The sequence below is a fragment of the Dermochelys coriacea genome, chromosome 9 (assembly GCF_009764565.3).
Source record: "Dermochelys coriacea isolate rDerCor1 chromosome 9, rDerCor1.pri.v4, whole genome shotgun sequence".
NCBI classification, from domain to species: domain Eukaryota; kingdom Metazoa; phylum Chordata; order Testudines; family Dermochelyidae; genus Dermochelys; species Dermochelys coriacea.
The window spans coordinates 58,897,378-58,968,583 of record NC_050076.1 but is presented as its reverse complement, the minus strand read 5'-3'; the positions used below and the strand labels follow the sequence as shown (position 1 = coordinate 58,968,583).

At 51.3% G+C, this 71,206-nt stretch overlaps 1 protein-coding gene across 2 annotated transcripts; it reads left to right on the top strand.

Moving 5' to 3' along the window:
• The first annotated feature begins 18,428 nt into the window (after positions 1-18,428).
• SPRY3 (sprouty RTK signaling antagonist 3) lies at positions 18,429-42,346 on the top strand. 2 transcript variants are annotated; one of them, XM_038417257.2, is made up of 3 exons: positions 18,429-18,530; positions 29,706-30,358; positions 37,486-42,346. In XM_038417257.2, the coding sequence occupies exon 3, from the start codon at positions 37,563-37,565 to the stop codon at positions 38,433-38,435; it is 873 nt and encodes a 290-aa protein (XP_038273185.1). In that variant the 5' UTR covers positions 18,429-18,530; positions 29,706-30,358; positions 37,486-37,562; the 3' UTR covers positions 38,436-42,346. The 2 variants fall into 2 exon arrangements, with proteins under 2 accessions (XP_038273185.1, XP_043348922.1); XM_043492987.1 differs by lacking the exons at positions 18,429-18,530; positions 29,706-30,358 and adding an exon at positions 30,585-30,779.
• The last annotated feature ends 28,860 nt before the right edge of the window (positions 42,347-71,206 follow it).

Sequence of the window (71,206 nt, the reverse complement as noted above, 5' to 3'; positions counted from 1 at the left end):
CAGACCACAGGGTTCCCATAAACTCTCCATGGAGGATCCCAGGAATTCCATGGACTCTTCATGGGGGAATCTCAGGAGTTCTGTTAAGGGAGGACCCGTAGAATTCTGTACGCTTGGTAGAGGGGACTCAGAAAGTTTGTAAACTTTCTATAGTGTTGGGAAATTCCTTCAACTCTTCAGATGGACTTTGGTGAATCCATAAACTCTTCATCCAGGAAACCTGTAAATCCCTTAAATTCATTCCCTGAAGAAGTTCCACGAACTCTTCTCTAGAATCCTGTGCTGGCTTCAGGGGTAGGGGTGGGGGCAGGGTGGCTGGGAGGAATGCATGAGAACATAGGTCTGTATCATCGTGTCTAGTCCCCCAGACAACCCTCTCATATAATCCCCTTCCTCATGGAATACTTAGGTGTGTCTCCTCCAACATGCCACAAAATCTTCAGAACCTCCAGACCTATGTTCTCTGAGGGGCACCAAGAACCGCTGGTGTAACAGGATGGAAGGGAAAGGAATATTGCCCACACAGACAGTAGGTTAGGTTGAGATTTACATTAGACTAGGCAGTCAGCAGAATTATTCTCAGATTCCCCTTACTACCAAGAGGAAGCCAAGAGCCCCCGCAGAGGCTGGGATGCAGGAGCACACCTGGATCCAAACTACAGTCAACAACTGCCTGCGATTTATTCATGGAATGTTGAGCGTGTGCACAGGACTGTACAACCAGAGAGCAAAATGTGGATGTTGCCCCAAGAAGCCCTCAGTCCAAGCCAGGCAAAGGATGCTGCAGTTCAGCCTTTACATTTTAACTATCCCCCTGCTCGAGAGACACCTGCCCCAATCCCGCTGATGTGCAAAGCGCCCCCAGTTTAAAGAAGCAGAACACCAACATGGCTGGGATAGCAGCTCTTTAGGGCAGGGACCATCTTCTCATTGTATGTTTGTACAGAGCTTAGCACCACAGGGCCCCAGTCCTGACCAGAGCCTCTAGCTGTTACTGCAATGCATGCAGATAACAACAAGAGACCTTCCTGGTTCTTGATCATTGTTCTTGATCATGCAACACTGGGAAATTGGCATAAGGGGATGCACAGAGCAATATGACATGCAATAGCTTTAGAATGCTTCCCCAGTCTTTTCAAGGAGCCCTGGGGATGGCAACTGATCAGGCAGAGCCAGAGGCTACTGATCAGGGCTATCAAGCAGGGAGAGTTAGGAAGAGGAAGACTGGAAATGCCCTCAGCAACATCCTACCTCCCAGGCGGGCCCCAGTAGGGTATCTCCCTCAATGGAGGCAGCACCATGCCACCTCCGATGCATGGATTGTGTTCACTGATATTTGCTCTGGCTGCAGTTCCAGAGATGTGATGACTCCCCTGCTCCTCACGCTTCTCTTTACAGGAGGGACGGGGAAGGCAACTGTTTACTCAGCTGCAATGGCCCCAGCCAGCCGCTCTGCTATGTGTCATAGCTGCAGGCGGACATTCTTCCTGTACCTCCACAGAAGATGTTTGCAGAGAGAAGGGTGTTGGGTTATTTTCCCACAGGGAGAGGATGAGTCAGGTGGAAAGCTCTTTGGAGTCCATCCAAGATATACCAAGGTTCCCCCCATCCCCCAAGTGACTGTGTGGGCTTTGGGCATGCACCAGAGTTGTTATTTTTGTTCCTTTCAGTGGCTCTGGCCCAACCAAGATTTGGCACGTGGCAGGACTCCTGTGCCGAGGTAGTGGTGCCTGCCATGTGATGGCTGGCCTGTCAGGTCTCCCATGACTGCTGTGTATGGACACCTCACCCCATCGTGCTGTCAAACTGCAAGGCTCTTGTTGCCTTTCTGAGGGGGGCTCTGGGCCCAGTGTCCTGACCAAGCCCCCAGCCCACCTCTGTTATCTTGGCTTCCCAGAATGTCCAGCTACTGCAGCCTGTTTCAAAACTGGTCTCGCTGTGACTACTTACTGGAAATGGGCATAAGCCACAATTGTTCAGGTCCAGGTTTGGAATACCCCAAAGTTCAGTGGGTGTCCGGAGCTGCAGTGTTGTTTGGTTATTATTTCTGCTAGTTACCCCAGTGAGGGAACAAAGCCCATGTCTGCTAGCTTGGGCCCACAATACAGTTTGATTTTTCAAAGCTCACTGGCTGTCAGAATCCATGCCAAAAATGAGACTTAAGAATCAGGCTTGGGGAGAGAAGGGGAGAATGGGGAAGGCTACAGGACACTTCCCCTACCACCACCTGTACACTCCTTTCTATTGCACCACTTCCCAGTTCTTAGGGCCATTTGTTCTGGAAGTCTCCATTAGCTGTGTCATAAATATAAAGGGAAGGGTAAACACCTTTAAAATCCCTCCTGGCCAGAGGAAAAACCCTTTCACCTGTAAAGGGTTAAGAAGCTAGGATAACCTTGCTGGCACCTGACCAAAATGACCAATGAGGAGACAAGATACTTTCAAAGCTGGAGGGGGGGGAGAAACAAAGGGTCTGGGTCTGTCTGTGTGATGCTTTTGCCAGGGACAGAACAGGAATGGAGTCTTAGAACTTAGTAAGTAATCTAGCTAGATATGCATTAGATTATGATTTCTTTAAATGGCTGAGAAAATAAGCTGTGCTGAATGGAATGGATATTCCTGTCTTTGTGTCTTTTTGTAACTTAAGGTTTTGCCTAGAGGGATTCTCTATGTTTTGAATCTAATTACCCTGTAGGGTATTTACCATCCTGATTTTACAGAAGTGATTCTTTTTACTTTTTCTTCTATTAAAATTCTTCTTGTAAGAAACTGAATGTTTTTTCATTGTTCTTAAGATCCAAGGGTTTGGGTCTGTGGTCACCTATGCAAATTGGTGAGGATTTTTATCAAACCTTCCCCAGGAAGGGGGGTGCAAGGTTTTGGTGAGGATTTTTGGGGGGAAAAGACATTTCCAAATGACTCTCTCCCAATAATAAACCCGGTTAGACGTTTGGTGGTTGCAGCAAAAGTCCAAGGGCAAAAGGTAAAATAGTTTGTACCTTGGGGAAGTTTTAACTTAGCTGGTAAAAGTAAGCTTAGGAGGTTTTCATGCAGGTCCCCACATCTGTACCCTAGAGTTCAGAGTGGGGAAGGAACCTTGACAAGCTGGGTGGTTTCCTCTGCTCTAGGGAACGAGCAAACATTCTTTTATAGAGGAGGGAAGAAACAAACCTGAGCCCTATTTAATAATAACTGATACATCCTAGTCCCAGCTCCTGTACTTACGGGGAAAGGAAAGCTCAAGGGCCTAGGGCATCTCTGGTAGCTCTAACCACTAGGATCCTGCTGCTGTCAAAAGTGGAAGTTTTCAGTAATGCAATGTGCACTAACATGCAGTAGAGCTGGACACTTGGGCTTGGCTAGGGTAAGAGAAAGTAGAATTATATTAGGACAATAGCTGAGTTCTCCTCCTAGCTCTGCTGGGTGACCTGAGGCAAGTCACCTGACCCTGCCTGGGTCCTCCCCATGTCATCCCTATAGTCTGCCAGGCAGCTCTCCTACTGTCTCGCTCCTGGATTCCCCACCAGTTGTGCCAATCCTCCTCAGACCCCACCTCTATCACCCCCGCCTTTGCAATCTGACACAGAGTTTGCTAAGCACGTTTCCCTTGTGGCCAAGGAAGGGATGCAGCCTGAGTGCCAGCTGGGTCTGGACTGGCCTGCACTGGGCATTTACCAATTGCCCAGGGGATGCCAGGATTCTGCCCTCTGGGCCCTTGCCTCACATCCGTTCATCTGTTTACTGGTCTAGCTCCTAAGCCATTTCCCCTTCCCCTCCTTTGACGACAACCTTCCCATTGTCATTGCAGTTCAGAGGACCCGCCACAGATCAGCCACCAAGGACTCTGCCAGCTGCTGTCGCAGGGACCTGGGCTCAGCACCAGCACCTGGCTTGTCAGTTACTCACCTTAGCTCTCCCTGCAGTGGACTCAGCCCAGCTCCTTCCCCTGGGTGAGTCACCATGCTGATGGGTGTAGAGAACATCTGGTTTACAGAGGAGGGGTTCTCTCACAGGGAGCCAGCTGCTGGTTCTAACCCAATTCTTTCCTTTCCTGATGCTTATTGTCAGAAGGACCTTGCAGACTGATATTTCCCCCTGCTCATTGCCTCCTCTCCCGCGAGTCATTCTAATCCCCCCCGGCAAGAATCCAGGCCACCTTCATACTCCAGCCATGTGTCCCAGGCAGCTGGATTACCAGCACACACCACATGCTGGGTATTTCTCCCACAGCATCAAGATTTGGCAGGGAATGGAATATCTGGTACAGCCCCATGGAAGAGTGGGCTCACGGTGGGTGCCCCCTTGTGGCTGGGCATGGAAGAGCAGATCTTTTCTCATATAGTGCTCCCTGCCAACCACTCTCTGGCACGGGCTCAGCCTTCCAGCCAGGCCACGTTAAAGTCTCTCTGCTTCAGTGGTATCATGTCCCAAATGGCCAGCATTCCACACAGGACTGGTTGTGAGTCTTTCACCCCTCCAGGGGCCTCTGCCGTCCCATGCCTCTGTCAGTGCCATTGCCCCAGGGTATATCCCTTTTAACCTAACCACAACAAAAACTTCTGCCCCCTCCTTTGGGCTTATGTTTTAGTCCATCCTGGGTCCTCCCCCGCTCTCTGTTCCTCTGCAGAAAGTTGCCTCGCAAGGGTTACCTCCCTGGAGTCTTGCCTGTATTCTGGGTGCTCCGCTCCCATCCACCCCAAGGCGATCTGACTCTGGGGTGGCTTCTCTCAGGCCTACTGCAAGAGTCTCCTTCACCCCAGTGCCCGCTCTGATCAGGGCCTGTCCCAGGCTGCAAGCTCCATCCTGAGGCTCCTTTTTAGTGGAACGCCTCACTGGCTCTCTTCCCTGGAGGTCCAGGATATGGCCTTGTCAGGGCTCACCTTCAAAGCATGCTCTACCTCAGTGACATCTCCATCGCTCTCCAGGTTCCGTTCCCTTCCCTGCTACTCACAGAGGGACTGCAGAGTTCTTCCCTCTCTACCCCCCCGCAAAGCTTCCTCTCTTTATAGAACCCCCCCAGCTGGACTTCATCTTTAATTAGGCCTGGCTCAGCCTCCAAGTGCAACCAGATGGGTTAATTGGCCTCTCAGGACCACATTAATCCTTTCACCTTCTTCAGGGGGTAAACATCCCATAGCGGCCCATTCTTCTCAGTAGTCACAGAATAGGGGAAGATCTCGCCTCCTAATTGTGGAGTCCTCACTGCAGGCTGGGATCCCTCCTCCTCCTCCTCCTCACCAAGGGGCCACTTGTCCTTGCTTTTGAGATAAGATCACAGCAATCTTCTAGGGATGCTCCTGAGTGACATCTTGGCCCCTCTGCAGTCAGGGGGAATTTTGCCATTGATTTCAACAGAGCAGGATTTCACCTCTCTGCATGCACCAGAATGTCAGCCCATCAGAGTTGGCTGTATTTTAAAGAAGCCTTATTGAGGGAGCAGGAACAAACCCGATGTGCAGAAAGAATAGCAAATATGGCAGGCGATCAGCTTGGCTTAAGAATGAAATCTTTGGCGAACTTAAATTCAAAAAGAAAGCGTACAAGAAGTGGAAACTTAGACAGATGACTAGAGAGGAGTATAAAAATATTGCTAGAGCATGCAGGGGTGTAATCAGGAAGGCCAAGGCACAACTGGAGCTGCAGCTAGCAAGGGATGTGAAGGATAACAAGAAGGGTTTCTACAGGTATGTTAGCAACAAGAAGAAGGTCAGGGAAAGTGTGGGACCCTTATTGAATGGGGGAGGCAACATAGTGACAGATGATGTGGAAAAAGCTGAAGTACTCAATGCTTTTTTTTGCTTTGGTCTTCACAGACAAGGTCAGCTCCCAGACTGCTGCACTGGGCAACACAGCATGGGGAGGAGGTGAGCAGCCCTCAGTGGTGAAAGAACAAGTTAAGGACTATTTAGAAAAGCTGGACTTGCACAAGTCCATGGGTCCAGATCTAATGCATCCAAGGGTGCTGAGGGAGTTGGCGGATGTGATTGCAGAGTCATTGGCCATTATCTTTGAAAATTCATGGCAATTGGGGGAGGTCCAGGATGACTGGAAAAAGGCAAATATAGTACCCATATTTAAAAAAGGGATGAAAGAGAACTCGGGGAACTACAGACCAGTCAGCCTCACTTCAGTCCCCGGCAAAATCATGGAGCAGGTCCTCAAGGAATCCATTTTGAAGCACTTGGAGGAGAGGGAAGGTGATCAGGAAGAGTCAACATGGATTCACCAAGGCAAAGTCATGCCTGACCAACCTGATTGCCTTCTATGATGAGATAACTGGCACTGTGGATATGGGGAAAGCAGTGGATGTGATACATCTTGACTTTAGCAAAGCTTTTGATATGGTCTCCCACAGTATTCTTGACAGCAAGTTAAAAAAGTATGGATTCAATGAATGGACTATAAGGTGGATAGAAAGCTGGCTAGATTGTCGGCCTCAATGGTAGTGATCAACAGCTCGATGTCTTATTGGCAGCCGATATCAAGCAGAGTGCCCCAGGGGTCGGTCCTGGGGCCGGTTTTGTTCAACACTTTTATTAATGATCTGGATGATGGGATTAATTGCACCTTCAGCAAGTTTGCAGATGACACTAAGCTGAGGGGAGAGGTAGATACACTGGAGGGTAGGGATAGGGTCCAGAGTGACCTAGACAAATTGGAGGATTGGGTCAAAAGAAATCTGATGAGGTTCAACAAGGACAAGTACAGAGTCCTGCTCTTAGGAAGGAAGAATGCCATGCACCACTACAGGCTGAGGACCGACTGGCTAAGCAGCAGTTCTGCAGAAAAGGATCTAGGGATTATAGTGGACAAGAAGCTGGTTATGAGTCAGGAGTGTGCCCTTCTTGCCAAGAAGGCCAATGGCATATTGGGCTGTATTAGTAGGAACATTGCCAGCAGATCGAGGGAAGTGATTATTCCCCTCTATTCGGCACTGGTGAGACCACACCTGGAGTATTGCATCCAATTTTGGGCCCCCTCCACTACAGAAGGGATGGAGAGAGTCCAGCAGAGGGCAACAAAAATGATTAGGGGACTGGAGCCCATGACTTACGAGGAGAGCTGAGGGAACTGGGCTTATTTAGTCTGCAAAAGAGAAGAGTGAGGGGAGATTTGATAGCAGCCTTCAACTACTTGAAGCGGGGTTCCAAAGAGGATGGAGCTAGGCTGTTCTTAGTGGTGGCAGATGACAGAACAAGAAGCAGTGGTTTCAAGTTGCAGTGGGGTAGGTCTAGGTTGGATATCAGGAAACACTATTTCACTATGAGTAGGGGGAAGCACTGGAATGGGTTTCCTAGGGAAGTGGTGGAATCTCCTTCCTTAGAGGTTTTTAAGGCCCGGCTTGACAAAGCCCTAGCTGGGATGACTTAGTGGGTGTTTGTCCTGCTTTGAGCACGGGATTGGACTAGATGACCTCCTGAGGTCTCTTCCAATCCTAATATTCTATGATTCTATGATCAGGAGGCGTGCCCCCAGGCCCAGGTTAACCAGTGTGCACTCAGTGCACGTGCAGGGGGAACCCCTGGCCACTTGGGGTGGGGGCAGTGGATGCACAAAAAACTGCCAACTCAGGGCCAGGAAGGAGTCCAGGCAGGGGAAGGGCCCTGCCTGCACACTGTGGGGAGAGCCAATGGGCCGGAGTGGGGAGCCGGCTCACCCCCCTGGGGCAGGAGCCACTGCAGGATGAATGGGATGGGCTCACTCTACAACACCCTCCCCACTCAGGGACAGGTCATCACCCCCACTAGGGCTCCCACCCTTCAGGGGCAGGACCTGACTCCCCTTCCTAGGACCCTCTCCTACCCCAAACCAGGGCCTCCCACTCCTTGGGGGCAGGGAAGGTGGGGGGCATTTGCATTGTGCACAGGGCCCCAAAATGTAATAATCCAGTGCTGGGTGCATCAGTGGCCTGGGGAGCACAGCGGCTGCATGTCACCTGATGCAGCCCCTCAAATAGGCAGTTGCGATGTGATTCATCCTGACGGGAGCTTGGAGGGAGGGGAAATTAAATTATTAGACAATTATTGTGAAAACTGACAGTTATAAAACACTGCCCAGCACCTCACAGGAATGTCTTTGAGGCCTATAATTCCTGACAGGCTCTGGCCTCTCCTGCTGTAGAGGGTTCTGTTGCTAGTGAACATACTGGGTCAGATCCTGGGTTCAGTTACACCCATGCAACACAGCTCAAGCTGTATCCCCCCTATTAACACAGGGTGGGTCTCCATAAGCAGCTACTGAATCTGCTTGTGCTTGCAGCTACTGAACTCCATTCTGCGATCACCAACCAGGTTCAATTGCTGCTGCTGACTTATCAATGCTGGGTGCTCCGCAGCTGTCAGAACAGTCCCCTTTGTTTGTAGCACACATCTTTTGTTGCTTTCTATGAAGGTACCCAGGAAGCAGTAAATGAAAACACATTGGTGAATATTCTGACAAGTCCAGTAACCAAGAAGAGCTCACTGCCTCCTCCCAGGCTTCTGCTGCAAAGCTAATGTGATCCCAAGACCTAAAAGCAGGCAGGCCTGCTGGCTTATATGTTGGATAGTATAGGAGTATGCCGCATGGCTGTTATCAGAGATCAGGATCAGACCTATGTGGAGTGTGGGGGGCAGCTCATCCCACATCTCCTTATTGCAGAATTTTTACCCCTTCCTCTACAGCATTTGGTACTGGCCACTTTCAGGGACAGGATACTGGGCTAGACGTTCTGACCCAGCCTGGCAATGCAGATGTTCTTTATACCATGCCTTGCAGGTTCTAGTGCCACAGTCTGAATGGGTGCTACGGTGGATATCTGAGCTTTTGCTCGTGGGAACTGCACCTGGCTGCATTTTCATCACCCTGGCTGAGCAAAAAGTTGATAAATGGGTCACTTGAGAAGGGATAGAGGGAGGATGTGCTCTGGGTTACTCACTGAGATAAAGGACTGTGGCTGGGGGCAAAGGGGGGAAACTGAGGCAGCTTTTGGGTCTAGACAGGGCTTGAGGCAACTGAGGATTATTTACAGCCAGGGTTGGTTTGATTGCAATGGGGCCACCAGGCATGCTGCGCCTCTGTGAGCACCAGGCCACTCCCTAACTATGGATGCAGGTGTCTGATGTCTGCCCCCCCAGTTTGATATCGCTGGCTTGCGTGAGTTGCTCAGGGCCAGAGAGGGAGTTAAAACCAGTGCTAGGATGAGAGCCCAACAGACCCTTCTGGGACAGCCTATAGAATTTCAAAGAAAACAAGAACCATGTGATGGGTCATTGTGTGTTTTTTTTAAAAAAACACCCTCTAGAATTATTTTTCTGCTGTAGAAAAATTAAGGATCCTTCAAAAAGCCAGAAGAAGGAGCAGGCTCCAATGGCTTTTCCGGACATTTCTGCAGAACCCCTTTATGCTGCTATCAGCCCCACTTGATTCCCCAGGACCATTGCAGGTGCATGCATGGACTGATTTGATTAGACTGGTCCTGCGGGGGTGGGGAGGGGACAGATGCTACCTGAGTCAATAGGCCCGCCTGTTCCATGAATGGCGGGAAGAGGCGGAAACCACATTTGATTTGATAGGACAGCAGGGTGAAATAAGCAGATAGGAGTCCCATTGGCATTTCTGGGCCAAATTCTAAAGTGACAGGAGCCATGGTGTAACTAACACGTGCCCAAATTGGGCCGAGCACAGTGTAAAGCAGTGAGCACCAAGGTGTAGGTTCTGTCTAGCAGGTGGGCAAATGAGTATGGCTGGCACATACTGGGAGGTAGGGGAAAGCGGTGGCTGGAAGCAACTACCAAGAGGTGTAAGATAAAGCAGACCCCCCCCTCCCCATTTTAATTTACAAACACTGCACCACCTTCAGCATGTCTCACAGCAGAGAGAGGCAGTACAGGAACCAAGAGCTGGAAGTTAAAACCCAACAAACTCAAAGTAGACATAAGATATAATTTTTTTAACACTCATGGCGATTAAGCATTGGAATGAAGCACCGAGGAGAAGGGAGTCTCCATCTCATGATGTCTTTAAATCCAGACCAGAGGCCTTTCTGGAAAATCTGCTTTAGCCAAACACAAGCTACTGGGCTCAATACAAGAGTGAGCAGGTGAAATTCTCTGGCCTGTGTAATGCAGGTCAGACTAATTGATTTAATAGTCCCTTTGAACCATAAACTCCAGGAATGAATCATTGGGCCACTGCCTGGCACCTTGGGTGCTCCTTTACACTGATGAAAAGCCAGTGTGGAGCATGCCCCACTCCCATTGATAGCATTTACACCTTCTTAGCACAGACTTTGCACTGGTGGGGGACTGGGGGTGACAGAACAGGCAAGTGATGGCAATTCAGGCCAGTTGTGTTTGACACAGTGAGGCTGTGTTGAGATCAGCTCCCTCCTCTCCTGCACACAGGCAAATGTACACACACAGAACTGTATGCAGTGATGAGACATCACAGAGAACAAGCAGCGAGGCAGGTACAGGCTGTAGATAACTATCACTGATGGGCTACACTTCGTGTTTCCTGCAGGCACAATTCTCAGCCGTCTGCTTGCCTGGTGTAACTTTAGCTCTCTCCCTGCCCCCTCCAAGCTGGGTGCTGATTCAAATGCTGCTAATTGAAACAGCATAGCAGCGAGATTGGCAGGGCAACAGCAAATGGTCTTATGGGAACTAAATGTGCTGTTAAAACCCAATTGAATTAAGATATTTCCTCTCCGTGCATGCCTCTCCCAGAGAGCTCAGCTCTTGCTAACAGCCATGGCTGTGATTGCCACCCAGCCCTTCCATAACCACTCTACTTTCATCTTGCTGTTCTGGCTCTAGGTGGCTGGGGTTGGGTGGGGAGTGGGAGAGTACTATGCCTGACATCCTGCAGATGGCACTGTGCTGTGGGACAACTATACTGCACTCACTTGCACTCCAAGACTCAGCACTTTGCATGATGGGGCATATTCCCAGCTGCTGTGGATGGATGTAGCATCCTTGAATGGATCTAGCTCTGTCCAGCTTTGGGGTGAAATTGCCCCCCGCTTGCCATGAGTTTTCAAAGATAATGGCCAATGGCTCTGCAATCACATCCGCCAACTCTTTTAGCACCCTCGGATGCAGTGCATCTGGCCCCATGGACTTGTGCTCATCCAGCTTTCCTAAATGGTCCTGAACCACTTTTTTCTCCACAGAGGGCTGGTTGCCTCCTCCCCTCCTGTGCTGCCCAGTGCAGTAGTCTGGGAGCTGACCTTGTTCGTGAAGACAGAGGCAAAAAAAGCATTGAGTACATTAGCTTTTTCCACATCCCCTGTCACTAGGTTGCTTTCCTCATTCAGTAAGGGGCCCCACTTTCCTTGATCATCTTCTTGTTGCTAACATACCTGTAAAAACCCTTTTGTTACTCTTAACATCCCTTGCTAGCTGCAACTCCAAGTGTGATTTGGCCTTCCTGATTTCACTCCTGCATGCCTGAACATTATTTTTATACTCCTCCCTGGTCATTGGTCCAATCTTCCACTTCTTGTAAGCTTCTTGTGGGCTAGACCGGGGCTTATTGAGGACTCAGAATGGGCTCACAGGTTCCATTGGCAGCTCCTGCATAAGTCAAGAATTCTGACTGCTTAAATCTGTTCATCCTTCCTGGTACATCAATCACATGGCCCTTTGCCAGATGGGCCCTCCGCCACAACTGTGGTCTTCCTGGCATCCCATTGAGTGGTAACTTGATGGGCTAACAGCACTGATAGTGCTATTGCCACTCCTAGCCCTTGGGGAGCGGGGAGTGGTAATGCAATGTTGGAGCAAACTTAGCCTAGAGTTCTAGGAAAGACTCCTTTCTTCTCCTGAAGTTCTTCAGCCCCCTTTTTCTTGCCCCAGCTCTCAAGAACAAGTTGGTCCCATCAAGTGGGTGGTCATATTCATGCTCCCCCTCCCTCGTTGGAGATCCTCTGCAAGTGCAGCAGGTGGCTATCTGCTTGGGCAGTACGTGCCTGACTGATGCACGGTGAATGCTATGCACTGCTTGGCCGAGCTTCTGTGGGCTATAATATTTGAGTCTAGCATGCAGGTGTGAGTGGTGTTGGTACCTGTGACATACAGGAGGTTAAGACTGGATGTTCTGCTGGTCCCTTCTGGCTTGGAACTTGACAACTCTGGTTCTGTGCAGGTGCTTGGGGCATCTCCACCTTCTCAAGGCAGCTGCCCCATGACTGCCTTCCAAAACCTGTAGCAGCCAAACCTTTCCTGGTTAGCATGGGGTAGGGTAGCCAGCCCTTCAGGATTGCCCTGGAGTCTCCAGGAATTAAAAAATAATCTTTCATTTAAGATTATGTCATGTGATGAAATCTCCAGGAATACATCTGACCAAAACTGGCAACCTTAGCATGGGGTGAGAGCTGAGCCCTCCCTGGCTTCCACTCTGAGCTAAGGCCTACAAAATGGCAGTGGCACTAGAGGGCTTATGGGATTTCCCCTGGGGAATGATGGGAATTTGACTTCTTCTCCCACAATTCCTGAAAGTCTTTCAAAATTTCCCAGAGGCCACTGCTTCAGAAAGCTATACCACAGGGATTCTCAAACTGGGAGTTGGGATCCCTGAGGGGTCATGAGGTTATTACATGGGGAGGGGGGTTGCAACCTGTCAGCCTCCACCCAGACCCTGCTTTGCCTCCAGCAGTTATAATGTGGTTAAATATATAAAACATTTATAAGAGGGGATGCACTCAGAGGCTTGCTATGTGAAAGGGGTCACCAGTACAAAAGTTTTAGAACCATTGCTATACCAGATACCCAGAAGTTGCAATACACTGGTAGTGTGAATGCAGGGCAAAAGTACAACCACACTGGCCCTGCATGGCTAGTGTGGACTCACTGCACTGAACCGCTGGTAACTGCATCTCCAGCACAGACAAGTCTCTAAGGTACCAAGTTCCCAGAAGGAATCCTAGTGGGTGGGAGGATGCAGTGGGGGTGGGGCATTTTGTCCAGGCTCCATGTTTCAGTTGAGAGAAGAGGAGGATGGGAGGATTAGCAAAGTTCCTGCCTGGCATAAAATTGCTTAGACAGAAGGTCCGAGACTATGGATAAACCAATGGTATTTATTTTTTCAAAATAAAAAACGGAAGGAAGTTAATAAATAATGTAAGATGGAGAATGCATTAATGACAGAGAGAGCAAGAAGGAGGAAAAGAAAGGAAGGGCCAGAACAGAGAAAGAGAAAGAGAGAGAGCACAAGAGGGGAGAGATTCTTGCCTTTATTGATTGTATATGATTACATTAGGCCTATCAAATATTAATACTACATCCCACAATAGGTCCTGGTGTGTGCTTTTCCAAGTGAGCCTTGCGTAGGCGATGGGAGCAGACTCCAAGTGGGCGAAGGCTACGACATCTTAAGCTTCCGGTCCCAGTGTCTCCAGCTGGCAGGAAGCATAGGAAGCACTACGACCCTCAGGCAATAGGGCTGAGCAGTCTGCACAGGCAGGAGTATCTGGGATGCAGATCCAGAATGGGGCTGGGTGGCAAAACAACCCTTATGTCTCCCAGCACTGCTGCAATATTAGACCAATCTGCCCATGGAGAAGTCCCAGACACAACATTTGGAACCAGAACTTGTTCCAGACTTTGGATTGAACCGTTTTAGGTAGACTGTAATGGATTAATGTACTCCACATAACATACAATTATTGTACACACAACACATAGCAGGGAAAGTGACACTAGAAACATTGCCATCCAGCTCCAAGCACACAAACTTCTGCCGCTTAGACTAAAGGAATATAATACCAGGAATAGACCCTTCATTTTGCCTGGGTGCCAGGTCTCTAAAAGGCAGTATCACTCACTCAAAGCTAGTAAATTATAATAGAAGTCAGCCACAGTTTGGATTTGGACAGAGACCTCCACACGAACTCTGCTCCGAAAGACCTGAGGATGGTCAGACCAGGGCTTGTAGTCCAGGCTCACGTCTGCCCACAACATCCATTGCCACAAGAGCAGGGAGAGAGGATGGCCTGACACCTTGCGCTGCCCTAAGATAGCTGCATGTTGTAGGATATGTTTAGCGCTAGGCAAGCAGTGGTGGTTGGGGAAGCACTCACCATGATGGGGCATGCTGAGATGGGCCAGGAAAACCAACATCAGAATCTGGCCTTAAGTATCACATTATAGCACATTAAACATCATGGGCCAGATCCTCAGATAATGCAGCTCTGTTGACTTCAGTGAAGCGCCATCACTGAGGATCTGTCCCTATTTCCCATTTTAGCCCACTGAACTTAAGCTTCCTCCTTCTCATCCACCACTGCTATTTCACTGGTCTTTGAACAGCCCTTCTCCCAAGGAATAGGGATCAGTTGTGTCAATCAGTTATGGTGTTACCATATGCTCTGCAAACTGGGCTTATCCTTGTACATCAATTAAATTTTAGATAAACGACACAAATCAACGTGCCTGGGCATTACAATAGGGAGAGCACTGATCCCTGAGGTCCGGGAACAAATACTGTGTTGGGAGAGAGTTGCACTAGTGGACTGAGCACAGACTCCGTCCAAATTCTAGCTCACTGTGGGAAAAGTCCCTCCTCTGCTCCGAGTCTCAGTTTCCCCATCTGTAGACAGGGGCTAAGGACACTGGCAGGCCTGTCAAGAGAAATGTGAGGTCCCAATACCTCATGTTGGCCTCCCCTTTCACTTTATTTACACAGATATTTGGGGGGGCTGTCCTTGGGTCCCCAGTACAAGTGTTCCCCCTCTTGTCAGCCTGGATACTGGCCAGTCTCACAGAGCAGTGGTGCTCATAGTGGTAAAGCTCTCTGGGGATGGAAGGAGTTGTGCAGTTTCTATATTCACAATTTAATCACAGGCCTGATTGCAAGTTGAGGGGATGCCACCTCTTAAGTGACTGACTAGATACCTATGTGCCCCTCATCCCTGAGTATCCGAGCACCTCACACTTGCAAATTAATTTGAACTCAACAGCCCTGGGAAGCAGGGAAGCATCATCCTCCCATTCCAGATGGGGAACCAAGGCCCAGGGTAGATTGCGTGGCCTGCCCAAGGCCAGCGAGGCTATGGCTGAGCCAGGAATTAAATCTAAATCCCTTATGGCCCAAGCCAGTACCCAGCCTGCTAGCCCCAGAGCAGCACCTCCAACACCAATTGTCTCAGGGGAGCTTTCCCCCAACCAGCAAGTTATGTGGCAGCACTCAAGGCTCTCTGTTTCTCCTGTCTCACTCAGAAAGGCTCAACCAGAGGGCTCTCTGGGTAATCTTGGTGGGTAGTAGCTGAGCTTATTCAGCAAGGGCAGCCACCTCCAGGGTGGGCACCTGAATTGTGAGTGGTCCATATGGCCATATTTGAGTTCTGGGACTCCCACTCTTTCATGGTCCTGACGCAGAAGCCTGTGAGAATCAGTGGCTGCTGCGGTCAAGCGAATCCGGTCCAGGCTCCTCCTCATCTCCTAGCAGGCATGGGGACATAGAGACTGTGTCCATGCAGGAGTGCGCTGTGGTGCTGCCAGGGATCATACATGAGCCAGATCCACCCATCTGTCTGCCCAAGTCACAAGCTTCTCCTCTGACTTACCCGGCTTTTCCTGCCCTTCCCAGCATTCCCCTCTGCTCTGGACTGGCCTCACTCAGAGGCAGGCAGAATGTTGTCCTTATTACTTCAAAGCTCATTGCAGTCAACAAGGGTCTTTCCAGTGCCGCTTTGGACAAAGCCCCTGAGGCATCCCCCTTGGCTGCCCCACACCCTTGGATCATAGAATATCAGGGTTGGAAGAGACCTCAGGAGGTCATCTAGTCCACCCCCCTGCTCAAAGCAGGACTAATCCCCAACTAAGTCATCCCAGCCAGGGCTTTGTCAAGCCTGACCTTAAAAACTTCTAAGGAAGGAGATTCCACCACCTCTCTAGGTAACGTATTCTAGTGTTTCACCACCATCCTAGTGAAAAAGTTTTCCCTAATATCCAACTTACACCTCCCCCACTGCAACTTGAGACCATTACTCCTTGTTCTGTCATCTGCTACCACTGAGAACAGTCTAGATCCATCCTCTTTGGAACCCCCTTTCAGGTAGTTGAAAGCAGCTATCAAATCCCCCCTCACTCTTCTCTTCTGCAGACTAAACAATCCCAGTTCCCAAGTCTCTCCTCATAAGTCATGTGTTCCAGTCCCCTAATCATTTTTGTTGGCCTCCGCTGGACATTTTCCAGTTTTTCCACATCCTTCTTGTAGTGTGGGGCCCAAAACTGGACACAGTACTCCAGATGAGGCCTCACCAATGTCGAATAGAGGGGAACAATCACGTCCCTCGATCTGCTGGCAATGCCCCTACTTACACATTCCAAAATGCCATTGGCCTTCTTGGCAACAAGGGCACACTGTTGACTCATATCCAGCTTCTCGTCCACTGTAACCCCTAGGTCCTTTTCTGCAGAACTGCTGCCTAGTCACTCGGTCCCTAGTCTGTAGCGGTGCATAGGATTCTTCCATCCTAAGTGCAGGACTCTGCACTTGTCCTTGTTGAACCTCATCAGATTTCTTTTGGCCCTATCTTCTAATTTGTCTAGGGCCCTCTGTATCCTATCCCTACCCTCCAGCGTATTTACCTCTACCTCTCCTTCCACTTTAGTGTCATCTTGTTGAAATACATCTGGTTTGTTCCTTTAAGTGTTTCTCTTTCACCTCCTCAATGCCTCTGGAGTATGGAGACCTGGGGCTGATTCTTGCCTCATAGGATATCTCAATAGGAGTCACTTGTACCCTACAAGAGAGATTCAGGAGCCTTGTTTCTATTCCCAGCTCTGCCACTGGGCAAGTCCCGTCCCCTCTCTGTGCTTCAGTTTCCCCCACCTGTGAAATGGGGATGCTGCTGCTGACCTAGCTTTGCAAAGCATGTGGCTGCGAAGGGCTCAGTGTGGTTATTTTCTCTCTGTGTCTTTCTCTTGCTTAAACCGGAATTTTTGAATCAGCTTCTGCATGCCACAGACTGGAAAGCTTTCCTGCCCTGCTAGCAGCCAGTACTAAATTATTCATGACTGACAATGAGGAGCTTCAGCCCAGTCTATCTTCCCCCAGTAGAATGGCCATGATAAGCAAAGCAACCAGATTAATAACATTTAAATAAAGAAAATCGCTCCCTCTGCCCCCTTGCTGTGGAGTAACTGAGACGGCCACAGGAGATTCACCTTCTGCCTGGCAGGGCTACTGCTGAGTTTAACACACTAAACCTGTGCTAAAGTCAAGCTAAAGGAGGGAGAAAGGCAGTAGATGAGAAAGAGAGGGAGAACATGTGTTCTAGCTCAACTGCTCTGTCCCACCCCAGAGGAGGCTACATTTCAGTGGTGTGCGGGTTAGCTTTCAGAATGGAGGGTGCTGTAGGTAAGTCAAGGACACTGTGAAGTAGGTATTTGAGGCACATCAGAGGCACCGTTTCTTCTCCTCTGTCCCATCACACCACCACAGCCTTCCATCTCCTCATCCTCACACCACCTTCTGAAGGGACTATGCCTCCCATATGTTCATGAGTGGGTTCTCCCATCTCTGCTCTTTGGTGGTGGGGGGTGGGGTGTTATGTGGCCTTCATGTCTGGCAGTGGCAGCAGAGGCCTCTTCTGGCGGAAGCCGTGTGTAATGTCTCCATGGGGCTTTGAACCTGGCTAGCACTAGCAAAAGGCTGAATATTAAAAAGAAATAAAATCACCCCTCATTTGTGCTATTCTGTTCAGGCTGTTCCACACACCCATCGCCATGGTATCTCAGTGCCTGGGGGAAGTCACAGTCCAGATCCATATCTGCACACCAGCTTTAACACAGCTCATGTGTTAATTATGCAACAAAATTAAGCAACCCTCAACAGAACCACATCCCTTCTGCACATTCACAACAGCATTCCAGCCAGTCCTCTAACCCCACCTCCTTGGAGCCCCCAGATGTGAGACCCCACTGCATCCCCTCTGCCGGATCACTGCACACAGCACCCAGGAACTGCCAGCACCGAGACCTCACTGCATCCCCTCTGCTGTGTCACCACGCAGGGCACCCAGGAACCATCGGACCCAGACCCTACTGCATCCCCTCTGCCATATCACAATACAGAACTACAAATATATCATCCCTACAGTCTCATAGCACTGGAAGCCCCAGCTCTGGGACATGATTGCATTGTCTATGCTTTTAGAATGACACCACATGGGGGAATCTCCAGCAGTGCATTGTGTGTGCTCTGTGTTACCTAGAACCTTGCTGGACCCAAGACCCATGCTATTGCACTATTGCTAATCCATACCCTAATGCACCTTCCACCCTTCTGCCTCCCAGCCCCGCAAACATCAGTGCAGCTAGAGCCAGCAATGCATTCTCCTGTTACATTAATAAAAATTTTACAGCACAGTGGCAGGAAATGCATTTTCAGTTCATCTGCTGCAGCTATTAGCTTACCAGGAAATGGCTGTCTGGCAGGCAGCCACAGCCTCTTACTTAAAGGGCAGCACACACCCAGAGGAAGAGAGGGAGAACGAGAGCAAGAGAACTGCACTGTCCTAATGGACACATCACTGAGACGCTGTAAGTACCTGCAGCTGCCACTCAGAATGGGGGTGGGGACTGGGGGGAGAGAGAGAGAGCGAGCATCCAGACACTTGAATGCAGATGTAAACTCACATGTAGCAGAGACACCAGGAAACTGAGTCACTCTCTGGCTGGAAATGCTCCCACGCTGGTAGTGGATAGTGGGTGCGTGGAAGGGGAAAGGATGGGTTTGGCTTGTTCCATTTACTTATTTTTGGATGAATCTGGGCTTTGCGAAAGCAGCTCCCTGAAAGCACTGGCTAGAGCCAGGGAAAGGAGTCGAATGGGAGGAGATCAGTAAACTTCCTCCATGCAGCTCTATGGATGCTCCTTAGTTCTCACCTGAAGCCCACGTGACTAATCCAGCTTTGAGTGCCAGTACAGCTCTGCCAATGCACCTCAATCTTCCACCACAGCCCCTGCTATTCCAGTCCTGGCCCCGTATACAACTCTACCAATGGGCCTCCATCTTGACCTAAACCCACTAGCTCAGATCCAGAGATATGCCCTACATGCTGGTGCCCAGTTACCATGGTTCATAGATACTAAGGTCAGAAGGGACCATTCTGATCATCTAGTCCGACCTCCTGCATAACACAGGCCACAGAATCTCACCCACCCAATCCTACAAAAAAACCTCACCTATGTCTGAGCTATTGAAGTCCTCAAATTGTGGTTTAAAGACTTCAAGGAGCAGAGAATCCTCCCTCAAGTGACCCGTGCCCCATGCTACAGAGGAAGGCGAAAAATCTCCAGGGCCTCTTCCAATCTGCCCTGGAGGAAAATTCTTTCCTGACCCCAAATATGGCAATCAGCTAAACCCTGAGCATATGGGCAAGATTCACCAGCCAAATACTACAGAAAATTCTTTCCTGGGTAACTCAGATCCCATCCATCTAATATCCCATCTCAGGGGATTAGGCCTATTTACCCTGAATATTTAAAGATCAATTAATTACCAAAATCACATTATCCCATCATACCATCTCCTCCATAAACTTATCGAGTAGAATCTTAAAGCCAGATAGATCTTTTGCCCCCACTGTTTCCCTTGGAAGGCTATTCCAAAACTTCACTCCTCTGATGGTTAGAAACTGAGTCACTCTCTGGCTGGAAATGGTGATGGGCAGAGTACAAGAACCTGAATAGAACAGAAGTGATGCTATTGAGAGAATCACAGCAGGCTCTGTTATTAATTCATGGTCTTAATAAAGTACGTTGGGGCCAAAATCTTCTTAACATCAACTTGGCCAGACGTAGAGCTTGCCATAAGTGTGCAGCACTGGCTGGGCTATTCCAGGCCAGTGGCTGGTTAATAGGGACTGCACTGCTGGAGATTCTCACCTAGCTGCCAGTTACCTTTACAACACTGGCTAAGGCTGGGAAGTCTCGTTAGCCTCATTTCGCAGACAGGAAGACCAAGGCCCAGAGACACAAAATGTCCTGTCCGAGCTCACCTGTGACAGAGCTGAGGCCTGAACCCTCGATGGTCCCCATCTAGCACCTTAGCACCAAGTGCATTCTTCCTCCCCTGCTAAGGGGCAGTTAGTAATGACCCCACAGCACTTCTATAAGAGAAGGGTGACAAAGGTTAGTACCCAGCCCACAGCTGTCTCATTTTGCAGGACTAGCAAGAGTTAGGCCTTTTTCTGGGTCAGTAAAATCAGAAGATGCACAACGACCAGATAGGTTGGTGTGACGGGGTGCACTAACTGCTAGTGGCGCTGCCTCCTGGTGGCTCTGGGGATTAACACTGGCCAGGCATTGCCCACTCCTCTGGCAGTGTCTCTCCCAGCATCCTCTGGCCATCTGCCACTCAAGGGCACCTCTTTGTAACTCAGCCCTGTGGCCAGGTCACCACATGTTTCTCCTTCTGGAGGGTGAAAGTAATATATAACATTTGTCTGAGTCTAGCTCATCTTTGGTAGTTGTCATCAGTTGATCTCAGAGCGCTTTACAAAGTCAGTCAGTAGCATCATCCCCATTTCACAGATGGAAAAACTGAGACACAGGAAGGTGAAGTGACTTGCCCAGAGTCATCCCGTAGCAGAGCTAGGAATAGAACCTAGGTTACTTAATACCAGCCCAGGGCACTGTCCCCTACACCGCAGCCTCCTTACTAACAGCCAGCCACCTCTTTGCTTACTGCACCGTACCTCTCCAGTCTGGATGGGGGCAGACACAGTGGTAAAAGCAATGGAATGAATTAAATTTCTGTCCTTTAGAAAAATGAAGGCTGCAGGTAGGGACAGGCTCACAGTCTATAAATACCTTCAAGGTAACAATATTAATGAAGGAAGGGAATTGCACACAGCCCCTGGAGATGGCAATGCTTGTAGGCAAAGGCTTGTAGGCAGGGAAGGACAAGTTTGTAGGCTAGCTGTAGTCACAGGAGAAAGTCCTTAGAGGTGACTGCAGCTGTGTGCAGAATGCCCCACACTGAGGTGGGCAAAGGTGTTATTCCAAACTTTGTGCTGGCTTCCCCTGTAGTCAGGCCAGTCAACTCTGGCTCAGCTCGACTGGGATGCTCCCAAAATGCGTCACTCTCCAATGCCAAGGGCTGAACACAGGATGTTTGCTGCCATCCCATTGGTCACTAGGCTGGTGTGTTCCACCCCTTCCCATACCTTGCGTCTGTCTGATTTTTGGCACAGGGACCACCCGCTACCCTGTATTGGTACAGGGGCAGATCCTCAAAGGGATATAGGTACCTAACACCAACTGAAGTCCTGAAGATCTGGGCCACATGGCTGAGCACATGGGGCCCTCGTCTCAGTTGGCCCTCAGGCACTGCCGTAATAGACATCATTCATAATATTCACAGATTTTTATTCAAGGAATTTTCTAAGTGATTATCTGATATCAGCATGCAGTGCTGGGCTTCTCCAGTTTCTCCTGGGAAAACTCCTTGTTTTCCCTGGGGCACAGCATTCATATCCTCCCATTCCTCCAGGGGTGTTGGGTCTCCCCCACCCTCGGCCCCAGCCGGCAGCTTCCTCATTTGCTACTGGGGGTGAGGTGCAGGGCCTCCCTTTTAGCAAGGTGTGCCATTGCACTCCCACCATTTTCTGCTGGGTGTCATCTTTCTTGTGGGGCCATAGTGAGCTCCTGGGAGGTGGGGCCATGTCTCTCTGCTGGGGGTGCAGCATTAGGGCTTTCCCAGTTCCCCAATGGGGATCCCCTTTCCTGTGCACAGTGGTGAGCCCCCGAGTCTGGCTGAGAGCAGAACAGCTGAGGACAATAGGAAACAGCTGTGTTTGGAATGCAAATACAATTCTAAATCAGGTGTCTCAGCCCAGCCTCCTGAGCCCATCTTCCTGGTTCCTTTCACCCTTGTCTTTTGGGCAGGAGGCTAGACTGGCAGTGGCCTTCAGTGCTTGCTTGGCTGCCACAAGAAGGTGCTGAATCCCCGTGCTGGAAGGTTTGGGTACCCACTCCTGTACTTGGCAGGCAACTAGGTAACCTCAGTCGTGCCACATTTCAACCTATCATCAGGTATGCAGGGCTCAGAGTGCATCCTGGGTGTTCCCTGCACAGCCAGCCCAGCTAACAACCTTCCCCCCAGCCAGGCAGCTTCATTGGCTGCGACTGTCCTTCCTGTGGCTCAGATGTCCTGCAAAGGTGGCCATGAGAGGGGGCTGTGGGGAGGGGAAGGAGAAGGAAAGAAAGGATGGTAGAAAAGAGGGCGAAAAGACAGAAAGAAAGAAAGAAGTGACAAGGGAAAGAAAGGCATGAAAGTAAAAGCTAGGCAGGAGGGAGAAGAACAAGGAAGGAAGGTCTGTGATACATAAGGGAGAGGTTTATTAAAGTTTAACAGAAAAGAAACCCCAGTTTGAGAGGAGGGGACCAGCTATATTTAGTGTTGGGTAGGATGTCAGCTCTGAAAATAGCCTGCTAATGAAATCCTCTCTCCCTCTGTCACATAGAGCGGGCAGGGGAGGGCTGGAACACTCTCACACCCGCAGCTGAGGAGCTCCTGACATTCATAATGACTCGTCCTTTTTCATTTTCCGGTTTCTCCTATTCTTAACTTCTTCTGCCTTACGTTAAGCAGAGGAGTTGCACTGGCCAAAAAAGTGAATGTGGGGGCGGTGCTGCTAAGCTACTGCCAAATCCCTAGCAACATGTGACCAGATTGGCAATTTAATACCAACTCTCTCTCTCACACACACTGAAGTTAAAGTCACATTGAGGCTGGAACTTAGCGTGCTGAAAGCAAGGAAATTCAGAAATGCCATCACGCCAGCCTGAGTGACATTATCAGCCACCCCTGGCTTTAGGGGAGTAGCAGAAAGTCCAGGAGGTGTATTGCATGTGCATAAGGACTAGTGCTGGAGGCAGAGGGGCAAGTGCCATGTCTCTTAGGGCTGGAGACAGAACAAGGAGCAGGGAGGCAGGTTGCATGGGGAGGATATGTTGCGGGAACTGAAGTGGGATCCAGCACTAAGTAGCTAGCTCATGCAGAGAGTTCATGTCCATAGGAATTAGGGATGGAAGCAGCAGCAGGGAGGCAGGTCGTGTAGTAGGACAAGGCTATAGGAGAGGGGGATTAGAGCAGACAATGGGGAGACCGTTTGCATGGGAAGTGCATGTCTCCTCGATTCACTGATGGAATTGGCAGTTGGAGAGAGGGATGCTTGGGAAGTTCATGCCCAATGATTCACAGGGGCAGCTAGCTGTGAGCAGCACACATCCCTGGCAGTCAAGGGGAGAACAGTAGTCAGGAGTTAGGCCACGTGTGGGTCAGGGAGGGAGTCAAACAGCAGAGAGACAGGCCACCTGGGAAGCACGTGTGCACAGAAATCAGCAAGCATGCCTTGAAGGGTACAGAGGTGAATTGGGTCATGTGAAAGGGGTGCACACTGGGCACTGGAGACTGCTGCTAGAAAATGCTCTCTAGATGCACTCCCAGTGGCCTATGCTGTAAAACCTTCAGGCCTGCTAGATCCCATCCACCTAAGAAACAGCCTGTTATCTAAGGTTAAAGCACCTCTTGGGAAATCTTGCCATGTCCTCTGCACAGAACACATCGTCTTCCTTTCACCTGCATCTTCTGTCCCTCTCCCTCCATCCTTGACTTCTTATCAAGTACAGTTGTGGTCCATTTCCTAGTGGAAACAATCTTCCCCATCAGAAAAGCACCACAAGTGATGTTATTTGGCGCCAACGTTGGAAGTCTGAATGGAGAGGCCAAGAGCTGAGTGGGATATGGAAATGCTATTCCCTTCTCCATGGTAGAGGTGGTCTCACCGGATCAGGGTTGGGCATATGGGCAGGACAACGTCGGGGAAGCTTGCCTTGTTGCAGTCTACCTGCCCTGTGGATAACCAGAGGCTTTCTGTCTGCAGGGGCAGCTGGTCTGGGACCCTTTCCCAGCACTATGGGCAAAATAAAAAGAGGGCACCAAGAGAAGATCATGGCATTGTGGTGCAATGAGTTTGTCATAGATGACTAACGGGTAGAGCTGGCTGCTGCAAACATTGTGGAAGAACTGCTACCCTATGGTGTGTCCACCCTGGAAACGTGGGCTGGAAGATGTAGTTCAGAAATCTCCCAGCAGTGACACATTTCTACAGAAGAACCCCGTATGGGCACCATCCATTTTGGCAACATACTATATGCCTCAGGGAGCCCTAATCCCTTGGTTGCCACAGTCCATTGCATTAGTGCACAGTTAGTTTTGTAAAGGGACCACTCAGTGGAACAGAAATAAATCTATTCACAGGACTGCGGACTGGGAAGTTGCTACTTTATTTAACTGCATCACAACAGTGTAGATGTGGGGAAGAAAACACTACCTGATTAAACAGTAGGTAAGGGAGCAGTGGAGCTTGGCTCCATCCCATAATACTCTGGGTAACCCATTTAACCCTCTCATGACCACCTTACTACAATTAGGGAGAATCAGCGAGAGCCAGTACCAGCAGGTATTCAGGCAGAAAGCATGTTTGAGTCTTGGGTGGTCAAAGTAGGTGACTCTGAGCACGAAGCTCTGGGTTCCTTATCAGGGTCTTTACAGACTTGCTGTGTGACCTTATGCAGGTCATGTCCTCTCTCTGTGTCTCAGCTACCCCATCTGTAAGATGGGGATGCTAATATTAACTTACTGTGTGCTGGCACTGTGAGGCTAAACTTGTTCATGTCTGTAATGTGCCATGAGATCCTCAGAGGAGGGGCTACATAAGTGCAAAGTGTCATACCACCAACAATATCACAAACAGAACCCTCTGGAAAATGTGACTGGACAAACAGGCAGGTGAGCAGAGGAACATTTTGTGTTTGATTCTTCATGTTCTTGCAAAGCCTTGAGCAAGCTGTCAGATACCCACAACAAGTCACGAGGAAAGCACAGCAACTACAGCTACCTACACATCATCATCATCCACTCAGCTGCTGCTTGTGTGTTTGTGTATTAGTACAAAGGAACTAAAATGCTGTGGCAGATGTAGAAATCTGTTAAAATCTCTGAGTAGGGCCTTTCCCCGCCTACCCTACAACCATAGCGCACACGCTATGTAGAATTACACCCCTCCCCGCTCCCAGGTTGGCTTTATCAACAAAGCAACAATAAGAGAAATTTCAGCTCAAACCTGCTCCCCAGGATTGAGTGCTGCTATAGCTTCTCTCTCTCAACCCACACCCTGGATCCTCTTTTCCCAGAGAGCCCCTCCCACCTCCCTTATATCCAAGTAGCAAATTGAACCACCTGCCTCAATGGGTCAGCAGAACCTACTTAACTCTTTCTCAGCAGAATCTATGGATACTAACAGTTTAGGCAGTTTCAGGTAAGCTCTGTCAGTCTGTTTCAATCTCAAACCATCCTGAGATCCTTGCTAAGGTTTTATTCAGCCCAGCTCCTTATTCACAGCAAACTCCCATTGCAGTCAATGAATAAATCTCATTGCATGCTGCAAAGTGGGTAAGGAACTCAGAACTTGGCTCTAGTAGAGGGCCAGAGTCTGCTCTCAGACTGGCATAATTGCATCAGCTCTACCAGAATGAATGCAGTTTGGAACAGTCAGGAATGGGGTTTGGGCTCAAAAGGATGCACAGTCGTTCCTTGCTCAGGAAGCTGTGCTGGGTTCAAAGGAAAAACACAGTGGAAAGTACCTCCACCTTTTCTGTTGATTAGTAAGTGTCATATGCCAAATGAATTATTTGATTTTAATGAGTGGTTGCATCTCCTTCCTCCTATCACGGTTTCTGTTAAGCTTGTACCTGGAGTCCAGGGCTTGCCTGACTAATCCTCCTCTGTGATTTGTTAATTGGGACAAGAGGAGTCTGCTGTGTTCTCCTCAGCGCCCCCCCGGTTGAATTTGTGATCTTCTCACAAAATCCAAGCACCTTGCTGTAGCTTCTAGCCCCATATGGTTTTAAATGACTTTTACATAACACAGGAGGACCAATTAGATGACCATCAGGGTCCCTTTTGGCTTTAAAATCACGGAACCTTAGGGCTTGTCTACACTGGCACTTTACAGCACTGCAACTTTCTTGCTCGGGGTGTGAAAAAACACCCCCCTGAGTGCTGCAAGTTTCAGCGCTGTAAAGTGCCAGTGTAGACAGTGCACCAGCGCTGGGAGCTACATTCCTCGTGAAGGTGGGTTTTTTTAGAGCGCTGGGAGAGTACTCTCCCAGTGCTCTCCCGCGACTACACAAGCCACGTTAAAGCACTGCCACGGCTCTTTAACCTTGCCAGTGTAGACTAACCCTTAGAAGTGAGGTGGCAGCAGCACCCCCCTACCTTGGGCTGGCCAGTCAGAAGAGACATGGGTTTTCCTAAACCCTCCCTACCATTTCACTGAAAACCAACCCCCACAGCTTGGATTGTAGCATCAGCAGAGACCAGACATCTTCTGCTTCATTGTAGGATATTCTCCCTCCCCACTGCACTGCCTGCTACTCTTCAGTGCTTCCAGGCTGATTCATGGTGGTTAATTATTAGACTGTCTGCAAAGGCAGAATCAAAGATGGTTAGACTGGGAGGTGGATGGACAACATGTCTAGAAAATAATGCTAAACTCTGCCTTGGCCTCGTTATGTTAAAACGGAAACTCATAACTAAGTAGTTTAGGCTCCAAATATAGCTATTTTGTTTTCTTTAACATTTTTGTAGATTTAAAAAAAAAAAAAGCAATGAAAATATTTTTGTGCGGAGGGTGAATTAATTCACCCCCTGAAGCACTGGAAATCCAAATACAGGAAGTAGTTAAGAACCAGAAAGTGAAACTCATTAGAAACTGAAAGTGAAACTGACTGGTCTACTTTCATTGTCCCATTGGAGAGCTTGGCAACAGGTAAAGGAAAAGAGGCAAAGAGTCCTGTGACACTTTATAGACTAACAGATGTATTGGAGCATAAACTTTTGTGGGTAAATACCCTCGGACGTATTCACCCACGAAAGCTTAATCTTCAATACGTCTGTTAGTCTCTAAGGTGCCACAGGACTCTCTGCTGTGTTTACAGATCCAGACTAACATGGCTACCCCTCTGATAGGTGAAGGAAAGTAACTGAGATTTCAGATTTGATACAGTGTTGCTAATCTCAGGGGTTCTTAACAGAGGGAAACACATAAATAAATATATACATATATATTAGGGACCAGATCCTCAGATGGTATAAATTGGCATGATGGGGAAAATGATAAAGGATATAAAACATGAATGGCCTGAAGAAGGTAGACAGAGGGGAAATAAGTGCCCTTTCTCATAACACAAGAAGAAGAAATTTAAGGAAATTAAAAGGTGGCAAATTCAAAACTGAATAAAGGAAATCCTTTTTCACATAATGCACAATTAGACTGTGGAACTCACTGCCACAGGAAGTTGTTGAGGCCAGGAACTCAGCAAGATTAAAAAAGGGATTGGACATTTCTAAAGATAACAAGAATATCCAGTTATAATAGTTAAGGCTAACAAGTTGTGGAAGGAATATTAAACCTCATACTTCAGGGTTTAAACAAACCTTTAACTAGTGGGGATCAGGATGAGACCTAATGCGGGGAGCAGATAATTCCACATCTGAGCAGAAGGAGCTCATTTCCAGGCTGGCCTTAGATGAGCATCTGTGGTTGCAGCTGCATGTTTTCAGGTTTAATTTAGTACTTATTTGTATTACAGAGGCAGCCCTCCATGATCAGGCCCTTGTTTTGTTGGGCACTGAATGTGCACACAGCATGAGCCCTGAAGAGCCTATAGGCTAAATAGACATGAGTGGAAGAAAGGAGAGATTATCCCCATTTGACAGACAGGGAACTGGAACAGAGAGGGATTAAATGATTTACCTAAGGTCACACAGCAGGTCAGTGGCAGAGCTGGACTAGTACCCAGTAGAGATCTGCTCAGGCCTAATTTTTAGGCTCAAACCAGGCAGGGTTTTCCAGCCCAGCTCCCCTCTCCCCTGTCCACCTGATCTCCCAACCCTGAGTCAGCATCACCATTTCCTGCCCCTGGGTTTCTCTCTCCTCCTCCTGCCAGGGCTGGCACAGGCAGTTGTGTGCACTGCTTCTGCCATCTGCAGCCCCTGCTGTGGTGGATATGCTGTGCAATGACTCCTCAGCTGGCACACCCACTCTGGAGTGCAGCACAGTGAGGTGCCAGTTGCCAGAGTGTAAAGCTGCCCCCACAGGCTTGTAGAGAAGAGCTGACCTGGCCCAACCTGAGCCCAAGAGGGTCCCACTGTTTACCCAACTGAACCTTGTAGCAGGATCCCATCAGGCTGGAGGCAGGTCACAAGGCTCTAGAACCCAGTTCTTCTGAGTGTGCAGCCACTGCCTTAACCTCAAGGCCATCCTTCCCAGACCAACCTATGCTGGCATCCAAGCACTTGATTCTCTTCCCACTTCTATGGCTCTGAATCAGGATGCATTCCACTGAAGTCACTGCTGCCAGTGAACTGGAGATCGGGCCCTGAACTGTAGATCGCTGAGGGTGCAAAGAGTGCTCACGTGTGGAGGAACAAAACCAGAGGCCAGTGTTTGAAAACCTGGCCCTAAGTGGCCAGGTCTAGAGTCGGGCAAGGGTTGACACCTCTGAGCTGTTCAGAGGCATGAGCAATGGATGAATTTTTAAGAAGATGAATTCAGACTGGAAGAGGTGCAGAGAAGGATGATCGGAGGAATGGAGAACCTACTTTATGAGAAGAGACTCAAAGAGCTTGGCTTGTTTAGCCTAACCAAATGAAGGCTGAGAGGAGATGTCATTACTTTCTATAAATACACCAGAGTGATAAACACCTGGGTGGGAGAGAAGTTATCTAAGTTAAGCGCCAATGTGGACACAAGAACAAATGGCTATAAATTAGCCATCAACAAGTTTAGACTTGAAATTAGATGAAGGTTTCTAACCATCAGAGGAGTGAAGTTCTGGAACAGAATCCCAAGGGAAGCAGTGGGGGCAAAAAACCTAACTGGCTTCAAGACAGAACTTCGTAAGTTTATGGAGGGGATGGTGTGATGGGACTGCCTACAATGACATGTGGCCCATCAGCCACTGCTAGTAGTAAAAATCCCCAGTGGTTGGAGACAGGACAGTAGATAGGGAGGGCTCTGAGTTACTGCAGAGAATTATTTCCCAGGTGTCTGACCCACATGCTCAGGGTCTAACTGATCACCATATTTGGGGTCAGGAAGGAATTTTTTCCTAGATCAGATTGGCTGACACCCTGGGGTTTTTTTTTTTTTGACTTCCTCTGCAGCCTGGGGCCCAGGTCACCAGCAGGTTTAAAGTAGTGTAAACAGTGGAGTCTTTGTGATATGAAGACAGCAGTAAGGGATCCAGAGGTTCTGGGTCGATTTCAGGAGTGGGTGGGTGAGGTTCTATGGCCTGCGATGTGCAGGAGGTCAGGATGATCCCTTCTGAGCTCAGAGTCTATGAGTTCTAGGTGATCAGACTCCCCATTTCTGGCAGGCTGGGAAGATGGAGAAAGAGAAGAGCTGAAGGGGGAAAATGGAGAAAAGAGGGTGATCAGACCATCAGGGTAGCAGCAGAGCGCAGTCACTCAGGGGTTAAGTGGGGGGGGGGGGGTGAGCCGTGGCCAGAACCGCTGCCAGGGGCAGTTTTGGGGAAGGGGCTGTGGGGGAGAGGCAGCTCTTTCCAGACGGAAATATTGAAATGGAGCCTCCTTAATACGGTTAGGTTTTTTCCTCTCTCTCTTTTTTAATTCTGTTGCAGTCATTATCCAGGGAGCGGATACACTGAGCCCTATGGGGAGTTCTAATGGGCCGATTCAATTTCAGCTGGATGACGCCACTTAGCCAAGGCATTAAGAGCTCCAGCTCCGGGAAGGCGAACGACAGAGGGAGCGAACAGGGGGGTCGAAGCGACCGAGCTTGTACCAAGGAGCAGCAAACCCCTCCCCTCTCACCCATTCACAAGACGAGCGCGGCGGAGAGCTGCATTCACAAATCGCCAGCGAGCAACCCCAGCCCCCGCTCTGCCCAGAGCCACCCCCCATACACACGCACCCAGCACCTACCTGACTAGCCCCCGCAGCACCTCACCTCGCCTTGCCCAGCTCACGCTGGCTCCCCGCACCGCCCAGCAGGCTGCAGAGAGAGGACGGGCCGGGTTTGGGCAGGAAACCTGGGCGTCCAGGCTGCTCACTGTAGAGCGGGATCTCAATAGCCCTTAGCCGCGCATACATAGACCCCGAGCTCCGGTCAGCCCAGGGAGAGGCGGCAGGAGCGGGACTTGCCCTGGCTCTGAGGAGGACCGAGCAGTTTTCATTCAGACTTTCTCCAGCGAGAGGCGGCCCAGGAGCGTGCGGGGCTCTGGCCCCAGATAGGAAGGTGCCGTTAACAGCATGGACCTGCACTGGCCTCGAGGTAAGCGCGCCTTGCCCATTGCCACGCGGGCTGCCCGCGGAGACCCACGGCTGTCTCCCTGAGCGGAGCAGGCTGTTGTGCACCGAGCTGGGGGTCTCAGAACCCCAGGGCTCGCGAGCGATCTCGGGGCGCTCCCTTTCCGGCTCCTCGCTGCCCTGCGGGGATGCGCCGCTGGCTCAGGGGCGCGCACGGGAGAGCTGAGCCGTACAAAGCCTGCGGAGCCAGTGGGTGCCGGGGCGCGGCGTGGCACCGGTAGCGCCGCCCTGCAGGGGTTGTGGCGACTCGGCGCGGAGCAGCGGGAGAAGCCTGGTGTGTCCACGCGGGCTGCGAGCTCCCGGGCTCGTCTCGCACACCCAGCGCAGCGCTCCACGGCTTGAGGCGTGTGTTAGTCTGGCCGCTGTGTCCGAGACCCCGGGAGCGGGTAACCCAGTGCCCGACAGGTCCTGGAACCTCGCCCGGTTCCCAAGCAAGCCCCTCTCTGGGAGTGAGGCTGGGCGGAGGCGCTGGCGAGAAGGTGCACTCCCACCAGGGTCCCCGCTTTGGGGGTGGGTGCGGGAGCTGAACCGCATAGCACCGGCCACTGGAAAGGCCCGCGGTCCCTCCCCAAGAACACAGGCAGGGAGCCTTTGCAGGAGGCATGGATGGTGAAGGAGAGAAGGGAGCCCGGCATCGGCTGGCTCACAATCCGGGGTAGAGGTGATCTCCCCGCCCGCCCGGCCTCTGTGAAACTCGTTTTTGGCTGCTCGGCATGTTTCCTGCGGCTGCAAGCGCCTGTGAATCATTTGCCTTTACAATCTCGCCCTATGGCCCATTATCGCACAGACTTTACAGGATTTGGGATAGCCCGGGGCCATAAAACTGCCCTGCTTCCGGGGCTTGTCAGGCAGCGATCATCAGCCTGGGAGATAGCGGCGTCGGGTTTGGGGGAGGGAAACCTGAGGCAAAGGGTCTCCTGGCTGGAAGTGTCTCATTAGAGTACCTGCACGGCAGAATAGCAGCTGGCCCCTGCCTGTTAGCCAGGTGATTGGTCTGGGTTCTCCACTACGGGGCTAATGATACGAAATACACACAATACTGTAGGCAGGAGGGAAAGCAGACTCTGAACAGAGGCATGAATGGCTGTGCGCTCTCAGATTTTTAATGGAGTTATGAGTGTATGTGGAAATAGGACTAGACTTGCTTAAGTCAACAGTGAAACTTCCAGGCTGCCATGGGAACTGCACTGGGTACCAGGTTTGGGGCAATTGGGTATGTCAAGGCCGAGAGGAGATACCAAGCTCCTTTGGTACAGAAAAAATCAGCTGTAAGGCAAATGTGACAGCAGCAGATGGACTTCAGTGGGCTGTAGGCCTCCTGGACAAGAAGGTGGGAGTGGGAGTGCTGTTTTTCAAAATCATGGCTGTGCCCCCCCCCCTTGCCAGGGAAAGGCTGAACTAGAAGGCAGGCAATGGGTATCACCTCAGCTGGAGTTGCGGGCTGTGTACCTGAGGAGACCCAGGTGTTCTGGAGTCCAAAAGGGGGTTGGAAAAGAAAACCAGCAATTTAAATTATGACACCAATGAACAACTATTTTTGATGGAAAAAGTGTGATTTTTTTTTCATGCTCTCAAGCTTAGACACTCTGGTGAATGATTCTATACAAACTCCAGAGAGAGAGAGAGATGTATGAGGCTTGTATCTACCCAATGTATATTGGGATGGACAGACAGACAGAGCTAGACATATATGCACACACACACATAAAAGAATGGGTATGGGGATAGACAGACAAAGGAATATGTACAGGGATAGACAAACATACAGAGAGATAAAGGAGTGTGTATGGGGATAGACAGACACACAGACAAAGATAGCTATCTAAAGCTCATAAATAGGTGCATGGAATTTACTCACATTTTTCAGTATAATTCACCTTTGGGTTGAGACCCAGACTATAAAAGTTCAGCTGATAATGACCCCTCCCCACAGCTATGAGGAAATTGTTATGGCAGTGGTTTGCAACTTCAACCATGGGCCAAATCCCCAGCTGGGCTGAACTCCTACAGCTGCCACTGAACCTACTGGGAGTCGCATGTCCCCAGCCCTTTGCAGGACACAGCCCAGTAACACTAGCACGGATAGTCTTATAGGACCAGACAGGTGCTGGAACTAGGAGACCTGATGTGGTTTCCATCATATATAGGGTTCAATGGCTCTCAGCACCCCGACTATACAAATTGTTCCAGTACCCTTGGATCCAAAGAAAAGCAAGCCCCAGTGGCATCTAAATACACAGTATTGGGGCCACCTCCTCAACTGGTGTGAATCAGTGCAGCTCCAATGAATTCAGCTGAGCTCTGCCAATTCACCCTAGCAGAGGATCTGGCCTGTGAATCTCTCGACACGCTCGTCTGTGGTGGCATGGATATGGCTAGGTAGATACATCAATAGACAGAAATGCTCCTTTGTGAATCTTGAACCCACCCCACCCCTGGTCAGTTTCCTAGCTCTTGTTGCTGCTGCTACTCCCTGCTGAATGGGCTGTTCTCTTGATCTGAAACACGCTGTAGTAGTTTTTTCTCTCAGCAGCTGCCAGTTCCCTGCCTATTCATCCCTGACTTTTTTCCTTTACCTTCGCCTGCAGTATCTATTTCGGTCCATCCTGCCGGCTGGACTGGATTCATCACATCCGGAATGGCAAACAATTTATTGTCATTCAATCCGTTTTTATCCTGTTGGACATCGGGAGCCTTGCTGGGTCCTAGTGCCCATCCTGTCCAGAATCGTATCTTCTGAGCCCAGCCTCCAACAAGCCTTGAATCACATCCTCTTGGCCCTGGTACCCACCAGGTTTGGCATTATAGCTACTGAATGCTAGATTCTAACAGGTCCAGAATAAACTCCACTGAGTCCCAGTGACCAAGCAGGTCTTGAAGTGTACTGTAGTCAGTGGGTCCTAGCCCATATTGGGTCAGAAATCTTCTCTGCTGAGGCTCCTGCCCAGTGATCTGGAATCCTCTCCAATGTGTCTGAGTATCCTGAATCCTATCTGCCAGATCCCCATGCTCAGCAGGTCCTGAAACCTGCTGGATCCTCTATCTCGCCAGTTCTGAATCCTATCATATGAGTACAACTTCCTGTCCACAAGATTCTAGTGCCCATCAGGTCCCAGAACCTAGCCATCGGGCCCCAGTGTCCAAACCTTGCAGATCCCATTGCCTTCCGAGTCCCTTATCTTAGTCCTGCTGGTCCCAGTGCTCTCCAGTTTCCATGTCCTTTTCTTTGGGTTATAGTAACTTTCAAGTTCTGTGTTCTAGCACCCAGTCGTACTGCCCTCAAAACTGTTGGGTTCTACTGTCCTCTCAGCCCTCATATCCTACCTGTTGGGTCTTGGTTTCAAACCTTATGCTTTCTGGGTCCTGTTTCTCTCCAGCTAGCTCATGCTACCTGCATGGGATCTAGTGTCCTATGGGACCCAGATCCTACCCTCTGGTGCCTCTCTAGATCCTGAGTGTGATCCACTGGGCCAGGCCCTATACTGAGGCACAGCCATGGAGTTAGCATCAGTACTGCTCACATGCCCTGGACAAAGTCATAGAATCATAGAAGGTCATAGAAGATTAGGGTTGGAAAAGACCTCAGGAGGTCATCTAGCTCAACCCTCTGCTCAAAGCAGGACCAACCTCAGCGAAATTATTCCAGCCAGGGCTTTGTCAAGCTGGGCCTTAAAAACGTCTAAAGAAGGAGATTCCACCACCTCCCTAGGTAACCTATTCCAGTGCTTCACCACCCTCCTAGTGAAATGGTTTTTCCTAATATCCAACTTAGACCTCCCACACTGCGACTTGAGACCATTGCTTCTTGTTCTGTCATCTGCCACCACTGAGAACAGCCTAGCTCCATCATCTTTGGAATCCCCCTTCAGGTAGTTGAAGGCTTCTATCAAATCCCCCTCACTCTTCTCTTCTGCAGACTAAATAAGCCCAGTTCCCTCAGCCTCTCCACATAAGTCATGTGCCCCAGCCCTCCAATCATTTTTGTTGCCCTTCGCTGGACTCTCCAATTTTTCCACATCCTTTCTGTAGTTGGGGCCCCAAAACTGGACACAATACTCCAGGTGTGGCCTCACCAGTGCCAAATAGAGGGGAATAATCACTACCCTCAATCTGCTGGCAATGCTCCTACTAATGCAGTTCAATATGCCATTAGCTTTCTTTGCAACAAGGGCACACTGCTGACTCATATGCAGCTTCTCATTCACTGTAATCCCCAGGTCCTTTTCTGCAGAACTACCACTTAGCCAGTTGGTCCCCAGCCTGTAGCAGTGCATGGGATTCTTCCATTCTAAATTCAGTCCCCTCTCATTCAGCCTTTCCTCCAGGCTCCTGTGCTCTCCAAATTCATTCTCCAAGTTCAATCTGTGTGGTCCTACATACTGTATTACCAGTTCAACTGATTATTCATAATCTGTGGTCTCAAGGACTCTAGCTGTCCAGCCTACACATTAACAGTGCAGCATGGAAGTCCTATGAGCCCATGTGCCTTCCCTACCCAGCTTTCTCTAGACATCCAGGACTACCTTGGGTTCCTTAGGGCCAGCTCTTTTCTCCCATCCACGGGGTTGGGAGTCACATAGAAACCCCCTTGAATTAGCCATCACAATGGCTCAGCATCCTTGTACCTCACTAGCTCAGACTGCCATTTACACCTAATGACTCTGTACTCTTCCGAACCCATTCAGTCAATAATGTACACTTCTGGGGAGAAGCTCATTCAGACTGCCCATTACAGAGCGGACATTGTGAGCACATCTCATTAGAGTCTGGTGCATTTCATGGTCATCTGTATTCATCCTGGCATTTGCTGGATCTTATTGCCCTTCCCCCCACTTAACCCCTCCCTCTTAAATTAATTTCTTCTGGTCTTATTCCTGGCTGTCCATCTGACTAGGGACCACCTGTCTGAGAAAACCCCACGTTTACTGTCAGTGCTACCTGGTCTGGATCATTAGTCAGAACAGCCCGCACTGGTGGGATGGTGGCTAGAGAGAAGGCATTATAAAAATACTGAAACCACTTGTCTAACTCTTATTAAGAAATGCTGAAAATCCACTGTTATGCAAAGGCAGTTCTGGTGCATCTTTGAAGTCTCTTTCTTTAAGCAGTTGATCCTAACCCCTTCCTCCCATAAAGCAGACTGGAGATCTTAGCACAATACAATACAATGGAATCAGATTGGTTGCCTTTTCTTTCCTTCTGGAGACTAGGGACAGGACAGATCTCGCTTTAACAATCAAAGTAAGTTGCCTTTGCTCTTGTTTGTTCTTTTAAGGTCAGACTAGCTAATGAAAGTCACTCTTCTCTTCACTTTGTGTATTGCATGAGTAGTATTTTACCCATAGTTCCTGGCCTACAGGCAAGTCTTCTCTGCCATCATCGGACTGGTTTGCTGAATATGTCTAAAGCCAGTGAAGAGAGTCAGTATTTAAATAGCTTCCTTCTGCAGAACTGTGGGCTGTGAAAACATCCATGCAGCATATGGTTGCCTGCAGAACTTGCAAGATGAGGACAGATTGTCCTAAGAAAGCCAGAAAATACTGCATAGCAACCCAGCTGTCAGTGGAAAATACATACTGTTGATAGGTACCACCAATAGGTACAGTAAAAGATCATGACTTAAAATGATTTGCAATCCAGGCTGGGGTTGTTTTCAGTGTACAACACGAAACAATTAACTTTCCCTCCTTAGGTGGTGTTGGGTCACTTCCTGTACCCCAATTTGCACACAGAAGCATTATAAGAACTATCTAGCTTCGGTACTCCCTGCCATGAGGCTGTAACTAGAATCCATAGGCACACAAATCCTGATCACATTTTTCTTCCTCCTCCCCCAAGGACTGCCCATATTCTATGGTCACAGGTGTCTTGCTCAGGTTATTGTCGAGTGACCAGATAGCAAGGGTGAAAAACTGGGACAGGGAGTGGGGGGTAATAGGCACCTATATAAGACAAAGCCCCAAATATCAGGACTGTCCCTATAAAATTGGGACATCTGGTCACCTTAGGTGGTTATTCCTCTTACCGGCCATGCCCAGGTCCAGAAATGCTGTCATCATGAGAGAGCATTAATTCCTGAATCTGAGTCAGATGGCAAATATCTTCCATCCATGGATCTTCCCCTGAATATTGGTCTCACCTTGAGACTCCCCTAAAAAGAATGGTTGGAGACCATTCCCATCCCTGTGACCACCTGGCAGAAAGCCAGAATGAGTTTCCAATGCTGCAGTGAGAATCAGGAAGTACTGCTTTCTGAAAACAAAATCCTGACAGCCTCTATGCAGGTAGCATATCCTCTGACAAACCCCAATCACCTAGAGCAAATCTGGTTAGCATGAACATTTTGTCACTATTGAAAAAAAAATGCTTTTCTCTGAGTTCTCATGAAAGAAGTAAGCATGATCTTTACTTGTCATGGGGTATGAATGGAAATGCTCTGGAGACCCCAACAAAAACACTGGGAAACTAAGTTTGAATCAAAGACATCAGAGATTGAAATGTTGGCTCATCTTATTCATCCCCGTCCAGTGCAGGGATTGAGCCATAAAGGATATGTTCAGCATTTTGTGCAAGCGAGGGAAGGAGGGGTCTGGTGGGGTGGAAAGGACAGGACAGATCATCATTCTCTTCCCAGTTCTGTCCCAGGCTCTCTGTGTGGCTTTGGAGAAGTCACTTCACATCTGGGAACCTCAGTTGCCACCTCTCTAAAACAAGGACAATACTTCCCTATGTTGGAGGTGTGGGACTTAACTTCTCAGTATTTGCGAAGTGCTTTGAGATCTGAAGCTGGGAAGTGCTAGCAAAGATCAAAATATTACTCTTTGCTTGAGTGACCGGTGATAGAGCAATAGAGCTCACCATTGAGAAATGTTTCTTAATAATTCCGACTAAGTCTCCCTGTCCTCATACTCACTCCAGTCCTCCCAGTTATGCCCAGTAGAATAATTCCTCTCCTTCCTTGGTGTTTATGCTCCTGTGATAGTTTGTCCATGGCTTTCCCATCACCCTTTGCCTTCCGGTTTGTTTCAATGCTGGAGTTACGGTTGTAATTCAGGTGTCTTTTCTCTCTTCTGCTCTGTCCTTCTTCCCTAGGATTTTCCGATGTGCCCTGATGCTGCAAGCCCTTGTTGCTCTCATCCAGAGTGGCTGAACTCAACAGTGACAAGACAATGGATCTGCCTGCTGAGGACTTCCAACAAATCCTCTCCATTGACCAGATACGCTCCATCCGTGCCAGCAATGACTATGTGGAGAGACCTGCCATCTCCTTCAAGCAAGCTCGGTCCAACCCATCCCTCTCACAGCAGGCCCACAAGCAAGAGTGGTCTCAGGACTGCCTGGTGTCTTCCACCTTCCAGGACCTGCACCGCAGCCACAGCCAACACCACCAGATGTCAGCCTTGCAGCAGCACCTGAGTCATTCCAGCACTGCCAGCTCTGTGTCTCACAGCACCACTGCCTCGGACCAGCGGCTGCTGAGCGGGGTCACACCCTCACATTCTGGGCACTCCCTCATCCGGACGCAGCCCAGAGCGGGTGACCTGAAGCCCGAGGAACCGCTGAAAGGTATGGTGGAGAAGGCCACTCTCCACTCTGGACACCTCTTCATCTGTGAGGAGTGTGGGCGTTGTAAGTGTGCCCGCTGCACAGCCACCCGCAGCTTGCCCTCCTGCTGGGTCTGCAACCAGCGCTGCCTCTGCTCTCCAGAGAGTCTCATCGACTATGGGACTTGCCTGTGCTGCATCAAGGGTCTCTTCTACCACTGCTCCACTGATGATGAGGACACCTGTGCCGATGACCCCTGCTCCTGCAGCTCGGGGTCCTGCTGCGCCCGCTGGGCTGCTATGAGCTTCCTCTCTCTCCTCATGCCCTGCCTCTGCTGCTACTTCCCTACACTGGGGTGCCTCAAACTTTGCCAGCGGGGCTATGACAGTCTGAAACGTCCTGGCTGCCGCTGCCAGAACCACACCAACACAGTCTGCAGGAAGATCTCCTCCTCCAGTGGCACTCCTTTCCCTAAGACTCTGGATAAGCCGGTATGACCTTCCTGGGGAGCAGAATTGGCTATTCTTCTTCTCCTTCACCTCCCTCTGCTGCACACCCCCTTTGGGCACAAAGCAAACAGATGAACAATCCGCCAGCCACCAAGCCCCACAAAGGGAGTGTGAAGCATGTTCTTGAGACAAAGGAATCATGCTTCTGTGCCCAAGCCCAACATGATGGGTTTTGCACATTTTGGCAAAGGACCAGGACAGAGGGAATCAGAGGCTGACAATGCACTCGTGATCAACAGGGGGCTTTCAACATGGGACCTGGCTCAGGACTCTGTGACCTCAAAATGCCTTAGGAGCTGTTTTTCTGTGGTGGGTTTCAAAAGGGTGACATGTCCAAGCACTAGAAGCCTCTGGGGACCGGACTACAGAAACCATTTTCTCTCTGCAGCTTTCCTAAGTGGCACCTCCCACAGGCTTTCCTTCAGTTTCCTATGCTGTTGTGCTATAGGCCAGTCTCTGCAAAGGGAGATGGGCCACTGCAATGTACCAACCAATGGCAACACCTTACTCCCCTCCCCTTAGCAGAGCAAGAGATAAAGCTCTTGATAATTTCAAGGTAAAAAGGAAAATAAATGAGCCCAAATATCAAGTTTTTAGGGGCTCACTGGTCAGTGGAAATAGGACATGGATAGATTAAGGATCACGCTGGCATGGAAAGGGTATGAAAGGGTGATGTGGACAGAAAGGAGTCCCACTCCCACTTTGGTACATCAGTGGGTCTTCAGCAAGAGGAATTCACTGTAGTAATTGGTATTTCAAAGTAGATTTGGCTAAGAGCATGAAGCAGGTTAAATCCCAGGTTGAGGGTCAGGGGGACTGGATACTCTGAGGGAGTGGTAAAGGTCTGCTTGCAGAGCCTTACAGTTTATAAAGTATCACTGTGACTCTAGCTCAGGTTGGTGGTGACTGACAGGTAACACCACCTGTTTAGTGGTGAGTTGGTAGTTTCAGTCTGTCCATTGGTGGTAAACCTCTACTACACTGATCCTGTTGGCAGGCTCAGTGTAGAGGCCAAGAACTGGGTGGGCCATGGAGCCAGGCCTTCCTTCTTAACTCTGGATGTCAGAGAGAGGTATATGAGTAGGGCAATGTGCAGGAAGCTTGCCCTTCTGCCCTGCCTTGTAGATCAACAGAGTCCTTCAGTCTCTGGGGCTTTCAATCTGGTACCTTTCACCAGCACTGAATTCACTTTAATAAAAGAAAAGAAAAACTGAACCTTAAAAAAAAATGAAGAACCCCAACTTCTCTCCTTGTGCTGATGCTGTAAAAATGATCATGTCCTTGCCTGGGCCTGAAAATGGTGCTTAGCTGAGGCTCCAGCTTTGGGCTGGTGGGGAAAGGGAGATTGGTGTGTTAGAAAGCAGAACAGGATGGGTAATGCATGAAGCCAGCTTTCCCTCCTCAGCCAAAGCACCTCAGCATCCTCACTTATCGCCACATATTATAGAAAAAGCTACACAAAAGCAGATTGGCTGCATAGGTATGCGTCCTATAGGCAAACCTGACATTGACACAGGTGTTCTGAGACAGGAGACATCTTCTGAAAACTAGAGATGGGTCTGAACCAAATCCACAGGTCTGGAAATCTTCAGACTATGGGGAGGTATGGATATGGGTGATGGTTCATGGTCAACACCTATAATAAGCCAAACCAAATCCCTGTATCTGAATGTTCCTGGTCCTTGAGGAAGTTCAGATCCAGACTGCAATCCGAAATTTCCGGCTCACTCATCTCTGCTGTAAAAACATGGTGCCAAACTCTCAGTTACAACCTCAATGACTTCAGAAACTTGGCCTGTGGAATGAAAGCCAGGTTGACCCTTCAGTGCTATATATCCCACCATCACATCCATCCTCAGAGGCAGACGTGTCTGTGTCTGTGCCTGTGTCTGTGTCTAACTGAAGAGAAAAAGGCATAATAACCTTCCTGTTCCATTGGAGTAAAGGTTCAGGAGGGCTACAGGACATGCGAGAGCTGGAGAAATACCTGCAACAAAACCCTCAACTATCCCAAATCTTCCTCCAAGGCACTCCAACGTTTAGGGTACAGACGTCGCACACACCTATCCACTGACTACTCCTCTTCCTTTAGAATTACTTTGATATATTTTTGTATATATAAGTATAATGTTACGATGGCTAGGACTATTATAATAATATTCATGATATTGCTGTGACTGGTGCCATGTGCAAGGTTTGGCTTCCTGGTAAATTTACAAACTCCAAAGGAATATTTCACCTCTGTTGTGCTAATCCTAGATCTTGGTTTATAGGTAATCTGGGGTATTTTACAGGCTCTCCTAACAGGGCTCTGTACTGAGTGGGCTGATGAATGGGAAGGGTAGGTATAGAAGACAAGAGAAGTCAAGAGTTCTATTCCTAGATGGAAATTTGCTCCCTGCTGCATTGTACCATTGGTGGGGGTCCTCCATTTCAGCTAAGTCCAGAACCATGTTGTGGGAGTTTGCTTGTCCCATTGGAAGCTGGGAAGCGCATTTATATAAGCTGTGGCATTCATATGATACACACACGCTGTAACTCACTTATAGTGAAATTCAACTTACGGCAAAGTAGGAGGAGAGCCATGAATTGTTTTAATGCTTCAGAATGTGCAATTCCAAGGATAGCAAAGCTATTCAGAGTGCTCTGTGAAAAACACCAGGTCTTCCCTGTGAGAATTCTACTAGAGGGGTGGGGGTGTGTGTGGGGGTGTGTGTGTGTGTGTAGATGATCAGTCCACATCTCTGTTCCATAAATGATATAATGTATTGCAAACATATTTATATATGTGACAATAATTAGTCTGATTTATAATTCCAATTTCTGCTGTCAGATAAAGAGTAATAGACACAGAGACATGTATATTGGAGGGACTTCGATAACAAGACACACTGTACTTCTTTCTTCGCTAGCACCATTCACTTTTTACCAGAGTTAGTCAAACATTTTCTGTCATAAGAATTTTTTTAATGGAACATGACTTCTTCCACAAAATGAAAATTTTTATGTAAAATGCCCCTTTTCATGGAAAAATGTTTTTATATTATTTTAATAAGAACCCAAAATATTTAGAAAAGGTTTATTTAATGAAAAATCAGTGTAACTTTTCATGGGGGAAAAACAAACAAGCCCCCATCCTCCCACCTTCTGATCAGCTTTGCTTTTCATATTTTCCTTTAAAGGGGTGGGCATGTCCATTCAGTCAATGCCTTTCTTCCTTCACAGTCCATCTTTTCCTCTCACTTGTTCGTGGAATGACTTGATAACAGCTTCTTGAATGTTTCCATGGAGAGGAATCATGATGTCATGAAAACACAATGGTGAACTCCTCAGAGTGCTGGAGAACTTGCCTGGTGAGGGGAAGGGCCTGATCTTCCAGTCCCTGAGAAGGCAACATGCCTATGGAGTACGAGTCTATGGGCATTATGTTTCTATTATGCGACCACAGATACCTCTAATAATTGTCAGAAGATTACTAGCAGGTCATGGTGACTTCTGTTTACATGTTCTTTCTTCTGTGCCAGTGTGAAAGTTCCCACTCTGAGAGCACATTGTGCCATATCATGGGTGTTATGGATTGGGAAATCTGGCCTATTTTGTAATATTTTAGAAATATTTTGCAATTTATCAATTTTTTAGCAATACATTCTGTAAAATATGGAACACTTGAGTGGAAACCAGAGATGGGACCGAGTCACAAAACATCAGATCCAAAGCTGTTCAGTACCAGGGCTTTGGTTGGGCCATTCTTGGTGTCAGTTGTGAAATTCAGAACCAGGTTCAGAATCTGAGTGTACCCCCTTCAAAGTTCAGATTTATTTGGATCCAGGGGCTTAGTTGGGACTTATCTCTATTGAAAACTATCAATTTCCTCTTCCAGGCGTGGGGCAGCAGGAGAGTCAACTTATTAGACAAGGATAGAAAACACCAGGCCAGGATTTACCAAAATCTGTCTGAAGGTGAACAACATGGGCTAATTGGTTAATTAATAACAAGTAGTCCATCTTCAACCTGGGTCTCCCTGTGAGTTTCCCAAGATCTCCAGCTTGGTAGAGCTTTCTTCTTTTCTGTCAAAACATGCAGTTTACCATCAGATATGGATCTAGTGCTGGCTGGGACTGCCACAAAGTGGGAGGGATCAGATCGGCTCCAAATGTGTGCACCAAGTTGATCTAGTGTTTATGTTTGATTCACCTTGGTGTCCAAATGTAAGTTACAGTTGTCCTCTGACAGAGAGTAAGAGCTTTGACTGGGATTCCCCAGATCTCTTTGTGCATCTGAGATTTTACTGACAGGTTTCAGAGTAGCAGCCGTGTTAGTCTGTATTCGCAAAAAGAAAAGGAGTACTTGTGGCACCTTAGAGACTAACAAATTTATTAGAGCATAAGCTTTCGTGAGCTACAGCTCACTTCATCGGATGCAGTGAGCTGTAGCTCACGAAAGCTTATGCTCTAATAAATTTGTTAGTCTCTAAGGTGCCACAAGTACTCCTTTTCTTTTTGGGATTTTACTGTGGCTTATTCCTAGAGTCTGATTGTTAGACAGCTCCATACAGGGAAAGCTATGCTCAGTGCACATGGTGTTCTGCATCTGATCTCATTCAGAAATTAAAAGCTGGATGAGGTAGGTTTTCCAGCTGAAATTGGAATAGGCAAAGTGCATTACAGTGTACTTAGATGTGGGAAAAGGGACTTATGTCAAAGGACCTGCAGGCCTCCAGGCTGCTGAAAGGGGGAGATGCAGGGTCTGAGCTGCCTCCCTGTCTGGTACCACTTTTGGAGCAGAGGAAGGAAAGGAATCTGGCTGTGGGTTCTTGCCTCCCCAGCTGATTCCACTGCTCGAAAGGGAGACAGAGCTGGCCTGTGTGTTGCAGAACTTGCATGAGACAAAAGGGCCCCATAAGAGCCAGGCCTTTAATAGCCACTTGCTTTGCTTGTGCCCCTCTTTATATGAGTTCCAAACACTACTTGGAAGTTTGCACCTTGCAGCTCTCCTCTCTTTTGCACAGGAAGGTGAGGTGCTGCCCACCTCCTAGACTCCTGCACTGGCCAGAAGGGGGCACTGCAGAGTGATGTGAAGTGCTCCCTCCTGCAACAGCACTCTGAGGCCCCGGGGGGCAGGCTAATGACAAAGAACCACATCCTTGTCCCCACCACACCCAGCACCTGAAAACACCTTTAGTCTCATTCCAGAAGCATGGCCCTTTTGAGCAGAGTATCGCCAAGGGGTTTCTAGCTGATGGCTAGTCTCAGATTCACTCACTCCCCACCCTTTGCCCTCAGCCTACTGGCCTGGCCTCTTTCTATCCCCATTTGTGACCAAAAGGCACCAAAAGCACAAAAGAGCAATTTCAGAACAATTGCATTAGTGCAATAAAACTGCACTGGAGTTTGCATGGCTAGACTGGCCTGAGGATAAGCAGATGGCACATTTATAATGCTCCCCAATCCCCATCACACACTTTGTGATTGATCTCTCTAGCTGCCTCTTGCAACTGTTGCATTTCCAGTCTGAGTGAGCCTGCAGAAGTCTGGGGAGCTGTGGGGGATCTGTGCATATCCACTGTTCTGACTTCTACGGCTCCACACCTGGGAAAAGGGAGAATGGACATGCTCCAGGTGGTCAAGCAAATCTAGTTCAGAATCTTCTTCTGCATGAAGTATCCACAGTCCATTTCTGCTGGGTGCTCATATGCAGTTGAAATACAGTACCCAGCATCCATTCCAGGTGGGCAAAGTCATACTATATAGCATCCACTGCCTTATTCCAATCTGCTTAGGGGTCCTTCTTAGTGTGAGACACTAGTGCAGAGCTTATAAGCAAATGCTTTCTGTCACTGATAGCCTGTGATCAAACCCAGCCTGCATTTCTGGGCCCACCTGAAATGGATTCTTTGTTCCACCTCTTACAAGCTACTTCAGAAGATGCCCAAAGGCCACATGTCTAGAAAGACGATGATAGGGAAAGGGGCCAAAGATCTTTCATTATAGTGTGGAGTGTGGTCAGGAAAAACTTTGGATAGATGGGAGCCAAGTTGAACTAAGTGTCTTTCAATCAGTCCCTTGCAGGAAACCTTACATTCAATGGTCTGAATTGTGAATCAGTGCTGACCAAAAGGGAATCAAGTTTTGCATGTGATGTAACTGGGTTTGGAGAAAGAGGGCCAGGCCCTGTTGCCACTGAAGTCAGCAGCGAGACATGCACCAACTTCAATGGGAGTGGGATAGAGCCTGTCAACAGCAAACTCAGGGATTTGTGGTGAATGCAGCTTATGTTGCCTGCCTAGCATCAGGGCATAGTTCCTATGCACACTGAACACCTAGGCTGTGCTAACCCAACATCAATAGTGATGAGAATTGTTATTTGTGGATGCGGCCCATTCAGTTCCCCCACACTGCTGCTCCAGTCTCCCTTCTCGTCTCTCCCTAACACCCAGCCTTTGTTCAAAGGCTCCTTCATACACTCTGCTGCCTCCTTATACCCCAGCTGTCTGTAGCATAAACTCCTTAGAAGACTCATTCCCTCTTGACTTCAAAGGAAAGCCCAGTACCAAGGACTGAAGCATCTAACTCTCTGTTTATTTGGTACAAAAGGCAGCCTGTACAGTGTATAAAGAGAGTCCATCCCCCAACGGTCATGTTGAGATTCTTTTGCCTTTCTAGACAGTCTAATACCTGGTCATAACCCTGTTACTCTTTTTTTGACAATACTCTTGTACCAGTTATGAACAAATAAAGTATTTATTTGAAAAGTTTATTTTAAAGATAAAAAAAATTATTTATTTTAAAGCACCTTCTTTTGTTTGGTTTTCTTCTCTTGCAAGCTAATAACTGTTATTGAACCACTGCTGAAATAAAAGAAGTAATTCTATGGGTGGCTTTCCAGGCCACCGAAAGCAACCATTCAATAAAATATATATATTAATTTTGAAACCTCTCTTGTTCTTGTCTCAGAGGGAGGGGTGGAGAGAGGCAGGGCATGGGCACGACTCAGTCTGGTGCTGCTTCAGTAGAGGGCAAGCTGGCATGTTAGTGGTAGGTCTACATGGTGCACTAAACCCAGGTCTGTGGGACCCAGGATTGTGGACTCAAGTTTCCAAGCCTATACTTGAGTGTCCACAATGCAATGGAAACCCAGGCTTCACACCTGTATGCAGACCCAAGCCTGAACTTCCGCTGCACTGACTATTGGAGTTCATACTTTCATTATCAGGGAGCTTTGAGATGGATATTCCTCATGCTGGCACTGATAGGGCATCGGTAGTTGGGAGTTTTAAGCTATTTTATAACCTCAAAATGTATATAGCAGTTTAAAAGAAACACTGACAATCACATGCCTAAAGGCTGCCACTTATCTGAGTCCCTATAGGCTGTGTAAATGCTCGAGGCAGGTTTTTGTCTCTGCAACCTCATAGCACAGTGGATACCACAGTGACTAGATACCACGGTGATTGGATGCAGACATGCCAAACCCATGAAAAAAACGCAGAACTATTGGGCTTGGTTTTGGCTTAATTGGCTTGTGAGTTGCTTGTTGGCTAGTTTTTGGCTTGTAGCTCATTTGGCTTGTAGCTTGTTGCTTCTTTTTTTTTGATGGGTTCCAGGCAAGGCGGGGGAGAGAGTCAGGGGTGCACAATGGGCCCACCACAGTCCCAGACTGCATGCTGGGGGAATCTAGTCACATAGAGTGTTGGGGTTCTTAGGGATTGGCTTGTTTTGGCCTTGTTTTGAAATGGGATTAGCTTGATTTTTGGCTTATTGTGAAAGTTGGGGTGCTTATTTACCCTGTGAAAGTTGGCAACTGTGAGTGGATGACTAGATAGATAGAAAGATTAGACTAGAGATTCACAGTTCATAGAGTTTATGGCCAGAAGGGACCATTATATCATGTAGTCTGACCTCCTCTGTTACATTTCACCCAGATACCCTTGTATTGCAACCCATAACTTGTGTTTGGCTAAAGCATATTCTGGAAAGGCATCCAGGCTTGATGTGAAGACATCAAGAGATGGACAATCCACCACTTCAATTGGTAGTTTATTCCAGTGGTTAATCACCTTTGTGTTAAAGTTCTGTGCCTAATCTCTAATTTAAATTTATCTGGCTTCATCTTCCAGCCATACACTCTTGTTCTGCTAGGTTAAAAAAATCATTTAGTCCCCAATATCTTTTCCTTGTGAATGTACTTATACACTGTAATGAAGTCACCTATCAATTTTATTTTTGCTCTTTAAGCCTTTCACTGTAAGGCTTTTTCTCCAGCCCTCAAATAATTTTTGTGGCTCTTTTCTGCACTTGCTCCAATTTTTCAACATCCTTTTTAAAACATGGACACCAGAACTGGATGCAATGTTACAGCATCACCAATACTGTATAAAGAGGTAAAATCACCCCCCACTTACTCCTATTCATTAACCTGCTTATACATCCAAGAATCACATTAATCATTTTTGCCACAGCATCCTACTGGGGTCTCATGTTGACTTGTTGTGACCCCTAGATTCTTTTCAGAGTCACTGCTTTCCAGGACACAGTCCTCTAGTCTCTATGTATGGCCTACCTTCCTTGTTCCCAGATGGCTAACTTTGCTATTGGCTGTATTAAAACACATTTTGTTCAAACAGGCCCATCTTACCAAACAATCCAGATTGCATTGTATGACTGCCCTGTCCTCATCATTATTTACCGCTCTGCCAGTCTTTGTGTCATCTGCAAATTTTATGCACAGTGATTTTCTAGATAAATATTAGAAGATAGATAGATTGTATTAGATGAGCTAAATACTATCTCTATATCTATCTATCTAATCTCATCTCATCTCATCCAGAAATTTGAAGTCCTCTGAGTTATCTGCAAAGGCCTAGAATTGTGTCCTCATCCTGCTTTGGTAGGGACGAGGACACCCTCTATAGGCAAGAAGGGAATTGTGTCTCCATGACTCTTTCAGTTCATAACTACCAGATGGTGACAATATATAGTGGTCATTCTGTGCACTGGACACTAGCTCACAAGTAATGGGAGGCCATCACAATTGATGTTGCTAGTCTTGAGAGTTCAAAAATCACATACCAGACTCCCCCAGAATCATGAGATTGTCTTAAAACTCCTAACATTTTTAAAGACTAATTAATGTTGGATGCTTATTATTTGATTTCTCCTTTTTGAGACTTTATGAGTCATATTTTCAAGCTTTTCTCTCCAACCACGAGGACCAGAAACGTACTATTTTTCAAATGAAAGCTGAGATTCTCATGTAATCACCTGGCTCCAGGAGCTGGGGCTTTAAGGAAAACACCAAATATCACAAGCCTCATGATAAAGGAAAGAAACTGGGCAACACTGAATTCATTTCACATGGTCCAGCCAACAGTGCATTCAGTGACTACCAAACTGGGCTCAGTTCCAGTCAGCAGCCCGAGGCAGTGTGGTCTGGTAAACAGAGGAATGCCCTGGGTCCTATTCTCAGTTCAGCCACTGACAAGTCACTTTAATAGATTCAAAGAGTTTGAGGCCAGAAGATACCAATAGAAAATGTTATTGTATAGTGATTTTCACTCTCTCTGATATTGTCAAGTGCATTTGACCCTATGACCTTGAGCATCAGAAGCAGGTGTCTTATCCTCCACCACTAGTCCATCTAAAAATCTGAGCTGAGCCAGAATTTGAACCCAGGCACGCTAAGCAAGTCTTATTCTCCTAAACTAAGACTCCACACTTTACATTTTGGTGGCGCTGGTTCCCCACTCTTGGTTTTATTTACTTAGGTTGTAATTTCTTCAGGACAGTCATTGTCAAATACCATATGTACATACAGAACTGAGCTATGGGCCCCTGATCTCAGCTGGGGTGTCTAGGGACTACTGTAATATGCATACAATAAGACTCCTTATCCCATTGTTCTGAACGGCTGCACATACAAGTTCCCTACCTTTGTTTGGAAAAATCAGTCTGGGCCTTTCCTTTGCATGTGTGAACTCCAGTTCAGTTAACACTGTTGTGGCATCATCTCTTTCCAGATGTGTCTGTCACTGCTGGGAATTAGGGAAGTGTCTAAGGATGACAAAGTGTTTTCTGTGTGTGTTCAAAATGCTGCTGTTGTTCCAGATTAAAGCCACAGCCCTAGGCTCACATGGGCTGCTTCAAGGCAATCTACTTCCTGCTATTCGCTTCCCTCCTAGGCTGGTGCTGTGATGAAGGACTTTGCATGTGGCAGCAAGATCTTTGGCTCTTGGTGTGCAAATTATCAGTTGAAAAAATGACTCTAAAAAATTAAGGAATGTCACTGGGGGGGGAGGGGTTCTATTTATGTCTCTCTCACTGAAACCATAAAAAATTTGCTGCTTTCAAAGCTAAATGATTTTTCCAGCTACTAGTGCTGCAAACTCCACCAAGAATCTGAAAACACAGCCACCCTCCTTTTTGCCTCTGATGTCATCACTGGCAGAGATAGATATCCCACCACCAGCATCTAGCTGGCAGCTCCGTTAAGGGTATCCAAGGCAGACTCATAACCCATGTCTCGCTCCTGTAGCTGTTTTAACTTGGCAATGCTGCCAACAGGAGTCAGAATTTGCTTTCATCAGTAGTAAATCAGCTCTGACTCAAAGACACACAGGGAATGGATCAGTTGGGTAAGAAGGTGCCAGATTGCTTATGTGAACATGAAGGTAATTTAACCATTAAGACACTGGCTAACCATGAGAGGTTTTAGCTGGATATAGGCTCCAACCCCAGATCTGAACACAGGGGTCTTTGGGGAAACTCAGACCATCTATAATTAGAGCATGCTTTACCAGAGATGAGGAAGAGTGTGTGGCTGGAAGTCAGAGGCCTGAATTGTCTCTTCTAGGCACATCAGGTGGCACCTGCTCCTCACTCTGGCCAGGATTAGCCTCATCTCCCCAGATGTCTTGTCTTTCTGCCTCATCTCTCCCTGTTGGCAGTTCTGCCCCCTGCTGCATGCTGGGCAGCAAGCTGCCGCAGCCAGAGTGTAGAATAGGCATGGAGCCTGGAACAACCTCAGGGCTGAGATGCTGTCTGGCAGGGAAGGTCAGGAGTTGCCTTTTGGCACTGGTGGAGAGGCGGGGGAGCACTCCATTGGCATCAGTGGGGAGCGGAAAAGGAAGAGAAAGAAGGTGTGAGCTCCTTGAAGTGGGGAGAGAGATGGGAGCTGAATTTTTTCCATCCTGTCCTTCAGCTGAGAGCTCCAAGAAGAAATATACTTGTCCTCACCCCTCTGAGGGTCTGGCCTTGCTGTCCTTGCTCTGAAGCCTTTGAGAACGTTACCTGAACAAGGAAAATCTTGTGGCTGATTTGGGCCCCAGAGATCTAGGTTCTGCCACTGGCTCATCGTAGGGCCCTTAGCAAGTCCCCGTGCCTTGGTACTCTTCCCCTACAGAATGCAGTTAATATACTTAATTAGCCATGTGACTCTTTGTCCTCCTCTGACGTGTATATTGTGGTAGTGCCCAAAGGCTCCAACTGGGAGTTAGGTCCCTTTGCACTGGGTACTGCATCTGGGGGCCAGACCATGTAGCAAGATTGATGACACTGACTACCCGCAAACTGAAGGAGTAGCTCTTTTAGCTTGAGCAGTAGAAACTCATGCATTTAGCTCAGAGATCCAACAGCTGACCCAGCCAAGGCATCCTGACACTGACTCCGGCCTCTGAGGCTTCATCACTGTTTGCAAAGAGCTTTGAGATCATCAGATTTAAGGAGCTTTTCTTATAATCTTGCTAGTATTGTAATTGTCCCCACCAATGACCTGCTGCACTGGCTGGAGCAAACTAAGTTTGGATAGGACTTGAAGCCTGAAGAAAGAGACAATGAGAAAGAGAAAGGTAATGGATTTGTCACGTTTGCACACAGGAAACGGACCACACCGCTCTGCAGAGGTGCCTTCTGTGCATCAGGCTCAGGGTGACCAAATGAATTGACACCAGGAAATTCTCACTGGAGATAACTATGCAAACTAATTGAAAATAAATTAAGGAACATGACATCTTGCTTGCAGATCAGATATCTATAGCTTACCTTTCCCAGAATAACTGCCTCCTGCACATCATATGACGAGGTGAAACCAGAGATATATACATAAAATAGGCCACCACTCCTTCAGGGAATGGAAAGTCCCTTTATTCCTAACTTGAGACACCACAAGGGTTAATTGGAAATGGCCCTAACCCTGCCCTCTACCTGCATGACCAGCTCCCATTGACATCAGTGGAAATCATGCATATGGATCAAGGGTGTTGGATGGTCCAATATATTGTACTTTTGACCTTAAACAAGTGCTCAGGTACTTCCATGTAGCAAGGATAATGCTCTCTCTCTCTCTCTCTCTCGCAGATCCCTAGCTCTGCTAGCCTTGTGGCTAATGACTAGACACCTCTCAAGAGGAGAGTTGTGTTGCTTTCATCCCAATAGGGTTTAGGTTAACATGAGTGATGAGTATGTTTCTTAACAAGTCTGCCCTCTAAGCTTGAAAGCCCCCCAATCACTTTTGTATGGTTGGCTGCTCTTTCTGTTCCTGTGGTCTCAGTGTCTCATTTAAAGGGGAAATTTAAAGAGCTAGGTTTCTTTTCTTTTCTTTTTTACAGTTTGAACATTCAAAGCTGATCCTTCAAACTGGATGCCACTCATAGGAAGTTCTGCCACCTGTCTGAGCTCTCAGCTCATCACTTAGCCACATCACACCTAAATGACAGTCTGAATGCAAGAAACAGACATTCTCTTAGGGGGCCCATATATGCAAATTGGCCTATACTATGTGCTTATATAATCCAACATTTTCAATCACAGGAGCTTAAATACATTAATATTATCATAGTGCCTAGAGGCCCTAACCAAGATCAGGGTCCCATTGAGCTATTGAGTGTACAAAGTAAGAGATAACACAGAGAATGTATGAACATAAATGGCTTGTCCAACATCATGTAACAAACTAATGAAAAAGCAAGGAATTGAACCCAGCTCTTTTGGAGGCCAGCATAACCTTGTAGCTACCAGACTACCCCCAGCTTCTCTGAGTTTTAGTACTGATACATGGCCTGATTTTCAAGCTGCTGTATAAACACAACAACCACTAATTTCAGGAGGAGCTGCAAGTGCTCAGATCTCTGAAAATCAGGATCCTTTTATTTTGAGGTCTAAATATGAATTTAGATGCTTAACACTACACTGAATCCCCATAGTCATAGGGCTAAATACTTTGCATTGTTCTGGCTGATGTGAATAGCACTATGCTGATTTACCCAAGCTGAAGATCTGGTTCTGTCTGTTTTGCAACAATCATTCCAAGTTGCAACACTGGGAGCTGGATCTGAACTTCTCTAAAGTTCAGTGGGGGTTGGATCCAGGGTTTGGATTCAGCCTATTATAGATATAGGGGTGAACTGTGAAGCTCAGATCTAGATCTTCTCAAAACTTAGCCTAGGCTTTTTGTTGAAGCTTTTTGTTTGTAGTTTTGTATCTCTTTACCTTTGAGAAAGATCCCATACCAGATTCTCTTCTCCTATGCATGGGTTTTACATTGTGTTACTCCTGATTTACACCTGCATAAGGACCAATTCATTGAATATTGGAAGGAACATAGGGATGGCCATAATGGATCAGCCAGTTGGTCCATCCAGTCCAGTAGCCTGTCTCTGACAGTAGCCAGCACTAGGTACTTCATGGGAAGATACAAAAAACCCAGTGTGACAAGGTTGGGCCAGATGGCTATAGGAGAGTAATCCTATTGGGATCCGGAAAGAGGGCGGGCGAAGCCCATCCACTGCTAAAGGATCCCCCTTAGCCTAAAAAGGGGATCCCCAGGACCTAGATACCAAATAATTCCGGGGGACAACGAATGAAATAACAGGGACAGGAGTGTGGTCAAAGGGTCAAACGAACGGAACCGGACCAAGCAGAGAACCCCGGACAGCGCCCACTGCTCCTCAAAGGCATTAAGGGAGTCAGAGGACGCCGCCCAGAGGAACTCTGCCTGGATACGTGAATGGACCGAGGATCGGAAATAGGCCCCACAATCACAGGAGACTCCATCGGCCAACCACCTCACTCTGGTTTTATAGATGGCCATTTTAGCTAGGGCCAGGAGGAGGTTGACCAGGAGATCCCGTGACTTTGTGGAGCCACGGATAGGGAGTGCAAAAATAAGAAGGTGAGGGGAGAAGTGCAACCAAAAACGTAATAAAATATTGGTGAGGAGCCAGAATAGGGGCTGCAGCCTGGCACACTCCAAGTATATATGTGCCAGAGTTTCCCTCACACCGCAAAAGGGGCAGGTGTCTGGGATTGAGGTGAACCGCACCAAGAACACGACCGTGCTCACGGCTCCATGAAGGAGCCGCCAACCGACATCCCAGGTGGGCCTCGGGACTAAACACGAATATAGGCTGGCCCACCGGGGCTCCTCACCCTCCAAAAGGTGGCAGGAGGTCCCACCATTTTGTATTGTGGCGGGACACAAGGGTGAGGGCGTGAAGGGTGTGGAGCACAAGTGTGTATAGATGTTTTCTTAGCAAGGTTTGAAAGCAAACCGGCTGCATCTCGTGCAGCCGGCTTACAGTGAAGGGGTCGGTTAGTTCCACGGGGCAGGGGTCCAATTAAAAGGTCCGGTGGGCCTGGGGTAGAGGGTGGGTGGGGCGTGCCCTCGTGCAGGACCCAGTCAAGATAAACCTGAGCAATGGGCGGCAAAGTGGCCTTCACCTCCTGAAGTATGCGTCAGGGAGTACAAGGTCTGGAGAGCCCCATGCGCTGAGCGAGCGTCAGGGGATCCAGCCAGTCTCCCCGGTCATAGTCCAGGAGGCTCTGACCCTGGTGACTTCTGCCAGAACCAACTTCTGGCACACCAAGCAGGACTCTGCACATGGAGCTGGAGGTTGTGTAGCAGGGGAGATCTGCACCCTTGGTGGCCGCCACAGACCTGGTCATTGAAAACAGTTTCCAGATCCGGAGGAGGTCCTGGTAGAAGACCGGCAGCCCGGAGAGGTCTCGCGGAAGAACTTTCGGATGGAGATAAAGGAGCTGTCGGTCGTATCGGAGCCCTCAGAAGCGGCGCAGGAAGGCATGCGCCAGTATGCTCCATGCCAGACTACCTGCACCATAAGGAGCCTCTGCAGGGCCTGGAGGCGGAAGACATGGACCTGAGTAAGCAGACATTTCAGGCCCTGCCCTCCCTCCTCCAGGGGTAGATGGAGAACCCCTACAGGGACCCAGTGCAGTCCTGACCAAAAGAACTCCAGAATCGATTTCCGGAGGTTGGCCAGGAAATCCGGGGCCGGGACCAGGGTGTTGAGCCAGTACCAGAGCATAGACAGGACTAGTTGATTAAGCACCAGTGCTCTCCCTCGAAGGGAGAGGCACCGGAGTAGTCCTGCCCATTTCTGGAGCTGCTCTGTCACCTCGCCCTCTAAATTCTACCAGTTCTCCGGCGGAGAGGGATGCGTGGCAGAAAGGTAAACGCCCAGATAGAGCAGCAGACCCGTGCTCCACCGGATGGCCTGAAGCGCGGGTGGGAGGGAGCTTGCCTGCCGCCAGTCCCCTACCACCAAGCCAGAGCTCTTGACCCAGTTGACCTGGGCGGAGGAGGCTGCCGAATAGATGGCCTGGCAAGCCTCCACCTGCGCCAAGTCGCCCGGGTCCTGGACCACGAGGAGCACCTCATCAGCGTACGCCGACAGGACCAGCCGCAGCTCCGGCTCCCGCAGCACCAACCCTGTCAACCTCCTTTGGAGGAGACAGAGGAAGTGCTTGATCGCCAGAGAGTACAGCTGGCCCAAGAGGGGGCACCCCTACCATACTCCTCACCAGAAGCTGATCGGTTCGGTCAGGGTCTAGTTGAGCCTGACCAGACACTCTGCGGAGGTGTACAGCACCTGGAGAAAACCCACAAACTGGGGTCTGAAGCTAAATGCTTGCAGAGTGCTCAGAAGATACCCGTGATCCACCCTGTCAAACGCCTTCTCCTGATCTAAGGACTGGAGGGCGAACGACAGACCATCCCTACACCCGAGTTCCAAAAGGTCCCGGACCAGATACAGGTTGTCGAAGATGCTGCGGCCCGGGACGGTGTAGGTCTGGTCTGGGAGGACCACGTTTGCCAGCACGGACCCTAGCCGCAGCGAGATTGCTTTTGCCACAACTTTGTAGTCCGTGCTGAGGAGTGAGACGGGACGCCAATTTTGTAAATTGTGGAGGTCCCCCTTCTTCGGCAATAAGGCAAGCACAGCTTGCCTGCACGAAAGAGGGACGACCCCACTCTGCAAAGACTCGGCCCAGACGGTGACTAGGTCTGGGCTGAGGACGTCCCAGAACACGCGGTAGAACTCCACGGTCAGCCCGTCCATGCCCGGAGATTTATTGGTTGGCATGCGATGAAGGGCTTCCAGGATCTCGGCCAGAGTGAGAGGCAGCTCTAGCCGGTCTCAGTCACCCGCGCTGACCGTCGGGAATCCGTCCCAGAGCACTCTGCAAGCATTAGGATCAGTCGAATCAGGGGAGAAAAGGCTTGCGTAGAAGGCTCTCGCCCTCCCGCTCATCTCCACCGGATCCGTGGGGGGTGGGGTGCCATAGCCAGAGCCTCGCGAACCAGCTGAGCGGCAGCGAACCAGCGGAGCAGCGGGGACAGCAGAGCAGCTCACAGCAGGAGTTTGCCTGGGACTGGTAAGTATCCGAGTGTGTGTGTTTGCTTGCTGAGGAAGTATCCGAGCGTGTGTTTGCTGGGAGGGAGCCTGAGTGAGTGTCTGATTGGCTGCTAGCCTGCAGGGGGCGGGCATTAGGGTGTCTGTGTGTTTGCGTCAGGGAAGCCTGGCTGTTTAAAAATAGCCAGAGCCTCGCGAACCAGCGGAGCGGCAGCGAACCAGCGGAGCAGCGGGGACAGCAGAGCAGCTCACAGCAGGAGTTTGCCTGGGACTGGTAAGTATCCGAGTGTGTGTGTTTGCTTGCTGAGGAAGTATCCGAGCGTGTGTTTGCTGGGAGGGAGCCTGAGTGAGTGTCTGATTGGCTGCTAGCCTGCAGGGGGCGGGCATTAGGGTGTCTGTGTGTTTGCGTCAGGGAAGCCTGGCTGTTTAAAAATAGCCAGAGCCTCGCGAACCAGCTGAGCAGCGGGGACAGCAGAGCAGCTCACAGCAGGAGTTTGCCTGGGAGTTCGCCTGGAGTGAGCCCAGTGAGGCTTACATCTTGCCAACGTCTCTGAGGAAGCTCCGTAGTAGGTAGGTGATATGGAAGGGGGGGATTCAGCTGTTGTGACCTGCACTGGATGTGCCATGTTTGTCTTTCTTCCACAGGACAGAAGCGACTTTGTCTGTACAAAGTGCAAGCTGGTCTCCATATTGGAAGAGAAGATTGAAGGTCTGGAGCAACAGGTAACGACCCTGCGTTGTATACGAGAGACTGAGGATTTTCTGGACCAAACTCAGGATAGCCTTCTAGGGGCACAAAGCTCTAAAGATGTAGAGCAGGTGGCACAGAGGAGCCAAGAGGCCAGTGAAGAAGCTTGGCAACATGTGACCTCCAGAAGAGGTAAGCGGAATGTCCGGGTTCCAGTAACACAGACACAGGTAACTAACCGCTTTCATGTTCTCTCCACAGGTACCAATGCGGAGAGTGGACCAGATGATATGTCTGGGGGGAGAAAGCGGAAGGAGACTCCGCTGGTTGGGAGGCATGAGATGCGATGTCCTGAGGTTGGGGGTTCCACGACCACCACTCCCAAGAGGAGAAGGCGGGTGGTGGTGGTCGGGGACTCTCTCCTCCGGGGGACTGAGTCATCTATCTGCCGCCCTGACCGGGAAAACCGAGAAGTCTGCTGCTTGCCAGGGGCTAAGATTCGTGATGTGACGGAGAGACTGCCGAGACTCATCAAGCCCTCGGATCGCTACCCCTTCCTGCTTCTCCACGTGGGCACCAATGATACTGCCAAGAATGACCTTGAGCGGATCACTGCGGACTACGTGGCTCTGGGAAGAAGGATAAAGGAGTTGGAGGCGCAAGTGGTGTTCTCGTCCATCCTCCCCGTGGAAGGAAAAGGCCTGGGTAGGGACCGTCGAATCGTGGAGGTCAACGAATGGCTACGCAGGTGGTGTCGGAGAGAAGGCTTTGGATTCTTTGACCATGGGATGGTGTTCCATGAAGGAGGAGTGCTGGGCAGAGACGGGCTCCATCTTACGAAGAGAGGGAAGAACATCTTTGCCAGCAGGCTGGCTAACCTAGTGAGGAGGGCTTTAAACTAGGTTCACCGGGGGAAGGAGACCAAAGCCCTGAGGTAAGTGGGAAAGCGGGATACCGGGAGGAAGCACAGGCAGGAAGGTCTGTGAGGGGAGGGCTCCTGCCTCATACTGGGAATGAGGGGCGATCAACAGGTTATCTCAAGTGCTTATATACAAATGCACAAAGCCTTGGAAACAAGCAGGGAGAACTGGAGGTCCTGGTGATGTCAAGGAATTATGACGTGATTGGAATAACAGAGACTTGGTGGGATAACTCACATGACTGGAGTACAGTCATGGATGGTTATAAACTGTTCAGGAAGGACAGGCAGGGCAGAAAAGGTGGGGGAGTAGCACTGTATGTAAGGGAGCAGTATGACTGCTCAGAGCTCCGGTACGAAACTGTGGAAAAACCTGAGTGTCTCTGGATTAAGTTTAGAAGTGTGTGCAACAAGAGTGATGTCATGGTGGGAGTCTGCTATAGACCACCGGACCAGGGGGATGAGGTGGATGAGGCTTTCTTCCGGCAACTCACGGAAGCTACTAGATCGCATGCCCTGATTCTCATGGGTGACTTTAATTTTCCTGATATCTGCTGGGAGAGCAATACAGCGGTGCATAGACAATCCAGGAAGTTTTTGGAAAGCGTAGGGGACAATTTCCTGGTGCAAGTGCTAGGGGAGCCAACTAGGGGGAGCGCTTTTCTTGACCTGCTGCTCACAAACCGGGTAGAATTAGTGGGGGAAGCAAAAGTGGATGGGAATCTGGGAGGCAGTGACCATGAGTTGGTTGAGTTCAGGATCCTGACGCAGGGAAGAAAGGTAAGCAGCAGGATACGGACCCTGGACTTCAGGAAAGCAGACTTTGACTCCCTCAGGGAACAGATGGCCAGGATCCCCTGGGGGACTAACATGAAAGGGAAGGGAGTCCAGGAGAGCTGGCTGTATTTCAAGGAATCCCTGTTGAGGTTACAGGGACAAACCATCCCGATGAGTCGAAAGAATAGTAAATATGGCAGGCGACCAGCTTGGCTTAATGGTGAAATCCTAGCGGATCTTAAACATAAAAAAGAAGCTTACAAGAAGTGGAAGGTTGGACATATGACCAGGGAAGAGTATAAAAATATTGCTCGGGCATGTAGGAAAGATATCAGGAGGGCCAAATCGCACCTGGAGCTGCAGCTAGCAAGAGATGTCAAGAGTAACAAGAAGGGTTTCTTCAGGTATGTTGGCAACAAGAAGAAAGCCAAGGAAAGTGTGGGCCCCTTACTGAATGAGGGAGGCAAGCTAGTGACAGAGGATGTGGAAAAAGCTAATGTACTCAATGCTTTTTTTGCCTCTGTTTTCACTAACAAGGTCAGCTCCCAGACTGCTGTGCTGGGCAACACAAAATGGGGAAGAGATGGCCAGCCCTCTGTAGAGATAGAGGTGGTTAGGGACTATTTAGAAAAGCTGGACGTGCACAAGTCCATGGGGCCGGACGAATTGCATCCGAGAGTGCTGAAGGAATTGGCGGCTGTGATTGCAGAGCCCTTGGCCATTATCTTTGAAAACTCGTGGCGAACGGGGGAAGTCCCGGATGACTGGAAAAAGGCTAATGTAGTGCCCATCTTTAAAAAAGGGAAGAAGGAGGATCCTGGGAACTACAGGCCGGTCAGCCTCACCTCAGTCCCTGGAAAAATCATGGAGCAGGTCCTCAAAGAATCAATCCTGAAGCACTTAGAGGAGAGGAAAGTGATCAGGAACAGTCAGCATGGATTCACCAAGGGAAGGTCATGCCTGACTAATCTAATCGCCTTTTATGATGAGATTACTGGTTCTGTGGATGAAGGGAAAGCAGTGGATGTATTGTTTCTTGACTTTAGCAAAGCTTTTGACACGGTCTCCCACAGCATTCTTGTCAGCAAGTTAAGGAAGTATGGGCTGGATGAATGCACTATAAGGTGGGTAGAAAGCTGGCTAGATTGTCGGGCTCAACGGGTAGTGATCAATGGCTCCATGTCTAGTTGGCAGCCGGTGTCAAGTGGAGTGCCCCAGGGGTCGGTCCTGGGGCCCGTTTTGTTCAATATCTTCATAAATGATCTGGAGGATGGTGTGGATTGCACTCTCAGCAAATTTGCGGATGATACTAAACTGGGAGGAGTGGTAGATACGCTGGAGGGGAGGGATAGGATACAGAAGGACCTAGACAAATTGGAGGATTGGGCCAAAAGAAATCTAATGAGGTTCAATAAGGATAAATGCAGGGTCCTGCACTTAGGATGGAAGAATCCAATGCACCGCTACAGACTAGGGACCGAATGGCTCGGCAGCAGTTCTGCGGAAAAGGACCTAGGGGTGACAGTGGACGAGAAGCTGGATATGAGTCAGCAGTGTGCCCTTGTTGCCAAGAAGGCCAATGGCATTTTGGGTTGTATAAGTAGGGGCATAGCGAGCAGATCGAGGGACGTGATCGTTCCCCTCTATTCGACACTGGTGAGGCCTCATCTGGAGTACTGTGTCCAGTTTTGGGCCCCACACTACAGGAAGGATGTGGATAAATTGGAAAGAGTACAACGAAGGGCAACAAAAATGATTAGGGGTCTAGAGCACATGACTTATGAGGAGAGGCTGAGGGAGCTGGGATTGTTTAGTCTGCAGAAGAGAAGAATGAGGGGGGATTTGATAGCTGCTTTCAACTACCTGAAAGGGGGTTTCAAAGAGGATGGCTCTAGACTGTTCTCAATGGTAGCAGATGACAGAACGAGGAGTAATGGTCTCAAGTTGCAATGGGGGAGGTTTAGATTGGATATTAGGAAAAACTTTTTCACTAAGAGGGTGGTGAAACACTGGAATGCGTTACCTAGGGAGGTGGTAGAATCTCCTTCCTTAGAGGTTTTTAAGGTCAGGCTTGACAAAGCCCTGGCTGGGATGATTTAACTGGGACTTGGTCCTGCTTTGAGCAGGGGGTTGGAATAGATGACCTTCTGGGGTCCCTTCCAACCCTGATATTCTATGATTCTATGGTAAGAGGTACCATGAGGAGGGCTGGCGGGGGATCCTCCCCGGCAGGGATGCTCGCGGCTCCCGACGGGCATGCAACAGTCCGTGACCTACCCCGTAGGTGAGTAAGGAGTCACGGAAGATGCGGACCCGCCGGTAGGCCGCGGCGCACTGCTTCCCGGTCCTTTTACCCTCCCCCACGAGGGCCCTTGCGGCCCGGAGGATTTGATGAAAGTCTTCCCATCGCTGGAGAGGAAGCTGTACTTTGTTGCGGGAGTCGTGGACATCTTGTAAAAACTCCTGCAACTCCTCTCGCAGCCCTTTGGGGGGGGGGGTTACAGTCTCCTGGTTACTCCCCGACGGGGCCCTTGGTACAGCCCCGTGGCCCACTGAGATGGGCAGAAAGGGTGCGGACCCCCGACGGGGCTCCTGATGGGTTGGCGCCACTAGGCCCGCCTCGAACCCTGGGGCGATAGGGGGCGGCAGAGGGAGGATAGGAGCCCATGGTGGGTTGGGACGGGTAAACACAAAGGCCGCTCCTTATGGGTCATCTACTGGAAAAGGGAAGGAGACAGCCCCAGGGGCAGCAATAACATCTCAGGAGGTGGACAGGATAGGGACAGGGGAAGGGTTAGAGGTGAGATTCTGGGCGGGGAGAGGGCTCTCAGTGATTCTGGGCGCAAGCTCTATGGTGGATTTGGCAGCCATGGCATCAGGAGGTGCACTCTCTTCTGTAGGGCCCCTCCCAGGAAGGAGGTCGAATGCTCCTCACCAACGAGGGGTGCCCCTGGTGGCTCAGGTCCCGGCCGCGTGGCACTGGCCGTTGCCTCAACAGGCTTGGCGGCCCTCAGCGGGGTGCCATCTGCAACCGGGTTAATGGAGGAGTCCAGGGGCTCCTCGGAGGTGGGAGCGGAAGCAACGGTTAGGGGGAGGGAGCATGGGGAAAGCGGGGCTGGAGTGAAGTTGCCCAGATCGAGGCCCACTGGCATAGGGTCGTCCTCCCGCTGGGTGACCGGGGTCAGACCCAGGGCCTCAATCTCCTCATATATGGACGGGAAATCCTTTTCCACCACCCCAGGATTCTCCCCACTGGCACCTGACGTGACGGTCGCCTCGGGGCACACTGAGGTTTCAGATGGCGCCAGGGCAGGGGGGGTTCTCTCAGGGGCCTCAGAGGGGAAGGACTCCCGTGGAGGGAAGATACTGCCTTCCAGTGCTGCCACATCTTCCCCAGCCGGCACCGGTGGATGAAACATGCCCGTGGGTAAAGCGGAAGGATCGGCATTGGTGTCCCCCTTCCTGGTCTTCCGGGGGACTTCTGCATCAGATGGGAGGAGCGAATCTCAAGCCTTCCGCTTGCCCCTCTTCCCCTGGACTAGGGCCCAGCCCTCCATGTCATCATCTGGGGGCGGGCTAGCAGGGGTCGTGTCAGGGGGCAGAGGCGATGGCTCAGGGACTCGAGGGGATAACGGTGGGGCAGCCCAAGGGAGGGAAGATTCCCCTTGGGGCGGGCCCTCTCCCATGCCTGGCGGTGTCCCTGCCACACCCTCCTCCACAGGCCCCGCCAGATTGCAAGCAGCAGGGGGTGGGGCTCTCCCACTTGTCTGGGCATAGTGGGTTCCAAGCGGGAGTAATGGTGGATTGGGAAGGAGGAGGGGTGGTTTCGGGCACTGGGCAGCCAGGGGTGCCAGCGATGATGGGACTGGTGCCCTGCTGGGGCTCAGGGATCCCGGATGCCCCTCCTTGCCCGGCCAAGGGGCAGTCCCTCCAGACGTGCCCCATCGCCCAGCAGAGGTAGCACCGGGCCTCCCCCGTGGAGTAGTGCACCCGGTAATGGGCCCCCTGGTAGGGGATTAGGAAGGACCCCTCCAGCGCCTCTCCGTCATGCGCTGCCAGTGGCAGTTGAAGCTGCACTTGCCGGCTGAACGAGAGGATGTGACGGAGGGTGGGGTCTTTGCAGCCCAACGGGAGAGGGCTGATGACAGAGATGGGCTTCCCCAAGGTAGAAAGGGCGGGTAACATGGCGGAATTGGGAAGAAAGGGAGGGACGGAGGTCTTGACCAGGCGGACGCCCAGGTCCTCTAGCGGCTCTAAGGGGACAAAGACGCCCCCTACTGCCAGGCCCTTCTCCACCGCCTCCTGGGCGGCGGCCTCCGATGTTAAGAAGACGACAACCTTACCATACATTTTGGAGGCTGCCACAATGGCCGTGGGCCCCACCACCCTCGCCAACGCCCGCACATAGGTCTCCACCTGGGGTGAGGGGGGCACCAGGAGGCAACGGATGCCATGCTTCCTGGTCATGGTGGGAAAGGGGCCCTGGCCACTATAGATGGTAGCGGAGGCGGTGGGCGGGAGAGATGACATAGCGGCAGGAGTGAGGGCTGCTGCCACCTGGGCGTACGCCCTAGGGGCTGGGGGAGGGACACCCGCAGAGCTGGTGGAGGGAACAGCGGGGAGGGACGCCGCGGCAGTGGGGGCAGTCCCTACCATGGAGGGCCTGGTCTTTTTAGCGGGGCCCTTCCCCCTTCTTCTTACCCTGTCCCTTCCCGCCGGCTGGGGGGGCTCCCCCAGAATCTGGCAGCAGCAGAGGTCATCCCGGTGCCAGTCGCTGCTGGCGCCCCAGCGGGGGTGGTGGCAGATGGTTCGGCAGCGGCAGCGGAGGTAGAGGCTGGGAGCGGGGTGACAGAGGGGCAGGCGGGGGAGGGGCAGCTCGGGCTGCTGAAGGGGCCCCACCCATCTCATCCCCTGCCATCATGAGCAGGGAGGGAAGGGGAGAGGGGAAGTAGGTCGACCACTCCTCCCCGCTAGGCTGCAGGCAGGGGAGGAGGGCGCCAAAAGGGGTGGGCTGGACGGGGGGTAATCAGGGGTCAGTCGCCGAAATAGGGTGGAATTCCGGCTCCTCTAGCTGCACTAGGGGAGGGGGGGATACAACAACATTGAGGGTGCAGTGAAGAGGGTTGAAACTAAAATGGGGCATGGCACAAGTGCATGGGAGGGGGCATGGGCGCATGGAGCAAGGGGCTAAGCGGGCTGGAGTTAGGGCAGGGAAACCAAGGGGCTAGCGTCAGAGGCTGAGGCAGGTCAAACAAACAAAGGCTGCAGAAGGAAATAGGCAGGGCAGGCAAACAAACTGAGGCTAGTAACGGGGGGCTGGGGCATAAGGTGGGGCAAAAGCTGCAAAGGGCAAATGGGGCAGGTTGCAAGGGCAAAGCTGTGAGGTAGGCAGTCCGGGGGGGGGCACGTGCACCCACGTGCGCTTGCACAAAAAGTCAATTTGGGCTGGTTACTGCTTCTGGGCCAAAGGGTGGAATCAGGGCGTGGCAAGCCAAGCAAGCAGCTGAGTCCAGAGGCAGGAGCTGAGGCAGATGGTATACAGCCAGTGGGGGTGGTGGAGGGGGCAGCCTTGGTGGTAGTAGTGGTGGGGCTTGGGGGGGACACACAGATGGATTGGGGGCAGCTCCACGCCACACCCCCTGTGTCCCTGGAAACAGTCAAGACCCCCACCACAAGAGCACATTTTTAAAATTACTCAGTCTGAAGGCCCGCTCCATGGTGGTCTGCAAAGTCTCTAGGTGCTCCCCCACTGGTAGATGGTCCTCTTCTCCTCCTCAGGGCTTCAGCTGCTCCAGGCAGCAAGCTCCACAGCAGCAGCTCCAGGAACTCCAGGTGGTGATCCAGGCAGGCAGAAAGGACCCCTCTCAGGTGGTGGTGGTGGTGTCCACAGCAGAAACAGCTGGGGCTGGGGTCCCTCACTCCCCCCTTCAGGGGAGTGGGCTAGCTGGCCCCCCCCAGGGGTTGCAGTTGAAGCAGTAGCAGCACCCAAGGGTGGGGGGGCCAGTAGCTGGCCAGCAACCAGGTAGCAGAGAAGGGGGGTGGTGTCTGGCCCAGGCAGGGGAGCAGCTGGAGCCATATTGGGATCCAGGAAGTGGGCGGGCGAAGCCTGTCCACTGCTAAAGGATCCCTCCCTCAGCCTAAGAGGGGGGTCCACAGGACCTGGAAAGCCAAATAATTACGGGGAACAACTAATGAACAACGGGGACAGGGGTGCGGTTAAAGGGTGAAACGAAGGGAACTGGATGGGGACATCAAGCAGAGAACCCCAGACAGCGCCCACTGCTCCTCGAAGGTGTCAAGGGAATCAGCGGACACAGCCCAGAGGAACTCTGCCCAGAGACGCGAATGGACAGAGGATCGGAAATAGGCCCCACAGTCACAGGAGACTCCATTGGCCAACCTCCTCACCCTGGTTTTATAGATGGCCACTTTAGGCAGGAGGTTGACCAGGAGGTCCTATGACTTGGTGGGGCCACGGACAGGGAGTGCATAGATAAGAAGGTGAGGGGAAAAGTGCAACCAGAATCTTAACAGAATATTCGTGAGGAGCCAGAATAGGGGCTGCAGCCTGGCGCACTCTAGGTAGACATGTGCCAGGGTTTCCCTCACGCCACAAAAGGGGCAGATGTCCAGGATTGGGGTAAACTGCACCAAGTACATGCATGTGCTCACGGCCCCATGAAGGAACTGCCAACTGATACCCCGGTGGGTCTCGGGACCAGTGTGGAATAGAGGCCGGTCCACCGGGACTCCTCACCCTCTAAGGGTGGCAGGAGGTCCTGCTACTTTATATCTGGGCGGGACGCGAGGGAGAGGACGTGAAGGGCGTGGAGCACGAGTGTGTATAGATGTTTCCTTGGCACGGTCTGAAAGCGGACCAGCTGCAGCTCAGGTAGCCGGCTCACGGTGAAGGGGCAGGGGGGCCTGTCGGGTCCATGGAGCAGGGGCCCGATGAAAAGGTCCGAAGGGCCTGGAATGGAGGATGGGCGGGGCATGCCCTCCCTTAGGACCCAGTCGAGGAAAACCCGAGCAGTGGACGGCAAAGCGGCCCTCACCTCCTGAAGTACGCGCAGGGGAGTACAAGGTGACTCCGCCACCTGCACACAGAGCTGCGGGTTGAGTAGCAGGGGCTCCGTGAGGAGATCTTCCCCCACGTAGGCCGCCATGGACCTGGTCACTGTGAACAGTTTCCAGGTCCGGAAGTGGTCCTGGTAGAGGACCAGCAGTTCGGAGAGGTCTCGCGGAAGACCTCTCGGATGGAGGTAAAGGAGCTGTCGGTCGTATCGGCGCCCTCGGAGGCGGAGCAGGAAGGCATGCGCCAATACGCTCCACGCCGGACTACCTGCACCATAAAGGAGCCTCTGCAGGGTCTGGAGGCGGAAGACACGGACCTGAGTGGGAAAACACTTCAGGCCCTGCCCTCCCTCCTCCAGGGGTAGATGGAGGACCCCTGCAGAGACCCAGTGAAGTCCTGACCAGAAGAACTCCAGAATCAACGTCTGGAGGCTTGCCAGGAAATCCGGGGCTGGGACCAGGGCATTAAGACGGTGCCAGAGCATGGACAGGACTAGTTGATTAAGCACCGGTGACCTCCCTCGAAGGAAGAGACACCGGAGTAGTCCTGTCCATCTCCGGAGCTGTTCTACCACCCTGCCCTCTAAACCGTACCAGTTCTCTAGTGGAGACGGATGCGTGACAGAAGGTAAACGCCAAGATAGAGCAGCGGACCCGCGCTCCACTGGATGGCCTGAAGCGCGGGTGGGAGGGAGCTCGCCTGCCGCCAGTCCCCTACCACCAAGCCAGAGCTCTTGACCCAGTTGACCCGGGCGGAGGAGGCTGCCAAATAAACGGCCTGGCAAGCCTCCACCCGCGTCAAGTCGCCCGGGTCCTGGACCACGAGGAGCACATCGTTGGCATACGCCGACAGGACGAGCCGCAGCTCCGGCTCCCGCAGCGCCAACCCCGTCATCCTCCTTTGGAGGAGACAGAGGAAGGGCTTGATCGCCAGATCGTACAGCTGGCCCGAGAGGGGGCACCCCTGCCATACTCCTCACCAGAAGCTGATCGGTTCGGTCAGGGTCCAGTTGAGCCTGACCAGACACTCTGCGGAGGTGTACAGCACCTGGAGAAAACCCACAAACTGGGGTCCGAAGCAAAACGCTTGCAGAGTGCTCAGGAGATACCCGTGATTCACCCTGTTGAACGCCTTCTCCTGATCCAGGGACAGGAGGGCGAACGACAGACCATCCCTACACCCGAGTTCCAAAAGGTCCCGGACCAGATACAGGTTGTTGAAGATGGTGCAGCCCGGGATGGTGTAGGTCTGGTCTGGGTGGATCATGTCTGCCAGCAGGGACCCTAGCCGCAGCGAGATGGCTTTCCGCTACGACCTTGTAGTCCGTGCTGAGGAGCGAGACGGGACGCCAATTCCGTAAATCGCAGTGGTCCCCATTCTTTGGCAATAAGGCAAGCACAGCTCGCCTGCACGAAAGAGGGAGGACCCCACTCTGCAAAGACTCAGCCCAGATGGTGACTAAGTCTGGGCCGAGGACGTCCCAGAACATGCGGTAGAACTCCACGGTCAGCCCGTCCATGCCCGGAGATTTATTAGTGGGCATGTGGCAGAGGGCTTCCGAGAACTTGGCCAGAGTGAGAGGTAGCTCTAGCCGGTCTCGGTCGCCCATGCTGACCGTCAGGAATCCGTCCCAGAGCACTCTGCAAGCGTTAGGATCGATCGGATCTGGGGAGAAAAGGCGAGCGTAGAAGGCCCTGGCCCTCCCGCACATCTCCGCTGGATACGTGAGGGGGGTGCCATCCTCCGCGAGGAGGCAGGTGACATGCTTCTTAGCCCCCCTCTTTTTCTCCAGGGCGTAGAAGAAGCGGGAGCCACGAGCCATCTCCCGAAGCAGGCGGATGCAGGATCGAACAAAGGCACCCTGGGCCCAGTGGTCCTCGAGGGCCCGGAGCTCCTCCCGCTTCTCCCGGCTCGCCCCGCAGAAGGATGGATCCTTGGGGCTGGCGGCCAGACGCCTCTCCAGCTTTAAGACCTCCCGTTCCAACTGCTCTATCGCCGCATCCCTCCGTCGGCTGGCGCCCCGGGTGTAGTCACGGCAGAAGAGCCAGGTGCGCACCTTCCCCAGGTCCCACCACCGCCGTGCCAAGGGAAAGGCACGCCGCTGCCCTCGCCAGGCCAGCCAGAACTCCCAGAAGGACGCCACGAAGCCCACATCCTCCAACAAGCTGTTGTTAAAGTGCCAATAGGCTGGCCCCGGCCTCTCCGAGCAGAGAGAGACCGTACAGTGGCTAGGTAGTGATCGGAGAACGGGGCTGGTCGAATGCAGGAGGAGTAGGCTCGTGAAAGGTGGAAACGGGATAAGTAGATGTGGTCCAACTAGGAGTGGCGCAACCGATGGACCTCCACCTGGACAAAGGTGAACGTTGAGATGTCGTCTGGGTGGTGGTCGAGCCAGACGTTCACCAGGGAGTGATGGTTGACTATCCCCTGGAGGACATCTGCGGCGGCCGGGCTCTGCTCGGTCCCCAAGCGGTCCCGCTCCTCGAGGGTCGTATTAAAGTCCCCGCCCAGGACCAGGCACTCATGAGGATCCAAGGTGCCGAGGAAGGCAGACGCCTGCTGAAACAAAAGCAGCCGCTCCGGGCCCGATGTCTGGGCATAGACATTGACAAGATTAACTACAAGCTCCTCCATACGGACCCGGAAGTGCAGCAGGCAGCCCAGCACATCCTTGGCGACCCCCAGCACCTTGGGCCATAGGTCGGGGGAGAACAGGGTCGCCACTCCAGCCGTATGAGCTGTGAGATGGCTAAAGTAGACCCTGTCCCCCCAATCCAGCTGCCAGCTGTCTTTGCGGCCAGACCGTATGGGTCTCCTGCAGGAAAACCACAGGGTACCCCCCGTCCCGAAGGGAGGAGAGCACCTGGGACCTGCGGATACCCATCCTACAGCTGCAGGTGTTCAACATTGCGATGGTAAGAGGTGTCATAAGGAGGGCTGGGGGGGATCCTCGCCAGCAGGGACGCTCGCGGCTCCTGACGGGCCGCGCAACAGTCCGTGACCTACCCCGTAGGTGAGTAAGGAGTCACGGAAGATGCGGACCCGCCGGTAGGCCGCGGCGCACTGCTTCCCGGTCCTTTTGCCCTCCCCCACGAGGGCCCTCGCAGCATGGAGGATAAGGTGGAAATCCCCCCATCGCTGGAGAGCAAGCTTCATCTTGTTACGGGAGCCACGAATGTCCTCAAGGAACTCCCGCAGCTCTTCTCACAGTGTATGGGGGGCCAGGGTCACTAGCCCCCGGCTTTGCTCCGGAGGGACTGCCAACACAGCCCTGTGGCCCACTGAGATGGGCAGGCAATGGGCGGACCCCGACGTGGAGCCCGATGGGCTGGCACCACATGGCCCCCCTCAAACCCCAGCTCAATTGGGGGCGGCAGAGGGAAGATAGCAGCCCCTGGTGAGTCGGGACTGGGAAATACAGAAGCCGCTCCCTGGGGACTATCCTCTGGGGGCGAGGAGGTGGTGGCCCCGGGGTGGCAATGATATCACAGGAGGTGGAGGGGACACGGACGGGGTCGACAACAAGGACAGGGCTGGGATCCAGAATAGGAGCAGGACAGAGGTTGGAAGCAGAGGCAGGGAAAGGGGCAAGGGCAGGATCCTGGGCTCCAGGAGCCACACAGCTGGAGATTGGCCCCCCCTTGGTGGAGCTCAAGGGACTGGGGGGTAGGAAGGGGGCCCTCCACGATGCCGGGCTCTGGCACCACGGCCGGCGGAGTAGCCACAGCATCTCCAGTGGGGTCCCTGCCCGGGAAGGAGGTCGGTTGCCCCATGCCCACAAGGGACAGCCCGTGGGGCTTGGGTCCCAGCCGCACGGCACCGGCCGTCACCTCAATGGGCTCAGCAGCCGACAGCAGGGTGCCACCCGCGGCTGGGCAGATGGAGGAGCCCAGGCAATCCTTGGGGGCGGGAGCAGAAGCAGAAGCAGCAGTTAGGGAGGAGGAGCATGGTGAAGGGGGGGCCGGGGTGAGGTCGTGCAGATCGAGGCCTGCTGGCAGAGGGTCATCCTCCCCCTGGGTGACCGGGGTCAGACCCAGGGCCTCAGTCTCCTCGTAGATGGAGGGGAGTTCCCCTTCCACCACCCCGGAGGTCTCCCCGCCAATGCCCGAAGTGACGCTCGCCGCGGGGCTCACAGGGGCTCTGGATGGCAATGGGGCAGGAGGGGCTCCATCGGGGGCCTAGAAGGGAAGGGGCTCCAATGGAGGGACGGTACTGCCCTCCCGTGCTGCCACACCCTCCCCAGCCGGCACTGGGGGATGGAATGCACCTGTGGGCAAACCAGAGGGCTCTGCATCGGTGCCCCCTTTTTTGGTCTTCTGGGGGGTTTCCACATCGGTGGAAGGGAGCAGAGCTCGAGCCTTCCGCTTGCCCTGCTTCCCCAGGACAAAGGCCCAGCCCTCCACAGCATCATCAGGGGGCTGGCTAACAGGGGTCGTGTCGGGAGGCTCAGGGACTGTGGGAGGCAGCGGTGGAACGGCATGAGGGAGGGAAGAATCCCCCTGGGGCGGGCCCTCTCCCACACTCGATGGTATCCCTGCCACACCCTCCTCTAGATGCCCTGCCAGACTGCAGGCAGCAGAGGCGGGGCTCTCCCGCTTGTCTGGGCGTGCTGGGGCGGGAGCGCCCCTTGGGCCTGAGCGGGAGCAGTGGTGGACTGAGTGGGAGGAGGGGCGGCTCTGGGTGCCGGGCAACCAGGGGCGCCGGCAATGACAGGGCCGGCACCCCGCCAGGGCTCGGGGGTCCCGGATGCCCCTCCTTGCCGGGCCAAGGGGCAGTCCCTCCGGACGTGCCCCATCGTCCGGCAGAGGTAGCACCGGGCCTCCCCGTGGAATAGTGCACCTGCTAATGGGCCCCCTGGTAGGGGACCAAGAAGGACCCGTCAAGCGCCTCTCCGTCACGCGCCGCCGGCGGCAGTTGAAGCTGCACTTGCCGGTGGAACGAGAGGACGTGACAGAGGGCGGGGTCTTTGCAGCCCAATGAGAGAGGGCTCAGAACGGAAAGGGGCTTCCCCAGGGTCGAGAGGGCGGGTAATAGGGTGGCATTGGGAAGGAAGGGAGGGACTGAGGTCAGGACGAGGCGGACGCCCAGGTCGTCCAGTGGCTCCAGGGGGACGAACACGCCCCCCACCGCCAGGCCCTTCTCCATCGCCTCCTGGGCGGCGGCCTCCGATGCTAAAAAGAAGACGACCTTCCTGTACATTTTGGAGGCTGCCACAGTGGCTGTGGGCCCCACCACCTTCGCAACGCCCACACGTAGGTCTCCACGTGGGGCAAGGCGGGCACCAGGAGGCAATGGACGCCGTGCTTCCTGGTAATGGTGGGAAAGGGATCCCGGCCGCTATAGATGGTAGCGGAGGCGGTGGGCGGGAGAGATGACGTAGCGACAGGCGGGGGGGCCGCCGCCACCTTTGCGTATGCCTTGGGGGCCGAGGAAGGGATACCCAGAGAGCTGGTGGAGGGAGCAGCGCGTAGGGACGCCGCGGCTGGTGGCGGGGCCGCGGCGGTGGGGGCAGTCCCTGCCATGGAGGGCCTGGTCTTTTTAGCAGGGCCCTTCCCATTCTTCTTCCCCTGGCCCTTCCCGCCAGCTGGGGGGGCTTCCCCTGAATCCAAGGGGGTGAGAGACATGGCAGCTGCGGAGGTCACCCCGGTGTCTGCCCCTGCCGGCGCCCCAGCAGGGGCAGGTGGTTTGGCAGCAGCGGGTGAGGTAGAGGCTTGGGGTGGTGACAGAGGGGCACGCGGGGGAAGGGTGTCTGGGGCTGCTGGAGGGGCCCCATCCGTCGTGTCCCCCGCTATAAGAAGCGGGGAGGGAGGGGAAAACACCAGAGAGAGGAGGGGAAAGGGGAGGCATGTCGACCACTCCTCCCCGCTAGGCTGCAGGCAGGGGAGAAGGGTGCCAAAAAAAGGGGGGGGACCGGACGGGGGGTATCAAGGGCTCATAGGGGACAGTCACCGACTCAGGGTAGAAATCCAGCTTCTCTAGCTGCACTAGGGGAGGGAGGTCACAAGAACATTAGGGGTGTGCAGTGAAGTGGGGGCAAACTCAAACAGGGGAAGAGCACAAGCGCATGGGTGGGGGCATGGGCGCACTGGGTAAGGGGCCAATCAGGGAAGGGGGAGAACCAGGCAGGAGGCAGGACAGGGAACCGAGGAGCTAGCTTCAGAGGCCAGGGCAGGGCAAACAAACAAAAGCTGCAGAGGGAGAAGGGCGGGGCAGGCAAAACAAAACTGAAGCCAGCGAGTGCTGGGGTAAAGGGGAGGGCAAAAAGGGTGCAACGGGCAAAATGGGGCAGGTAACGGGGGACAAAGCTGGGGCTCACTAAGGGGTCCAGTCCAGGGGGATGGGGGGGGGCGTGTGCGCCCACGTGCACTTGTAAAGAGTCAGTTTGGGCTGGCTGCTGCTTCAGGCCCAAAAGGTGGTGAAAGGGCACAGCAGGCCAAGCAAGCAGTGGAGTCCCAGGGGCAGGAGCTGAGGCAGATGGTATGCAACCAGTGGGGGTGGCGGAGGAGGCAGCGGTGGTGGTACCGGTGGGGGGGGGACACACAGATGGATCGGGGCAGTTCCACACCACACCCCCTGTGTCCCTAGAAACACACTCAAGACCCCCACCACACGAGCACAGTTTGAAAATTACTCAGTCTTAAGGCCCCCTCCACGG

Excerpts from the sequence above, each read along its gene's own strand:
- SPRY3 (XM_038417257.2), top strand. The coding sequence starts at position 37,563 with ATGGATCTGCCTGCTGAGGACTTCCAACAAATCCTCTCCATTGACCAG.